The 58,685-nt window shown below is 40.1% G+C and overlaps 3 protein-coding genes across 6 annotated transcripts; all 3 read left to right on the top strand.

The window, feature by feature from the left end:
- The first annotated feature begins 436 nt into the window (after positions 1-436).
- On the top strand, positions 437-9,432 carry slc10a2 (solute carrier family 10 member 2). The gene is made up of 6 exons (XM_028591638.1): positions 437-1,568; positions 3,227-3,345; positions 5,471-5,559; positions 5,659-5,834; positions 7,191-7,348; positions 7,812-9,432. Exons 1-6 carry the CDS (start codon positions 1,174-1,176, stop codon positions 8,003-8,005), a joined length of 1,131 nt encoding a protein of 376 aa, XP_028447439.1. The 5' UTR covers positions 437-1,173; the 3' UTR covers positions 8,006-9,432.
- Positions 9,433-20,978: 11,546 nt separating this feature from the next.
- klhdc3l (kelch domain containing 3-like) lies at positions 20,979-40,966 on the top strand. Of its 4 annotated transcripts, XM_028592091.1 has the most exons (9): positions 21,004-21,053; positions 22,111-22,120; positions 26,178-26,370; positions 28,448-28,530; positions 29,650-29,728; positions 30,523-30,569; positions 32,213-32,333; positions 34,124-34,316; positions 40,087-40,966. In XM_028592091.1, the coding sequence occupies exons 3-9, from the start codon at positions 26,202-26,204 to the stop codon at positions 40,730-40,732; spliced, it is 1,338 nt and encodes a 445-aa protein (XP_028447892.1). In that variant the 5' UTR covers positions 21,004-21,053; positions 22,111-22,120; positions 26,178-26,201; the 3' UTR covers positions 40,733-40,966. The 4 variants fall into 4 exon arrangements, with proteins under 4 accessions (XP_028447891.1, XP_028447892.1, XP_028447893.1 ...); XM_028592090.1 differs by lacking the exon at positions 22,111-22,120 and having other exon boundaries at positions 20,979-21,053; XM_028592092.1 differs by lacking the exons at positions 21,004-21,053; positions 22,111-22,120 and adding an exon at positions 22,565-25,915.
- A 3,747-nt stretch (positions 40,967-44,713) lies between these two features.
- Positions 44,714-55,451, top strand: inhbb (inhibin subunit beta B). Its single transcript, XM_028591572.1, has 2 exons — positions 44,714-45,784; positions 53,793-55,451. Exons 1-2 carry the CDS (start codon positions 45,397-45,399, stop codon positions 54,614-54,616), a joined length of 1,212 nt encoding a protein of 403 aa, XP_028447373.1. The 5' UTR covers positions 44,714-45,396; the 3' UTR covers positions 54,617-55,451.
- Positions 55,452-58,685: the final 3,234 nt, after the last annotated feature.

Here is a 58,685-nt window from a genome sequence, read left to right on the forward strand (position 1 = left end):
AAACAAATACATGTGGCTACTTAATATGCACGTGAATGACGCAATCGTTATGTTAGTGTACTTCATTTTTGATAATGATGCTGGTTGTGTTATTATTTTGCCACAGCATTGTTTCATTGAAAATGAGGCATACAGGACCTGCTTATCAGTCCATTCATCATTAAAGCTGGACTTTTCCACAACTTTTCGCTTCAGGCTCTTTGACAGTGATATTTTTGTCAGCCCATTTTCCACCAATCAGGGCTGCATACTAAAACCATGTTTCCATAATGATAATAATAATAATAATAATAATAATAATAATAATAATAATAATAATAATTACAAGGTCCTGATTATTACAGATTCCCTGGATATTACATTTTGATGTGATTTAATAAAAAAAATTATGTTAACATGGCACACTAATAAACAAGACATTTTGAAAAGGGCACTTCATATCAAAAAGGTTGCCAACCCCTGCTATAGACTATGTTCGAGTATACCTTAATAATCTTTTATATTGTGTAATATTGTGTATTTCACTGAATTTAGATAAATTGTAGAGACTTGGATTTGGACTTTCTTCTGTTGAACGGTGTCAGAAAATCTTTTTTACATTGCCTGCGTGATTTAGTGGTTTAAAATAATGAATTAAAGAATACACGAGGCCAAGGAACATTTATGTGACCTTTGGCATAAAAGACCTTGTCTGTAGGGTGTGTGCCCAAGCTGTCTGTGAGAACTACAAGCATCATCCCTCCTTACTGGCATTGCAGGATGATGATGCTGCATAGCATAGCTGTCCAATAAAGTTTTAAGAGGCCAAAGGGCAGAAAATGTTGCCGCTTTCACAATTCACATTTCAGAATGATTCTCTTTTTATATGCATGCGCTTCTGAACACTGACCCCATAAAAACATTAAGTATTGGTTAATTTTTGATTTTTTTTTCAGCAGATTTTTCCCCTCCCAATTGTATCCGGCTGTAGCAGGGTGGACATAAAGAGCGGTGAGCTGGGCAGTTCTTGCCACTGTTGGCCATCATCTTCTTGGATATCGGAGAAGGAGAAACTGGAGAAGTTTCGTGGAATCTTAAGAACTACCAAGCCCTGAGGGAAACTCTCATCTAGTCTTCTCTTTTCTAATTGACAGCCACCGATTATCCTCTTCTTCAACCGTTACATTGTCCAAAATGTCCATGTTAAAGGCCACAACTGTGCCTGCTGCCTGTGCCCCACTCTCCACAGTGTGCTCGGGCGAAAACTGCCTCGTTCCTCCCAGCAACTTCAACGAGACGCTGGGCCTGGTACTGAGCACCGTGCTCACTGTAATGCTCGCTATGGTCATGTTCTCCATGGGCTGCACCGTGGAGGTCAAAAAGCTGTGGGGCCACATCAAGAAACCCTGGGGCATCCTCATTGGCTTCCTGTGCCAGTTTGGAATCATGCCTTTCACAGCCTTCGCCCTGTCGCTGGCCTTCGGTGTGCTGCCAGTGCAGGCTGTGGTCATTATCATTATGGGCTGCTGTCCTGGAGGCACCGGCTCCAACATCATCTGCTACTGGCTGGATGGAGACATGGACCTAAGGTAAGAAACGTGCTGGGCCTGACTGTAGAGCTGCAAAGATGAATGGATCGGTTGTCAACTATTTAATGAATCGGCAACTATTAGTATTTATGAAAAATACAAGTGACAAATCAGCACGAAAAAACACACGCAGCTTCTCTTGATTATTCAATTTGTTGATGTTGGAACTAGAGCTACAAAGATAAATCAATGAATTGATTAGTTGTCAACTATTTAATTAATCACCATCTGTTTTGACAATCAATCAGTTTGAGTCATTTTGTTAGAGAAAAGAAAAAACTACTCTGATTGCAGCTTGTTGTGAATATGTTCTAGTTTCTTCTCTCCTCTGTGACAGAAAACTGAATATCTTTGAGTTGTGGACAAAACAAGACATTTGAGGACATCATCTTGGGCTTTGGGAAACACGATTCACATATTTCTCAATTTTCTGACATTTTAGAAACCAAACAACTAATCGAATAATCAAGAAAATAATCAAAAGATGAATCAACTATGAATGAAAATAATATGAAAATAATTACTTAGTTGTTAGTTGCAGCCCTAACCACCTGGCTGGTTTGGCAGGCTCATTATCTAATGTAAGTTAATGAATGTTGTTTGGATGATTAAATGCTGTCAAGCTATTTGAAAAACCTGCCAACCTGACCACACTGGATGATTTAATGGTTAATAACACATATGCTGTGCTAAACTATATCTCAATCTGTGTGATGAACGAGATTTTGTAAATGTGTAATATAATCTCTAAATGCATACTTAGATGTGTGAATATGTACAGGGATCTGCAAATGTGTATTCAGAATCTGTGAATGCGTAATCAGATTTATAAAGGTGTAAAAACAAACCTCCAAATCTGTATTCAGATTTGTACATGCATAGACAAATCTGTAAATGTGAATATTAATATTAAAAGTCAAAGTATTTTGCTCCAAGAGCTGGAAATACAGATAAGTCACCAGTCACAACTCAGTCTTTTTACACGTGAATTTTGCTACACTTGATCGAGATCTGCAAATGTGTGCGGAGATGTGTTTGTTCCGCTCGCACTGTAAGGCCGGTTACATACTGGCTGCGTGGCGTGAGCGAGTCAGCTGCGTGGCATGTCCGTTTTTATTTCGGCTCCCATGTTAACAGGTTAGAGCTTACACACTTCTGCGTGACACACACGTCTCAGAAAACGCATGCATGCTAGAAATAGGACCGACGGCTGTGGCGAGAGACGTAGCAGCACTGTTACGCCCCACCTCTTGGGAACACCCAGTCAATGTGTCCTTCTACACCCAACATGGGTTAGTAATAGGATCAAATGTAGGATGATATGTGTCAAAGGGTTCTGTATTTGACCCAATGCAGGTTGCTAATGAGGCTAACATGGGGTCAGGCACACCATTAGGAAATTATGGACAGGGAGGAACACATATTCCAATTTGGGCCCTTCATTCACTACCCCGCCAGCACCATAGACTTTTGCGTCAGGACCCACATCCCCTTTTTGTGTCTCATAAGGTAGTGTACTGTGTACGGTATGATCAGCCAGTAATGACATCAGTTGATACTTACTTTTAGGAAAATATAATGTCTCATTGAAAAACTACAATGCTTGAAAGAAATATGTTATTCAAAGAAGCTTGCTTGACATAATCTCCCCTCCTCAGTATCAGTATGACAGCCTGCTCCTCTATCCTGGCCTTGGGGATGATGCCTCTCTGCCTGCTCATTTACACCACCACCTGGACTTCCTCCGACACCATCGAGATCCCATATGACAGCATTGGTAAGTAAGAAGCAAGACAAATCTGTAAGAATTGTACAAAAACTTTGTACTTTAAAGGGGCGATAGAATGCAAAACCAACTTTACCTTGTCATAGTTGAATAATGACAGTTCGGTGGGTAAATAGGACATACATAGAAGCTCAAAATCCCACTGACACCCCTTTACTATGAAAATTTCATATTTTGAAACTGCCGCTGAAAACGGGCGAATCTCAACAAAGCTGGAAGCTTACATAAGCATCCTGGACCTGTACCTTTGCCACGCCCATGGGTGTATTAAGAGAACGGTCACGCCCCAACATTTACATAGGCTACACAACTGACCTGAGATCAGGTCTTCTGAATCTAGGTCGCGCAGATCTCTGCTTTTCCATTACAAAATTCATTTCTGAAACTTTTTTATGTGAGAAATCAACTATGTAAAGCTCAAATATGGGCCAGTTTACAAAAATGGATGGCTAATTGCAAATTTTGTCCGACTGTGTGTCGGAGTTCAGCGACCGGTGCTGCCTGGGTTGCTACATCGCTGCTCTGCCTGTCGTCCTTTACGCAGCCCGCGGTTCTCCATACTCCATCCATGCAAACTCACCCTTTTCTGGGTGACTGGACTACCAAACGCCGGTGCCCTGACAGAGCTCCAGGGCCTGCAGCTCGTTGTTCTCCCTCCCCTCTTCCTGCTAAATGGCCGGTGTGTGACTGAGAGCGCTTTCAGCAAGCTTGTTACGCTTCTCTTACCACAGGTTCCAGTTAATCTTATAATGGATATGTGTGTTGAGTTATTTAAACAAACGATCGGGAACTAAACGCCTCTTGTCCGCGAGTCTCATTGATAGAGCCCGCGGTGAGCTGGAGTCCATCAATGAGAGCTAGCTAGCCTCCACCTAACGAGACCTCTGAAATTCACAAAAATGCATTAAATCCGAAATCGGACAAGTGTTAGCTAAGCTTTGTAAGACCTTGGGGAACCTGTAATATACATGCCGTGACGAAATTCAAACATTCAAAAATTGTAAATATACTATAGTTATGCCGAAAGTGTAGCTAGCTAGCCGCAATCGTTTCCCATTGTATTCAATGGGACACATAGCTAACTAGCTGCTCCTCCTAACAAGACCCCCGGCGTTCACAAAAATGCCTTAATGTGAAATCGGACACAACAGTTAGCTTTATAAGACATTGGGATAGATCTTATATAAGTGGCGTGACGAAATTCAAACTGTAAATATACTATAGTTATGCCGAAAGTGTAGCTAGTTAGCCGCGATATTTTCCCATTGTATTGAATGGGACATCTAGCTAGCTAGCTAGCTGCTCCTTCTAACAAGACCCCTCACCTTCATAAAAATGCCTTAAATAAAGTTAGCTTTTGTTAGCTTTGTAAGACCTTGGGGTAGCTGTGATATAAATGTTGTGACAAAATTCAAACTGTAAATATATTATAGTTATGCCGGCAGCCGGCCGCGGAGCCCCGTAGTGCAGTAATCCACAAAGGGTGACTTTGCCCTGGGTATGGAGCCCAGCAGGCTGCCGCTTTCTCGTCAGACTGTGTGGAGCTCCTAAAGTTCGACACGTCTTACCAAATTTGCAATTAGCCATCAATTTTCGTAAAACTGCCCATATTTGAGCTTTATATAGTTGATTTCTCGCATAAAAAAGTCTCAGAAGTGAATTTGGTAATGAAACATTGCAGTGTTTGGAATATGAGATTCTGTTGCTTCTCTAATGTGTGTGTATGGGGATTCGCTCAACCAATCAGCGCGCGTCTCTAATGTGTGTGTATGGGGATTCGCTCAACTAATCAGCGCGCAACTCATGTAAATATTCATGAGCATACCATTTTTGGAAGAAAACTCTTGTTACAAATAGGGCCAAAACACAGGGATGCATAAGGGCCAATAAAATATCAACCAGACCATTTTCAGCCCAACCAATGTTACATACCCCATTAGGAGACCATAAGGAACAGTGTGAATACCCTATATAATCATTCTATCACCCCTTTAAGGTCTTCCACGCCTATTGTTTTATCAGGTTGTTTGATCACTTTGTAGTTCTTGTAGTAGCACTGTACAGGGTTATTATTATCCTATAATCGTGTGCTGAAATGAAATCTGTGTATCCTCAGGTATCACTCTGGTGGCCCTTCTTATCCCAATTGGTGCTGGGATTTTGGTTAAACGCAGGTGGCCCCACCTAGCAAAAAAGATCCTCAAGGTAAGAATCTAAATATGACTCAATTTATTTTGTGAATATGATGTTTGATCAAGATTTTTTTTTTTACATTTTCACACGTGGCTTTATCCAATGAAACAGGTAGGTTCCATTGCAGGCTTCGCTCTCATTGTCATCATAGCTGTGGTTGGAGGAATTCTCTACCAGTCCTCCTGGAACATTGCTCCCGCCCTGTGGATTATTGGAACTGTCTTCCCCTTCATTGGTTTCGGCCTGGGGTTCTTCTCGGCCCGCTTTGCGGGTCAACCCTGGTACAGGTATGGTGACAGCATTGTAGTGATGTTGGCATATACCAATTTTGTCAAATAAATCCTGTATTTACATTTATTACATCATTTATATTTGCTTCATAACTTGTTTTTAAGATGTTGATCCTGCCAAATGGATATAGTTTGAAGGGTAATTATTAGTGCTGTCAAACGATTAAAATATTTAATCGCGGTTAATCGCAATAATGTCATAGTTAACTCACAATTAATTGCAATTAATCGCACATTTTTATCTATTCTGAATGTCCCTTGATTTCTTTTTGTCCCATTATTTTTTCTCATTTTAATGCTCTTATCAACATGGAAAAGTGGATCGGCTTGCCTTGTGCTTTTGTCGCCTGGCTTTGACAGGGGGGCGGAGAATTGGCATCTGCTGTCTGCTTGGCCATCAAGTGGTATTTCAGACTGGACGTGCTGTCATAATAGCTCAGTTCACAACGACAAAACACACTTTGGTCTTGTCAATGGAACCATTTGGCAACTTTTTAAAAGTAAACTTACCATTCAGAATCTTATTGGCATCCATTTTGGCGTCTCGCGCTCGCCATCCACTCTAAACGTAATGTTAGCCTACTACTCTTTGGCCGGCTTGCAAGCCCAAACAAGCGTGTGCGGCGTGCCTGTTGTTTTGTTTCCAGTCTAGCTAGATCCAGTGTGGTGTTGTAGTTTTTCTAACGTTACTAGTTGTTGCAACAGCATGTGAAAAAAACTACAAAGTTTGCTAAGCCAAAAAGAACGTTAATCTCGCGATAAAAACATTTACGCCGTTAAAATTAGTTTGCGTTAACGCCGTTAATAACGCGTTTAACTGACAGCACTAATAATTTTCTTTTTTTCCCTCTTTTCCCATGCATTGTTGTCTAAGTTACTAATTAACAAACATCAAACCAGAGAGGTGATTGTTGGAACAGTGTTTAGACGAAACTAGACGGTTTTTGACTTTGATTGAAGTGTGTTTTACAATGATAAAATGACTGTTTAGGATAGCGATTTTGGGGCTGTTTCATGTTAAACAAAAAGGATCTTACTCTTCAACAAAAATGTCTATCTCTGTAAGGATCTTTTCCATAATCTTGTCAGACACTTAGAATAATAATCTGAGTCAGTGGCAAAACAAGCACTTTTAGTGGACGGAAATTGAAGGTGCGCAATTGCCCATTTATGTTGCCGAGTGTGGCGGTCTTGCTCAATACCGGACCAATTTCAAAGATTGTTGTCCCCATGATTCACTTAGACACAAAAACATCCAGGTCTAAAAAACAAATCAAGTTTCCCTTCAATTAAATTGTATAAATCCTGAAACCACTTCTGCATCAACAAACCCAAAATCCCTGCTTTGTTCAGATGTCGAACCATCGCATTGGAGACGGGTTTCCAGAACTCGCAGCTGTGCAGCACCATTGTCCAGCTGTCCTTCAGCCCTGCTGAGTTGGAAGTCATGTTCGCATTCCCGCTCATCTACAGCATCTTCCAGCTGGTGGTGGCAGTCATATGTGTGGGAGGTGAGTTTAGCAGGCAGACGCATACACACTTAAGGATGGCATTTTTTAAATGGTGGTAGCATTTTAGTCAAAACTGGATGTTGTCATCTACCACCAAAAGAATATATAGGTAGTAGTGCTGTCAAACGGTTAAAATATTTAATCATGATTAATCACATCATTTTCCATAGTTAACTGGCAATTAATCACAAATTAGTCGCACATTTTTTATCTTTTCTAAATGTACTTTTAAAGGGACCATTTTCAAGTTTTTTAATGCTCTTACCAACATGGGACCAGAGAAATATGCTTGCTTTATGCAAATGTTTATTATTATTGCATCAATCTAAAACAATGACAAATACTGTCTAAAATATTCTCAAGAGTAACCTCAAAGGTAGTGTTTGCTCAAAAATATGCTGAAAGCATAATATGGCAAGATGGCTGATTATGTTTCTGAATCCATATGTTTTTTCCTCTGCAGCCTACCAGATGTATAAAAAGAGATGTGGCGGTGGTTCAGCTGATGCAGACAGTGAGGCTCCATCCCTGGAAGCTGGCGACAGTGACTCAGCAAAAAAAAACGGACACGCTGTGGACAACAGTGCCTTTGAGTTTGATAACGATGGCCACAGCGGAGAGAAGGAGAAGGACGTCAAAAAGATCACCCAGCTGTGAGATCATAGACCTGCAAATCACAGACTCTGGACTGATCCGTATGTCAGCACTGCTGCAGACAGCAGCCGAACACACACACACTGTGAACACACACTGCACTCTGCAGGCCGGAGCTGTACACCACAGCTCCTGTTCCAAAACATTTTGCAAGAACCGGGAAGCCCGAGTGTCTTCCCTAGTGTGGCCCACAATTAACTTCAAGGGGGAGCAATGACTGATACACTGAATTATATTGTGTTGAATTGCATTGTATGAATATACAAGACCCTCCTTTGACTTAATTTATTCATATATTATCTATATTTCTGTCAGAAAGCCTGTTGTGTCTTTACATGTCTGATTCAAACTTGGGGCTGGGTATCATTCGGGAAAATTCCGATACCTAATACCGATTAATTCTGTCCTGAGTTTTAACTTAATAATCCAAAGTTAAAAAAGACTTAAGGTCATAAAACTCCATTTAGATTTAGCAATTTGATGATGCATCCACCTTAATTACTAAAAAGTATCTGTATCGTATCGGCGATACTGGCCCTGTATTTACTTGGTATTGGATCGATACCAAATATTGCAGTATTGCACACCACCAGTAAGCGGGCATTTGGTAACTTAAGAAGTAATATGGCTTTGTGTGCTCTGAGGAATTTGGCATGCAGTTAACACACCAGTCCTAATTTAACTCCTGGTGTTCTTCACCACTGTTTTGGAAGAAGGCGAACTATGGCTTTTAAAGATTTCTTTAAGGGCTGTGTAGTGGATAGAGACTTTAAAGTAGTACACAACTTCTTTAAAATGTTAAATGAATCATCATTCATGTAACATTCATCATTTATCTGGTAAGCTCAGAGTTGTGTCACATGAGAGACAATGTTTCGCAGTCATGAAAGCCACTAACAGAGCATAATGCTTTTATGTTTAAAAGAAAAGGTTATTCTGATGTAGCAGATGAAATCAGTGGTTACTACGGACCACCTTTGGCCCTTGGGCCCAGATGCAAACTTCTGCTCTGTGTTCTCTGCTCATTCAGTTCCTTTAACTTCTTCTATGCCTCTTTTAGACTACAGTAGTCAATACATAGAGTAGGAGGGTGGGATCGGGTGCAGCTGGCTTTTTGAAATGCATGAGCTTGTGGTTTTACATGTCCATCCAAACTGAAGAAACAGGGATAGATAGTATATCCCAGTATATTTATGAAACATATTCACAGCTAATATGTTAGTCCATGTATGTACATCAACAAAATATTTTACAAAACTCTTTGCTTTCCTATTTACCAGTATGTGTAAGTCAAGAAACGTGCCTTCTGAAATGATGTTTTTATCAAAACACTTTTACATTGTTGTTGTCTATTTTGTTGTAAGATTCATGTTTTTATGTAAATATGTGAACTATTCAGCTCAATAAACATATTCATATTTGTTAACTTAGCCTTTATGTTGTATGTGTATTTAATGTAGAAGTGATAGTTAGGAGAATATCATGATTGTGTGTGTGTATATATATATATATATATATATATATATATATATATATATATATATATATATATATATATATATATATATTGTGGTGGCAAATTTTATTTTAACCATTTGTTTAATGATATTAACCATTGGTTTGATTGTTTTATAATGCCACAAGATTTAGCTTCTTCATGTGTAGATTCAAAAGACTCCAAGTGAAATAGTTGGCAACCGTGAACTATAGCCCAGTAGAGTTATTTAGTTTTACTAGCCTGAACCTTCTCACATTGTTGACTTTTTGCTTAGATAGAAGTGGAGAAGGCCGAAGACTGGTTACAACAGTGAGAACTAAGGTTTCTGTCTCCTGAGATAAAAGTGTTGTTTAGGCTAATGTTAAGAACAGAGAGCAGAGGGGAAGGTGAGACAATGGTGTGACTGTTAATGATGTCCTCTTTTCAACTATGGCCATACTAAAAGATACATTTAGAGGGGTGGCTTAACAGAGGTCTTCACTATATGATGTTTGGATGTTTAGACTTTAGGTTAGAAAGACATTTTCAGTTGTGCTGCGTGTACCTTTGAAACTGTGTTTTCTCCATTTGCAAATGTAAATAAATACTCAAAGACCAAACTTTGGTTTAATTCTCAAACAGTCGTTATTCGTTTTCATTTGATCATTGATATTTCTAAACGCTGCTGCTTTATAGGAAAACTTCCATCACAATATATAAATACATTTTATTTAAATGCGCCTTTCTCGGCACTCAAGGACACCGTACAGGGATACATAAGACATTTAAAAGCAGCAAAAAATATATATGAATATTTTTATTATTCAAATGACAATGACCCCTATGCAGGGGTGTAGTGGTAATTGATTAGATGGGTGTGCTATAAGGTAGATGGGTGTGTTGCCGAGGAGGAAGTGGGTAAACTCTCCTATATATTCCACTGGCTCTTTGGCTGATAGGCGTTAGGTGTTGGGATGGTTACTGTTAAAACGTATTCCACTACTATATATGCCCTAAAATTTAATTTGTAACATACTCAGAGGGTAGGGGGTGGGAGAGGGTTGTTGATCTTGTTCTGTTATGTATGTTCGAAAAATATATAAAATAATCAAAAAGAAAAGAAAATGTATGCAAAAATACATGCAACAAAATTGAAGGACAGAAAAAAAAGGAAACAGAAATGCAAGGGAAGAATGGTACACAGCACACTCCTGTAAGTTAGTTTGGTTCGTCGCGATAGAATCATAAAAAAAAGTGTAGAGTTCTGGCTAGAAAGTTAGGATTTAAAATAAAATAAGGTCTAGATGAAAGTAAAACAACAATTGAGTATCAGCCATCACATTTGTTTTTTATCTCGGCTGTGTGTTGGACAGTTGTGGCCTCGCCGTCGTCCATTCATTCTTTAATTCCTGATAATGAAACACCTCGTCAGCCATTAACCCGCTTGGTCACTTGCTAAATAACTTTTTTTAAGACCATTCATTTACATTTCAGTGCATTTTACAATCAAAATCTAGTTTTTTCAAACAATAACTGCTTTCCTGGTAACACCTGAGGGGTTGACTAATACCTGGCAATCATTGCAACCATCCCATAAGGTTCTTATGCAATACAAACATTGTTCACTGCTCCAGTAAATAGGACAGGGCCTTAGATATGACTTGCCTTCCTTAGCAACAGGAGATATTTATATAGTCCGCTCAGCTCGTAGAACCCTTCAACTCAGACAGCTACGAGCCAGAAAGCTAACGCTATGCTAACAATAATCAAAGTCGATAACATAGTGTACGGTTGACAATCAGTAAATATAATTTGACAGTACGTTTAACAACAAGACAAGCTAGCTATCTAGCCATGCCATTGTCCCCAAATCAATGCTTTTCACGAACAAATGATGCGCCATGTGTACTGTCGGCGGCAGCCTATAGTGGACAGTGAAAGGGATGAGAGATGATCGCTGTGAAACCAATCAGTTCAGAGGGGCAGTGTAACTTACTTCCTGCAGCTTGTGTGTTATTGCCATCCTGTGGTGTTCAGTGGACGAGGCACTGAAGGACTAGAAGAAGAAAACATACTTTTATTAATCCCGCAAGGGTGAAATTACTTGGTGTTACACATTACACAAAGGCCCGAATACACACACATGCCCAGGACCTATACATGCACACATGGAGAGATGTCAGAGTGAGGGGGCTGCCCATTAAAGGTGACCCAAGCAGGTTTGGTGCCTTGCTGAAAAAGGTGAACTGGCCCCTCTCCAACTACCAGTCCACACTCTGTACTTGAACCAGCGACCCTCGGGTTCTCAGGCAAAGTCCCTATGGTCTGAGGTAAAGCCACCCCCAAACTACACTCAGAAATAACATTCAGACTTTCATTTTCTTTTAATGTAGCACATTCATTTGAAAAACTCCTACTAAGGAGTTTTTTTAAATAAATCACTTTTTATAATCACTTTTTAATGGACACCTGCAGCCAATCAGAATTGAGTGTTCTCCCAGGCCATGGTATAACCTGGTTACTACACACTACACTGAAAAAAGTGATTCTGAGCATTTGTAGATATAACGTAAATTAAATCTGTGAAATTAACAATAAAAGTCTGTTTGTATCTTTACATGAAAATGTATCGTTTGAAATTCATCTGCATTTGTTCAAAATACAATAAAATTGTGTTTTCTTTCATGTACATGCATTATTTAGTTATCCCAGTCGATCTTCTCAAGTACAAACCCTCAACAAACAATAAGCTTGTTTCATTTACACTGTTCCGTAAAACCCGCGAACTGGCACGCACACCCGTTCCCTCCTGACTGAAAATAAACAGCAGACCGCATTTCCAGAGGCTGAGTTTATGGTTGAGTCGGCTGAACGTTAAGGTAAGAATAAAGTTTGCCAAGTACCTGGTTAGATTCTAATATAACCATTGACAGTAGGCCTGATATCTATATCAGGTCTACTGTCATCGTCTTTTCGTTTAATTTGAAGATTAGCAAATGGCTTTCCTCAAGGCCTGCTAGTGTATTAGCAGCTAGCCAACTTGCTGCTAATACACCTCAACATCGTTATTTTTAAAATATTAAGAAGGCTCGACACAACATGACACGTTGCTTGAAGTATTACTATGGTCCCTACACATGAACTCGTGTTGTATGTGTAACCTGGATTTATTTAAAATGATGTAAAAATAACATGTCTGTTTGATGGCAAACAAACCATGTAGCTAAACAGGCTAGACAAGTTAGCCTATCGTTATCATCTAACTCAAGTCAGCTAGCCATTTGCTGTTATTGAGACAGCAAACAATTCAAACAAAACATTAATATCCTGTTTTATGTCTTATCTAATACGACAGGCTGTTAATATGTTTGTTGGACTTGGAAGTAGCCTACCACAGCAACAGCTAGTTTGAGAAGCTACGAGTAAGAAAAATATTAAGTGCAACTTTTGAGATGTTAAAATCTCAAAAGCCACTCGTCAGATCATAATGGTTTTGGAGGTATTATGCAGAATGTGATCCATAATGTATAAATTACTCACTAACTTCAGAAATTTCCTGAAGTTGTTTAATGAGATAAGGAAAGAAATTTACATGTAAGTCTATGAGAGGCAATGTCTTTCTGCAACCAGTTCTGCAAACAGCAGACTAATTTATTCTAACAACAGCAGAATAAATGTAAAATGTGCTTCAGAAAAGATGTGAATGCATCCAAAAACAGAAATAATCTGCAAAGAAATAAAATTAACATCAGATAAATGATAAATGTGGAAGACGTAAAATAATTTAGGTCAATGCAAATCTGAATTACTATTTTTCATGCATTTTATTTTGGACTTTTTATATTATAGTGTAGTTTTTGTTAATTGCAGTGGTTAGTAACTAACTATGATGTATATTTACGAACTGTCTCTACAACCACACTGGATGAAGGTATCCTTACCAGGTGACTCTACAAGTTTGTTTTATCTCTTACAATATATTTATCTGAATGAAAAGCTATTCTTACCTGATTACCTGTGGAAAAAAATATTGTCTGTAATTGTAATACTGTATTGTAAATTGTAATTTCAGTGTAGTCTTTGGATTATTCTTATTCTGTTACTCCTGCCCATGTGTGTCTGTCTCATTATGTTTCTACATCTCAATGTCTTGTCTACATCTCTTGGTCTCTGTCAGATCAAGGAGGAATTCTGCAGGGTCACACTGATGCCACTGCAGTCCACATTCCTGGGCAAGTTGGACCAATACACATCCAAGCTGTTGAGCCTGTACAGGTGGAAGGTTGGAGCCATTGGGAAGAAACTTGATGACCCATGACATGTTAAATGAGGCATGTATTTACAACAATGTAGTAGTAGTTAGTTTTATGTAGTTGCTTTCTGACGTCTGTAATCTCATGTTTTATATTAATCTCATATTTCTCGTTTAATTAGTAATCTAATTTCATATTTTTGTAGGACAGCAACATTGAGTCCCGAAGAGAAGTTGTGAGCAGAGGCCTCACACCCTACCTTGGTGAAAACACTGGAGCGTTAATCAAGGACTACCAGGTAAAAAAAATAATACTATGCTGTAGCTCTGATTCAAAGCCCTGCCAATATGAGACACGTTTGTGCAAAAATAGGTGTTTGCTGATAATTTAACAAGATATTAGGAGATTTTAAATAATGTGCCTAGAAATGGGATTTGATTTGATTCATTTAATGTATCAAAATGCCTTGCACATGAAGGACACTAAGTACAATCAAGGATAAAAAGGTCCAGGACTTATTTCCATTACTCATAATATTTTAGTATTTCATTATTAAAAATGCTGCAGTAAAACATGGAAAATCATCACAGATATCTAGAGACATGTACAAGAATATCCCCAAGGTTTGCTGATAACTTATGCTTACAATTGGATTTGATTATTTTTATGGAATTTAGAAGATTGGAATATGATTTAGCTTTGCTATATGATTATTTAAAATTCTGTAGTGAAAGAACAAGAAAGTAATGACAGATGTATAACCATTTATATAATTATGTAGCTAACAGCACCAAATATATGATACTCTTTATATAAAGCTGCATTACATAATTGAATGAGCGAAAGATTATTTCTCCAACAATAGGTCTTAAATTGACTTAAAATGGCCTTAAATGGCATTTAATTGATGTAATTATTGATGTAATAACTGTAGACACCCTTGCTAAGCTATAATAGTACTCAAAAGTAAAACAATCTGACCTTCTGTTTGGAGAGGGAACAATGAGTTATGCATCCTTCACGTTACTATACAATAAATATTTTATTCTCTCTGGTGTATTTCACAGGTTTTCAATGACGACTATGCTGCAGCCGTCCAAGAAGCTCTTACTGCTTTTGTCCTCGGCATCTTTGTTGTCAGCAAAGCCATGGATGGTCTCCCCAAGCAAGCTGGAATAGCAGTTGAGGGAGCAGAAATCCTTTTTGGTATCCCAGATTGACACATGCTTGCACCTATCTGATGGGCCTTATCTATGCCTTGGAACTAAGGTACCCTAATAAACTGAAATACACATTTGAGGTCTTTCAGAAGATCTTCCTAGAGTTGGAGGATGCAAACAAAAATATGTCCTCCAAAGTCCATGATCTCAAGGTCTGTTTGCATGCTTAAAAGCTATACCGATGGTGTTGAAGGTGTAGGATTTGAGTAAGTTCACTCTTATCAAGTTTTACAGAGTTTTACACAGTTCTTCTGAGGTTCTCCCAATGCACTCTCTCAGGTTTACACTGCTCGTTTTTTTCTATGATGTTGGGAAATAATTTATTTGATAGAGTTTAATGTGCTGGCGCATGCTTTATTATGTTACAGTGGTGCTCTTAATGCCTTCATTTAAAAAAATTTGGGGAAATTAAACCTTTAAGGACACCAATTTTCTTTGAATGAATAATGTGTCTTAATTTAATTAAATAAATGTTGTTCCTTAAAAGACAGGGGGTATAAGTAAGTACACCCCTATGTTAAATTCCCATAGAGGCAGGCAGATGTTTATTTTTAAAGGCCAGTTATTTCATGGATCCAGGATACTATGCATCCTGATAAAGTTCCCTTGGCCTCTGGAATTAAAATAGCCCCCCCACATCATCACGTACCCTTCACCATACCTAGAGATTGGCATGGGGTACTTTCCATAAAATCATCTCTCAATGCAAATCAAACCAGCTATTAGCCTAACTGAAATAAAACCATGCCAATCTCTAGGTATAGTGAAGGGTATCTTCAAAGTCAACTTTAGCTTGGGTTCATAAACTTATGAGCACAACTGTATATGTATTGTGAATTGTATCTGTTCTTTGCACTTTAAATGGCACACATAATTCAGCTCCAGCTCGAGTAAAGCATTTAAAGTAACCTGAACTCTATTTTTTGAGCAGATTTTCATGTACTGCCACAAGAGGCAGAGAAACCATGTAGAACTGGACATTTCTTCACTACTGTTTACAATTTTGAAAGCTGCTGGATTTTGGTGTTTTTGAATCTTTGGGTCATCTAAATGTAGCTATGGATTTGAATGTAGCCATGTAAAAGCTAGGATTTCATGTTGTTATAGTGTTCTAACATCTAAGAAAGACTGTCATTGGGGTTCTGATAGGATGTCCTGTGCTGATGGCACTGATTCATTCAGTGTTCATGACTCTGTGGAATGGGGTTTTATTGTCAAATAAATGTATTTATTTGAGCTAAACGACTTCCAAGTCTTGTTTCGAGTTAAGATGCATAATTATACCTGAGATTATTTGGCTCATGTGGGAGTTGTTCATAGTATCCAGTGTTTGGACTGCAACCAATGATTTAATCTGTCAATTTTCTTGATAAATCGATTTGTAGTTTGGTCCATACAATGTAAGACAATGGTTAAAAATCTATTACTCTTTCCCAAAGCCCAAGCCTCAACCTAAAATGTCTTATTTTGTCCTGATCAGCAGTTCACAATTTAAAACATTCACATTAGAGAGTCTGGGATTTTTCTTCTTGAAAATGTATCCTAATTGTCGATGATTAATTTAGTTGTCAGCAACTAATTGATCAATCAACTAATCGTTGCAGCTCCTGTCTTTTTATCAGTATGGTCAACACTTGGCTCCATGGCAGCATAGCTTGACATGTGATAAGAGGACTGTCATTTCTAACACATAGATGACACATACTTAACTTTTTAAGTAGACCAAGCATGATACATGTCATGTCATCTGAATGTAGCTATAGATTTGAATGTAGCCATGTAAAAGCTAGGATTTCATGTTGTTATGGTGTTCTAACATCTAAGAAAGACTGTCATTGGGGTTCTGAGCAGGCTCTATATTTTTATCAGAGCCTGATCTACTTAAAAAAGGTAAGGCAACTTTTTGCATCAGATTATTATGTAGATAAAGCAAGGCTAGTCTTTGTATAGGCTACTAAATTTCTTGAATATAAGAAATTAGTTTTTGAAGTAAAAGTCACTTAATTTAGTAAGTAAAGTCAACTTAATGTATTAAGTAAAGTCTAGTTAACTTTGCAAGTTCAGTCATTTGCAAAACTAAGTTGACTTTACTTGAAAAAGCAAGTTGACATTACTTGATAAATTAATGTTGATTTTACTTCCAAAACTTATTTCTTATACACAAGAAATTTAGTAGCCTATACAAAGACTAGCCTTGCTTTATCTACATAATAATCTGATGCAAAAAGTTGCCTTACCTTTTTTAAGTAGATCAGGCTCTGATAAAAATATAGAGCCTGATCAGAACCCCAATGACAGTCTTTCTTAGATGTTAGAACACTATAACAACATGAAATCCTAGCTTTTACATGGCTACATTCAAATCCATAGCTACATTCAGATGACCCAAACATTCAAAAACACCAAAATCCAGCAGCTTTCAAAATTGTAAACAGTAGTGAAGAAATGTCCAGTTCTACATGGTTTCTCTGCCTCTTGTGGCAGTACATGAAAATCTGCTCAAAAAATAGAGTTCAGGTTACTTTAAATGCTTTACTCGAGCTGGAGCTGAATTATGTGTGCCATTTAAAGTGCAAAGAACAGATACAATTCACAATACATATACAGTTGTGCTCATAAGTTTATGAACCCATGCTAAAGTTGACTTTGAAGATACGCTTCACTATAACTAGAGATTGGCATGGTTTTATTTCAGTTAGGCTAATAGCTGGTTTGATTTGCATTGAGAGATGATTTTATGGAAAGTACCCCATGCCAATCTCTAGGTATGGTGAAGGGTACGTGATGATGTGGGGGGGCTATTTTAATTCCAGAGGCCAAGGGAACTTTATCAGGATGCATAGTATCCTGGATCCATGAAATAACTGGCCTTTAAAAATAAACATCTGCCTGCCTCTATGGGAATTTAACATAGGGGTGTACTTACTTATACCCCCTGTCTTTTAAGGAACAACATTTATTTAATTAAATTAAGACACATTATTCATTCAAAGAAAATTGGTGTCCTTGAAGGTTTAATTTCCCCAAATTCTTTTAAATTAAGGCATTAAGAGCACCACTGTAACATAATAAAGCATGCGCCAGCACATTAAACTCTATCAAATAAATTATTTCCCAACATCATAGAAAAAAACGAGCAGTGTAAACCTGAGAGAGTGCATTGGGAGAACCTCAGAAGAACTGTGTAAAACTCTGTAAAACTTGATAAGAGTGAACTTACTCAAATCCTACCTTCAACACCATCGGTATAGCTTTTAAGCATGCAAACAGACCTTGAGATCATGGACTTTGGAGGACATATTTTTGTTCGCATCCTCCAACTCTAGGAAGATCTTCTGAAAGACCTCAAATGTGTATTTCAGTTTATTAGGGTACCTTAGTTCCAAGGCATAGATAAGGCCCATCAGATAAGTGCAAGCATGTGTCAATCTGGGATACCAAAAAGGATTTCTGCTCCCTCAACTGCTATTCCAGCTTGCTTGGGGAGACCATCCATGGCTTTGCTGACAACAAAGATGCCGAGGACAAAAGCAGTAAGAGCTTCTTGGACGGCTGCAGCATAGTCGTCATTGAAAACCTGTGAAATACACCAGAGAGAATAAAATATTTATTGTATAGTAACGTGAAGGATGCATAACTCATTGTTCCCTCTCCAAACAGAAGGTCAGATTGTTTTACTTTTGAGTAGTATTATAGCTTAGCAAGGGTGTCTACAGTTATTACATAGTTCAATTAAATGCCATTTAAGGCCATTTTAAGTCAATTTAAGACCTATTGTTGGAGAAATGATCTTTCGCTCATTCAATTATGTAATGCAGCTTTATATAAAGAGTATCATATATTTGGTGCTGTTAGCTACATAATTAAATAAATGGTTATACATCTGTCATTACTTTCTTGTTCTTTCACTACAGAATTTTAAATAATCATATAGCAAAGCTAAATCATATTCCAATCTTCTAAATTCCATAAAAATAATCAAATCCAATTGTAAGCATAAGTTATCAGCAAACCTTAGGATATTCTTGTACATGTCTCTAGATATCTGTGATGATTTTCCATGTTTTACTGCAGCATTTTTAATAATGAAATACTAAAATATTATGAGTACCATAATGGAAATAAGTCCTGGACCTTTTTATCCTTGATTGTACTTAGTGTCCTTCATGTGCAAGGCATTTTGATACATTAAATGAATCAAATCAAATCCCATTTCTACATAGGCACATTATTTAAAATCTCCTAATATCTCGTTAAATTATTGTTAATTGATTTGATTTACGTTATATCTACAAATGCTCAGAATCACTTTTTTCAGTGCATATGTCCTTCAGAAAAACTGGCACACGTAGATCTTAGTCTTTAAAAGTCATGTAGTAAAATGTTCACATGTACAGGCCACATAGTACTAGTACAGGGTCCGAAACATATTGCTTTTCAACCATAAAAAAAACACATTTCTTGCAGTTGTTCAAAGTCCAAGCTGTGACAGCAAAAGCTAGTCCACAGCCGCAAAAAGAGAAGTGCTGTCATGTGATGGTGAAGTGTTCAGCTGTGTGCCATAACGTCAGTGCTGAGCCAAAGAATCACTTCAGAGTGGGAGCAAACCCAAAACACCCCCCTTTCTTCCTTTCACACACTCGCCCCTCCTCCTCCTGATGAGTGCACTACAGCTGCCTTCACTTACGGATAGAAGTAATGGGAATTCTCAAACTTCCACATGACCGTGATTGCAAAAAAGCCTATGTATCTCCCCATTTAGCATTATATAAATATTTTAGCGGTTTAAGAAAAGAGTCAGTTGAGTTGTCTCATTATTAAAAGAGGTCATGCTTTTTTAAACGCTATCTGTTAACGTCTCACCCACCCAGCTGTTTTATTTAGCCTAATTAGGCTACATTCCTTGCTCGTGTAAACACGTGTGTCTCTCTGAACCTCTGATTCAGGGTTGTTACAAGTGGGACGCGTTCTGATTGGTTCTTGTTTGTTGACCTCAAATAATTCCAAAATGGCATACTATGTACATACTCAATATGCATAGGCTACTATCGTTCAACATCCTTTTGTGTAAATAAACAGTAGTGTGTATCTTTTCGGATTTTCATTTTCAACATCACACTGTGAGAGGCTCCTTGGCGGTTGGAGACACGTAACCATGGTAACCCCTGCTGACCATAGCTCTAGCGAATGCAAATGGCCCTTGTGTTTTATGAACCTTGTCGTTACTAATGCATTGCATTGTGGGATACTTATGCACAATTCTCTGTAGTGTCTGTGTTTGCATGTACTATTGGTTTCATATTAAGGTTTCCGACGTACCAGAAAATGTTAGTATGGAATTTCAGACGCAACCTGGGTCTATGGCTCCAGCCACCGTCATCGTGAGGAGAGGTCTAAAGATCCGGGGTAGGAAACCGGTTTGAGTGTGAGCGGGGCCTTTAACACAAATATTCAACACTGACTGTGTGTAGTCCCTACCTGTTGACTCTGCCAGGCTACAATGAATTCATTTCCTTGAATATAATTTCCTTTTAGAGTAATAAAACAACACACGCTTCTTTTTGAAGTATCTGCAAAATATCGGCCTACTTTAGTTAAATTCATTGATATCTATTATTTCTTAGTCTCTTAAAACTAACTAAATGTAGTTTTTTCTAAATTAGCTTAAAGTTCTAAATAGTTGATCGTATGCTACTATCTCTGTGGTCGTGACCAGCCTTGTATAAAGTACTTGAAAGCAATACTTGAGTAAAAGTACAAGTATCTTACCAGAAAAGGACTTTGGTAGAAGTTAAAGTCACCTTTTAGAATATTTACTTCAGTAAAAGTCTTAAAGTATCTGATATTTACTGTACTTAAGTATCAAAAGTAATTTTCTGATAATAAATATACTTAAATTTTAGAAGTAAAAGTAAAAAAAACTTTGATTATGAGCTTTATGGCCAAAGGTGTGTAACGTTATCTTCATCAACACTGTCGCCGGGGTGATCACCATTGTCAGGACTGTCCAAGTGAGAGTTTACTGAAAATTTACTGAAGACCCTGAATGCAGCACAAGCCCGTTTACAGAGAGACAACAATCAGACGAAGAGGAGCATCTCGTAAGTAACGATTTATTCTTTACAGCAATTTCTTCATACATGAAATGCCTGTCACACAATTTTATAAGTATAAAAGGTTTTTGCCACTGAAAAATATGCTGTGGTGTGTCGTATAGGCATCGAATAACGTAACTATCTGCAAAGAAGCTCGAGAAAAGTTCATCTCCTCATTTCCTCTCCTTCGACTCTACCGTTATTAACGTTGACGTTGGCATGTTCGCGCATTGACTTGTCAGAATGAGACACTGACAGATGTGACTACCAAGTCATAACTTGATGTTATCAAGTAAACTCCTAAATATAGCTACGTGGTTGGTGTTCCACTGGAAACTGAGCCGTATATTAACGGGCCGCATTCCTCCATTCGGTGGTTGTTATGCCATTGCTGATGCCATTGACCGAAAGTGCTGTGCCTCTCGACCACAAACGTTACGTCACGTTAGCGTCACGCTCGCGTATCAAGCCGTTTTAACATTTAAAGGTGCAATATGTAAAACTTTACTGTATTTAATCAAAAAATGACCCCAATGTGTCATCAGATATTAAGGAAACATGCTAAATGGAGATACTATGTTTTCTAAAAGCCAGTAATTTCTCCTTTTGAAATTTCCGTTCCCTGACAGAAAGTCTGTTTGTGTTTTGGCCTGTGTGTTGGTATCATAGACTGTGTCTCAAACCGCCGACTTGCACACTTCAAACACTTAGTTTTAAGTATATCGTGTAGATAACGCAAAAAGTCAGTGCACTGAAAGTACCCGGATGACCCCCTAAAAATTGTCAAAAAGTTCAGTGTGGAACGATGGACACTACGCGCACTAAACGGGCGCCATCTTGACTACGCAGCGGAAAGGGGAGGGACCAGGGACGTCGACCGGCAGCTGATTGGACGAACGCGTCACATGGGTCTGGCTTCTCCCGGATTTCACAACAGAGCATAATGGCGGCTCGTTCAGAATACGATCTCGTATTTTACGAAAAAAGTTCACCGAAACGTGTTTCTGAAAACATTTGAAGAGAGAAATAGGCCGTGCAGTTGCTGAATCTGTCTTCATTTCAGATCAACAAAGGTCAGTTTAAGAGATTTTCGTCAGATTTTGAGAGGTGGCGGGATGAGCCGACCGCTCGTCATTTCCGGTAAGTGTTTTAACATAAGTGTTCTGTTTGGGACAACACTAACCATCCAAAGTGGGCACTACGGCAGGAAGTAGTCAGTGTACATTAGCAGTATACTGACAGAAGTGTGCGGTTTGAGACACAGCCATAGACTGTATGGTTGGTATCAACAGCCTATTGACAGGCTAAACGGAGACTTTTTTCGGTTGAAAAATAATATTTTAAATTGACAAACATCATATTTGTAATCCATGGCTCAATTCAAACTGGATCAAAAAATAATTATTATCTCTCCATTGACCCTTGTTCATATTTTTTCGAAAGATAGGTCCCATGGACCGGAAGTAGAAGGGCATGACTTCGGCTCTCTATACTACTACTACTACTACTACTAATAATAATAATAATAATAATAAAACTTTATTACGGACTCAGGACCCCAAAAAAATTACAGCACAACCCGTACAACACTTAATACAAGAATAATCCCAGAGGCATATAATACAATTTCATAATATAACATTTCTTTTATATATATATATACACACACACACACACACACACACATCATCTATACTCTATATAAAAAATAATTTGTGCCAGTGTCTCCATATCTGAGACAACAAACAGTACTGACTCTGATATTGGATATGACCAAGATAATCTCATTCATAGAACACAAGATTTCTCACTGCAGCGTGAAGTGTATTAACTTGTGCAGACACAAACATCTCACTAGCACTACACCATCTAGGCCTTTTAAGTAGTATTCACAAAGCATCATTATACACTACCTGTAATCTTTTCATGCTTCCCTTCTTGTAATTAACCCACAAGTGGGCAGTATACAGAGGTGTACAATACGATTTAATCAACAACATTTTAACAGCATCAGAACAGAAAGAATATTTATTGCAGATATCCGTAAGTCAAATCTTCCTAGTCAAAAAGAACATGTCAGATATCCACAGTGGCATTGTTCCTAGGACAAATGACGTCACTTTTTGATGGACCCTATGGAACCTTAATTCGTAAAAAAAATATGTATAGTAGTGAACAGGGAAACACATAATGTTTTGATTCCGTTTGAATATACATATAATGTTTGTCAAATTAACATATAGGCTATTTTTCCAAGTCAAGAAAGTCACAGACAAATGGTAAATGTACTCTATAATGTATTTACAGACAAGAGTGTGGATTGATTAAAGGGTCTGCCGTACACGCGACCATGACGCTGGTGATCTGATTGAGGTGTTCTGTCCGGTTACTGTCAAAGTCTGTTGACATTTCCTTCTGGATCAATCAGTCTTTAGACACTGCCAGAGCTGTTTAGTGTTTACTGTATGTCTGTCTTCTTCAACTTTCTCAATTTCTCTGTCATTTGGCTTTTTGTGTCTTTTAACCTCTCTTGCTTCTTCTGCACCGTGTTCTTCTCCTTTTTGTTTCTTTACTAAGGACTTAAATAAAAAACAACCAATCACACATTTCGGTCACTCAAAAAATATTAAAATCTTCCGTGATGGTTTCTGACTTTATTTGCCACAACTGATAAATTAACTGGTCTGCTAAACATGGCAACGGTCTGTTATACACAATTAACAGCCCCCAGAATGATGCAATTAATCAGAAGTCATGCTATTTTTGTATATAAAAGAAAATGCTATACAGTTTTCAGGGATATTTTCAGTGTTAGTTGTACTGACCATATTGCTCTTTATACAAGTAACAATCAGGTGTTTGGACAGGGCACAGTTTGCTCATGTGACAGTTTGATAAAATGTAGTAGAGGAGCCACGATGTTGTCAAGGTGAAGAGACAGGGAGAACTCTGCAGCAGCTTATGGCTCGTGTGATACTGGAAAAGCTCAATTTACCTCCTCAGTCATAGATATTGCAGTGTGTAAAAATACTGTGTCAACCAACCAGACTTAGGTCCTTGTTAGTGTTACATTGCCAGACCACAGCGCTGCAGAGGAAGGTCTGGCTAGTCCACACAGCATTCCTGGATGGGAGAAAAACGTGCTCTGGTTTATTGGCATTTCTTGAAACCAATCACAATCCTCTTGGGCGGGGCTTAGCACCAAACGCAGCAACGGTGCGTCTGCAAAATTGCCTCGGGAAGGAACTTGTTTTGGTGGAACATGTGCACGTAGGGAGGCCAGCTCTGGAATTAAAATGGCTGTCGAGTGTTTTTTTTTGCAGTCAAATGCAGCAAAAGAGCATCTGTCTTTCATCACTGTGTTTTAGTAAGGGATGTTTTTTTTTTTTTTTTTATATATTTTACAGCTGCAACAATCAGTGGATTAACTAATCAGTCGATTGAGAGAAAATTAACCAGAAACTTTTTATTGATATAATAATCAATTGATTGTTTAAGACATTGATCAAGCAAAAGCACCAAACATTTGATGCTTCCAGCCTCTCAGACGTTAGGACTTGCTGTTTGTCCTAGTTGTAACAAAGTAGCAAACGGAAACTCTTTGAGTTGTAGACTGTTGGTTGGACAGAACAAGCGTTTAATGACATCAACAGCATGTTTTACTATTTTCATAGTCACATTTTATAGATCAAATAATTAATCCAAAAAATACAATGTGTACGTGTTGCGTCATGCACTCCTGCCCCATCAGGGCCATAGATCAAATAACATCCACAGTCTTTAATATATTTAATGTTTTTCCAAGAAGAAATGGGGTGATTTATTTCTGTGTGATCTAGTTTGTAATTCTTCTTCTTTTTAGTTTCTCTCAATACTTAAACACTGAAGTGAAAAACAGAAAGTGACATTTTGAGTGATGCACAACCAGTGATATTAACTTCTCTTCAGGAACATTGTATCCACAACTAATAATGTCACATCATTATTTCACTTAATTTAGAACATCCACTGTAGTTAAGATTAGTCTTAGTTGTAGGAGCCATACATTGGGTTTGATTAGTCTTTTATGATCTTTCCTCTTTTTTGCGCTGTTGTGTATGTGCACGCGCTTAGTGACGTTGTTGGTTACTGTGGGTGTCACCGGGGGGTGTGGTGACTGTATTAGTGTGTGTGTGTGTTCACGTGGAGGGGTTCGCCAGGTGTTGGGATGATGGCTGCAGGGTGAGCACGTGGAGAAACCTTCTGTTGACCGTCACCATTGTCATCTTCTGTTACTGCACCGTCTGAGGTATCTTTGCACAGCTTATTAAAATGCATCAATTCAAGTAAGTGCTGTTTCTTGCTAAGCTTGTGAAATGGATCAATAAAGACATCCCATCAAGTGCAATGGTTCAGCGTGACGCGTCTTCAGTGTAAACCCATATGTCTTAGCCTGCTGCGACGTTTGGATTAGTTTCTAAGTTTATATGCCGCAATATTAATGTTGGCTCAAAAGTGTTTTGAAATACAACCCGAAAATGAATAATGATGACTGTGTGGTTAAAGGGAGCCAACTGCATTAGAACATTTGCCACTAGAGAGCTTCTCCCCCCGAGCCACGCTTCACAGTCTTCTATGGCAGTGTGTTTCTCCCCTCACACCAGGGCCTATGGGTCTATAGCAGTCCCGGCTGAACACCAATTATAGGAGCCAAGCTCTCTACAACCATAACAGGTAACACTGTCCTATACTGTATGTGACACACAATGGCTTGCCATGCCATATGGCAGCCTTCATTGTAGGAGGCTACAGCAGCTGGAATAACAGATCATCGTTTTCTTCTATTCCTGTTCTGAGATCCATAACGTCGACTCGCAAGGCACCTGACGGTAATTTTCTCAGCGGGATGGTTTTTTATAGAGTGCTGAAGCAGGGTTTGCCCTGGAAGTTGTTTGCTGGTATACATGGTGGATTTCAGCCACAGCTTGTTTTGGAGGAGCAGACAGACAGGCTGTGCTTTGGTTTTATTATTTCACATCTCCACTGAATATATGGTATATGGAATATACAATAGACACTACTTTTCCCAACTTTTACAATTAGACTAATAACCCCAAACTAATGTACTTTCTATGTGATCGATATTTTAAGAAAATGGTCCAGTGAGAGCGGACGATGCCAGCTATGAGTCACAGTAGTCCTTGCCTGTGGACCCGGCTCCTCCAGGGCAGCCAGGCCCCATGTGACCGCTACAAACACGCCTGCTGCAGCTACGGTGGACATGTCTACATCCTGGGAGGGAGAGACAGCAGCTCTCTGAGGGACTTCTGGAGGTACAGTGTGGGTAAGGGCTAAACAAACATTGTACAAGTAGGGCTTTTACTACCACATGACAAAACTAAGGATTTGTGGAAATCTATGGAAGCCTGTAGGGGATTTAATTAAAATGTGGAATTTGTGGAAAATTATAATGCTATTGTGAAATTTTCATTTTCACTATAATGTCATTTGAACTACAGACTACAACATATTTCTTGACACTGCCTAAGTTAACACAAGGTGCCTCATTTTGGTGCCTGACTTTACACTACACCCGACAGCAGGTAACGTTAGCCTACCTTTAGCTAGCAGCTGGATTAAACAAGGTTAAAATGCTGACTGCTAACGTTAAACAGTGTAACGTGTGACTGGATTTCACTGTAGAGGACTCCAACAGCGGGACCTAACAGTCTGCTCGGCAGCACAGCAGCTGCCGTTGTCGGAATTAAACAACACAGACGGTGCGTTCACTTAAAACAGGTAGCTTCGTGGTGCATTCACAGTAATTTTAAAATACCCTTTTCCCATCTGGTGGTTGTTTTTGTCGTTCAATAGCAATTTACTGGTGAAATAAGTTATTGTTATAGGTATTACATTATTATTAAATCTTTAATTTTGACCATGGCCTTAACAATAAACAAGTTGCTGACTGTTGTTTAGTACCCTTCTTTTTTTTTTTTTTTTTTCTTAAACAAATAAAAATCTTAAAGTCAAGTTCATAAAGTAACTTTCTTTGCATTCATTTGATTCCCAATCAAGATACCCTGTTCGTGACGCCAAATGATATCGGGTGATGACTCCGAAATGATGTTGGGAGACCTTAAAGATGACGACCAGTCCGATGATTACAAATCAAGTGTAGCTTTATTCAAACAGTGAACAAACTTTCATGACACTGGGACAACCATGAGCATACAGACACGTCTGCCCAAGGATGAACAACATGTACATCAGAATGAATACCTTTTAAACTCTTTTTGTGCTTACACAGCATGAGACATCTATTTCAGCACACAAGTTTTACTCTCAAACTACACCTTTTATGGCCGATGCTCCTAATAGATTCTCACATTCCTGGCTCCAATTCCTCTGTGTGACACTTGTGCCCATTCTAAGCTAGGTTTTACTGTGAGACCATATCATCTTAAACTGACTGGTCTCTAGAAAGTCCTTAGAATAGATAACATACATTCAAACATCTGCATGCACACATACCAAACCTATCACTTTCCATTGTTAATATGTACTTAAAAACAGTTCTGAAATGCAAAATAATCTAATTTTAATCATGTGACAAAACATGCGATTAATCGCGATTAACTATAGAAATTCAGCGATTACACACACACATGGATGGATGACTCAAAATAAGTCATACAGTAGAATTCACAATATCCACTATTTATTCCTCTCAGCCACTTTCACCACTAACTCCAAAAACATGTGGTGTGGCATTTTGGTCTCACATAAACACACACCCATGTCTTTCAGCAGCATTGTGCACACCGCAGCAGCTTCGTTGGACTGATAGAAAAGCTTCAGTCAACCAATTTGTAACGTGAGAACCTGGCCATCGACCTAATCTTGGTCCATTTAGAGTCTAAATTAGACCGATGCAAGGCTCTGTGTTTCGATGTAGACATATCTGTGATAGTGCACCCAGATACCGATTTGTATCGGTGAACCTTTAAATCCCTAGCTGTTATGGTTTTCATTTGACATTGTTTTATACGTGATCATATAAACAACGTTCTCCCGCAGCCATTACTGGGAAATACTTGGTTGCCAACGCTAGACAACAACCTCCCTCACGGACCTCTAGTGGCCGCGGGCCAGAGGTCCGTTCTCAAAGGGTTAATTAAGTCCCCTATAGGCTTCCATAGTAATCACAATATAATCTTGTCATTATTATTAGTATTAGTTTAGTTTAGTATATTAGTTTTTTTTTTATTATTACAATATTTCATATGATGCATGATATATAAAACTGCCCTGTATGATAAGGTCTTCTAAAAGACAGAAAAGAAAAAAGAAAACAAAGGTGAGCTGTGTTGCATGACCCCCGGCTAAAATCAAACATGTAATTCTGTGCAACATTTAAGTTTGTGACGAGTGGACCGAGTTAAACTGCACCAGTGACGCTGCACCAGAAGAACTGGAGGGACATTCTATGATGGCTCATGAGGTACACACTTTTGAACTTTAAATGGCATAAAAACAGGGTTTCCGCGGGGTCTCAAAAAGTCTTAAAAAGTCTTAAATATCAGGCCTTAAAAAGTTTTAGGTTTTAAATTATTTTAAACAGGTTTTATTTTTCCTACGTTTATGCAACACTACCTCACTATGTTAATTTGTTTTTAATTCCATGGTGTTGTCTTTCTTTCTTTCGCTTGTCCAAATATAATTTCGCTGTATTATGATTACAAATGAGACCAACTTGCAACTTAGGGCGTTTTCACATATTAAAGTCCGAACCAAGGTCCGGACCAAGGTTTTTCAACTGACTGCTGCTCTCCCATACTGCCGCGCCTCTTTTTGTTTTGTTATGATGTTGAGAAGCAAGACAGCATTTATTCAGAGACAAACGGAAACATACACTGTAGCCTACATTTACTACCACTTAACAAATAAACTGCTGATGTATTCTCAGCTCTGATAGCTGACAGCTGTCTGCTCTGAGCGCATTCACCGTCACTCTCTCTCTCTCACTAAGCACCGAGCTATTCCTTAAAGGAGCTTCCCCGGTCTTGTAACACAAGGAGAGTCTGCCAGAGCTTCCTGTATTTGGTCCGAAAGTCCGAACCATCCAAAAAATGATATGTTATGAAAAAAAAAAAATTTTATAAACGAACCGGACCATGGTTCAGTTTGGTCCAGACCGAGACCACCTCTTTTGATCGGACCAAAATTTGGTCTTTTGATCCGGACCGTGGTCCTCGGGGAGTTTTCACACCTGTAATTTTGGTTCGGATCAAAAAAGTCAGAAAGTCCGGACCAAATAAGGTACTGTATGTGTGAAAACGCCCTTATATTGCAGCCAATCAGCTTTCGTGTTTTTGGTGCGAGTCTCTTACGGATTGTACCACAGATATAAAACTGATTTTATTCTTGGCTTATATACTTATAAAACACTGAATTCAGGGCTTAGTTGTGATAAAGGTCTAAAACTTTATTCATAATGGTCTCAAAAAAGTCTTGAATTTGAACCCTGAAAAAGCATATGAAAGCTTCTGTCTCTGCTAACATCTCACAGATTGGTGTGTCAGTGTGCCGGGAACACGTTTAACGGCTCTGACCTTTTCAGGGCTTCCTGTACGTGTTTGGAGGCATGCTGGATTCTGCGTACACCGAGCAGAGATGTCCCCTCTGGGTATTTGACATCGGTGAGTCTCACTGTGGAGGTGCATGCACGATACAACTTAACATCGGCTCTTGTCTACAAATGCTCAGGCTTGACAAAAAAGAACTTGTTGTTGCATGTCGACTCCAGTCCCCCGCCTCCGTGCCCCAGTGAAAATATAGTTCTTAACTGTAGGTGAAACCGGTAAAAAGTTTGCCAGACCTTACATTATTCTGGAAATACAATTTTTTAAATGTTTGAACAAAAAGGATATGTCCCAAATTATATGTTAAGTTAACTGTTCAATCAAGAAGTAAAAAAAAAAAAAGTCTTAATCTTGATCTTAATGTGCAGCAAACTGATTTTTGTTTAGCATCAGGATAGACTGATGTGTAAAAGAGTTCCTAAGCCTGTTGTATCTAAACGAAGGGACTCTAAATCGCCTGTAAGTAAGCAGAAGTTGGTGTTCCTAGTTTTAAACATGCGCGAGTCAGAAGACATGCTGTCAGCTAGTCTAAGCATGCACTTCTTGTGGATTGTTTGAAAGGAGTGTGCAACAGGTTGACCAATGATCTTAGCGCAAACTTTGAGTTGATTGTATAATTTTGTTTAAGGTATAGCAGATTGCTAAATGCTGAGCCAGGCTGTGCTGCAGTACAGTATGACAATCTGAATCACTGAGTTATAAAACAGAGAAATAATCTGGCCGCTGGTACCAAAGAATCTAAGCCTAAATGCACTGCTGTATGACATTAACTCATCTGTCAACATCTGTAGCTCCTTACTATCACATGAGCTCTACGTTATTTTCATATTCCTTTGTTGCGTGTGTTTCAGCGAAGCAGAAGTGGGTGCCTTGCCAGGGAAAGACCAGCTCCCCTCAGGTACAGAATACACAATTTCATATGAAAATCATTTGAAGTAGTTCCAGATGATATCAAGCCACTCTGGTCTCCCTGTGCCAAGTTTCTGTGTCAGTGTTCTTCCTGACAACACCTGTAAAAGATTAGATCCTGTTTTAAATCGATAAAACAAAACATTTTAACAACAAAAAAGAGAAACGGATGACATGTTTTGCACGTGTACTCGTAAAAAACTTTTCACATCAGGGTATGTACTGTACTGAAGTTAGTTGGTGAACGAAAGCAAAACGGTTTTAGTAGGTTTTTTCCAGGAAATTAGCATGTTTTGCATTTCAGCAGGAATCAGTAGCAGAGACAACAAAAGTCTTGTTATCATCAGCAGTGATAACTGTCAAGGCTAAAACTCAAACATCAGAAAGAAAGACGTCACAATATTAATTAGTGCTTTTATGTTTGTCTTCAAAAACGTCACATTTGTATGACAAAGAACTTTAACTGCTCAATGCATGACTTAGAAATATCACTAAAACACGTACATCATTGCAGGGAAAATGTGTTTGATTTCATAGTGGTAGATGTGCATTTATCTGCAGGCATTGGCTGTCATATAGGACACAAAGAGAAACTTGAGCTCTGAGGACATCCAGAGTTTCTGAAAAGGAATTTTAAGTTTGGAGGTAAATCCAAGTGGATTTGTTCTCAACATGCAAATCAGAGACTTCTCAGCTCCCAGTTGTCTTGAACACAGCATGGCCTGCAGTCTGCACACCGAGAACCCCCAAATCCACGCTGACATCAGATCTGAAATTCTGGTGCCTCCATGAAACCTCTGAAAGAGAAATATAGAAACATTAAAGGATACTTTCAGGGGTTGTTCAACCTAGACCAGATTTTCCCATGCTTTTGTGTCTAAGGGACTGATGGGAACAACGATCTTTGAAATTGATCCAGTATTAAGTGAGACCAAACAAACTGCAATGCAACGTTAATGGGTATTTCAGCCAAACTGCTGTTTTTACCACTGACAGGCTATTATTATATATAAGTGTCTGACAACATTATGGAAAGGATCCCTACAGAGATAGCCCTTTTAGTTAAAGAGTAAGCTCATTTTAGTTTAACATGAGACAGCCCCGAAATCCCAAATCACCAAACCCACCAGACTCCATTAATAAATCTATAAACAGTATTTTTTATCATTGTTAAAGACACTTCATTCAAAGTCGACAGAAAAAGATCTAATCAATCAAAAACTGCTAAAAGTCCTGATTATTGAGTGTGGTAGGTTTGGCAATGGAGATTTCAGAGCTGTTTCATGTCATGGAGAAAAAAAAGGATTTTACTCTTTAACAATAAGGTCTATCTCTATTAATCAGAGCCTGTTGGTGGCAAAAAACGCCATTTTTTAGTGGATGGAAAATTGACGATGCATATTTTCCCTATAGGGTTACATTGCAGCCTGGTTCACTGCTGCCGGTTACAGCATTCTCACTCAATACTGGACCAATTTCAATGATTTTTGTTCACATTAGTCACTGAGACTATGTTCCATGTTGAGCCTGAGGGAAGTTTCAACTTGCTAGTGATAATAGAGTCCTGTTTTTTTTTTTTGCAAATAGCCTGCCGACTCGTATAGATGTTCTTGTGTGTGTTTGTGTGTTTAGAGTCGAATGCCAACCAACAGAAAAGGACACAGTGCTGTGGTGCTCGGCTCTGCCATGCTGGTGTATGGAGGGTTAGTGGACATCAAAGGATCCTCGCAGGACTTTTGGAGTTTGGATTTTGGTGAGTTTAAAGTTGCTCATGGATGCACCCAGTGTATTGTTCTTTTTTGTACATATTGTATTATTCATGTTATCAGCCATTTGCAGCATAAAGAGTTAGTAGAAACATTATGTAGAAACATAGAAGCAAAAGAGACCAATCCACACAAAAACACATGCAGCCTCTCTCCATTTTTTAATTTGTTGATGTTGGAACTAGATCTGCAAAACTAATCAATTAATTGATTAGTTGTCACCTATTAAATCCAATTATTTTTTAGTCATTTTGTTAAAAAAAAAAAACACTGATCCATCCATTTATTTTTTCTTACCATTTTCTGACTTTTTAGAGATCTAACAACTAATCGATTAATTGAGAAAATTATCCTCAGATTAATCAAAAATTAAAATAATGGTTAGTTGCATCCCTAGTTTGAGCTAAATACTACTTCTTAGTTTTCTGAGACTATGGCAGGTATCAGACCACTTCTACTAATGACAAGACAGACATAGAACAAAGATGGGATTTATTTTATTAGTCAGTGTATCATCAAGTAGAAGTGCCTTTTTGAATTGTCAAAGCATTTTGCTGAGAAAAAACATAAAGTAATCAGTTAAGACTTTTAAGATATTATTGTAATTCATCCCTTTTGTACATTTACACCCAGTTATATTGTTTTTTGTTTTTTTCACCGCTGCTTAGTGTAACTAGTCTTTCTCAGAAAGGCGGTATCTTTATAAGCCTTTTCCTGGCTTCTCACCTCCCCTGCAAAATGTTTTACCTTGTATCAAGCCTTATTTGAAGTAGTTAGTTTTAATTTAGTGTGAATATACCAGACTAAGTTGTCTGCACACAGCAGGTGACAAATACAGAAGCTGACTGTTTAATATCTTGATAACATGTTATGGCCATGTTCACACTTGGCATCCTTTTTGACAAGAAAAAGCTGACTAGGGCGCTTTTGTAAAAAAAAAAAAAAAAAAAAAACCTGGCAGCGCTTTGGTTCCAAGCAGCCGAGAGCGTTGTTTGTTGCTATAACAACAACTACTGCTACAGTATCTTAGAGCGTTATCTGGAGGGGTGCTAACGTTAGATAAAACAAAGTGGTGGAGCAAGCTAGAGAAAGAAGAGAGAGCGAGAGAGAGAGAGAGAGAGAGCGGTGCTACAAACGTTAGATAAAAACAAAACAAATAACTGCTGTGCTCCGACTCCATTTTTTCTTGTTGTTATGAAAACGACAGGTCTGGCTACTCCGCTTGTCCAAAAAGTGCTTGACATAGGGCGTTTTTTTCTTTTCAGAAAAGTTTAACTTTTTTCAACTTCAAAAGACTCTCAGAGCTGCAGAAAAAAAAACGATTAGGATTTTTTGGAAACCACGGTTTACTTCATAGGATTATGATTTCAAACGACCTTGGCAGTTTAACAAAAGACGCCAAGTATGAACATAGCCTATGACTTACACTTTGAACATTACAGTAACTGTAGACACACTGTACACACGGTATACTGTGTGTGTGTGTGTGTGTGTGCGCGTGCCTGCGTGTTAAAAATGAATGATGATCCTGCTCCCCACCACATTTAAACATTTTAAATCACCCATTAGTACTGCATGTCTAGTTCAGCTTTTGTAATATAATATTTTAGTCATGTTTCAACTTTGGTCCAGAACAGTACCAAAATATGCGAGATAATGATTCAGTGTCATGGTTACACAATCTGTACATAGGAAAGTGTTGAAGAACATGTTTATATGTCGCAATTGTGTAAAGTCATTAAAATTGAAATGTTTGCATTTTGTGTGTGTGTGACAGATTCCATGGCTTGGTCGCAGCTGAATGGTTCCCAGCAGCAGGGCCCATTAGGCCCCGGCCCCAGACACAGCCACTCAGCGGTGGGCAGCCACAGCTGCATGTACCTGTTCGGGGGCCTGAAAGGCTTACGGGAGCAGAGGGACTTCTGGAAATGGAATTCCACCAGCAACATGTGGAGTTCCCTCAAAAACAAGTGAGAAGTGATTTCATCTCTCAGTTTGTCCTTTTCGGTGTTGCCTCAGCTCCACAGCTAAATACAGTCCTTCCAGAAAAACGCAGAGTTTTTTTGTGATTGATACGGGCAAAAATCCTTGATTATGCGGCATGTTTTCTTAAAAAATGCGATGGAATATGCAGAATATTTATGCAATTTTATGCGATGAAATTGCGGGAACTTGCAAAAATTGCGGGAACTTGCAAACACTGCAGTTTGATGAAAAAGAGAAAAAAAAAGTGATTCCCCAACACCCTGCTTTTTTTTAAAAACTTTATTTCAAAAAATTGTTTACAGATATTCAGTCATTGCAATACGTAAACAAATAAGATACAAAAATATATACAAATAATATAATATGAAAGTAAAAATAAAAGTAATAGTCTAAATAGAGGGAAATAAAAGATACAAAAGAGACAGACTTTCAAAAATCGTTAATAATATAGACAGCAGGAGCACTTAAACAAAGAAATTTGAGTAGACATCAGATATTAAGATAGCTTTCTGATACCAACTGAGACTGAAAGTACATGTCAAATTCAACCTCCAACACCCTGCTTTTCGATGAAGTACACATCACGTAATTACGTCACTTCATAACGTTCCTATGGCAACAGGGGAAAATGGCTGCTCTTGTGTGAAGTAAACGCAACATTTTTCAACTTTCTGCTAAGATATGTGACTTTTTTGCAACAAAAATACGGGGATTATGAAATCATGCAAGCCCCGCATATTTTGCGCGGAAATCTGCAATTTATGCGGCAAAAGTGTGGCGTATTTGAAAAAATGCGGCTGATTATGCATTGAATTATGCGATCGCATAATCGCGTTTTTCTGGAGGGACTGTAAATACAGTATTAGTTATTATAGTTATTACAGTTATTATACAGTATACAGACATTGCAAAAGATGATGATGGTTCCTCCTTCCACTCTGTTTATTATAATTACCAAACCTTTATCACAAGACAAAGTAATTTTGTTTCATAACGACTTAGTAAACTGACTCTTTTAATATGAGAATAGAAATGCTTTAAGAGGGCAGAGAGACCTTGTGTCCATTCAATTTGGATATATTTTTTTTATTGCGATTAATCGAATTTCTATAGTTAATCGCGATTAATTGCATGTTTTATCACGATTAAAATTCTATTATTTTGCATTTTAGAACTGTTTTTAAGTACATATTATTAATGGAAAGCGATTATTACCAGGGTATCTTGATTGGGAATCAAATGAATGCAAAGAAAGTTACTTTATGAACTTGACTTTAAAATTTGTATTAGTTTATTTATTTACTGTAAACAAAAGAAGAAAAAAGAAAAAAAGAAGGGTACTAAACAACAGTCAGGAACTTGTTTATTGTTAAGGCCATATTGTCAAAATTAAAGATTTAATAATAATAATAATAATGTAATAACTATATCAATAACTTATTTCACCAGTAAATTGCTGTTGAACGACAAAAACAACCACCAGATTGGAAAATGGTATTTTACAATTACTTTCACAGTAATTGTAAAACTTGCCCCACGAGGCTACCTGTTTTAAGTGAACGCACCGTCTGTGTTGTTTAATTCCGACAACGGCAGCTGCTGCGCTGCCGAGCAGACTGTTAGGTCCCGCTGTTGGAATCCTCTACAGTGAAATCCAGTCACACGTTACACTGTTTAACGTTAGCTGTCAGCATTCTAACCCTGTTTAATCCAGCTGCTAGCTAAAGGTAGGCTAACGTTACCTGCTGTCAGGTGTAGTGTAAAGTCAGGCACCGAAATGAGGCACCGAAATTTTCGTTCTTATTCGGTCTTGTTACTACCGTTTAGGTCGGCACATTTCGGTACCCAACCCTACTTACCAGAGTCAATATAGTGTGCAGTAACTTCTAAATAATTTTGATGACTCACTGACGTCCAGTGATCACCGGTTGATGAGACAGTGTTTGTACTTTGGTTTCAACAACAGGTCGGCGAGTAGCACTCTCCAAAATAGTGCTTTGCCTGAGCCCACTAGCATCAACCTGAGTCACGTTAACTGGACTATGTTTAGCTCGTAGGTGGTAGCTCAAGCTTGACGTGCTTCGGTGATAACTTAATTCAGCTTTACACAATGTGCCTATGGCTTCCGACTTGTCTACGAGCCGTCTGGGAGTTTTGGAAAATAAAAAGCTCCATTCAGAATTGTGTTGCTGCTGCATGTCTCCATCATGCCTGCAGCCTGCACCAGTAGGATGTGTTAGGCGGAAGTATATGGCAGCTTGATGATAAGTAAAGGTGCGGCAAAGGGTCAAAATAGTAGCCTGTTAGGCACGACGTGAAGCCCAGTGAAGTGAAAATAAATTAATAAATGGCGGCATGCGATTAATGCGATTAAAAAAAAAATGAATGCGTTATGCTCGGCCCTTAATCACAACGTGATTAATGCTGACAGCCCTATTTAAAAGTTATCTCTAATCTGTGATACAGAGTTTTAAGGTGCAGTGTGAAGGGCAACACACACACACACACACACACACAGGGCAGGGCAGGGCTCAACGCCAACTTGTTAAAGTGGTTGCCGGCCATGTTTTAAACTGCCTATATTTGGAGCAATTCATTTCTTATCTAACTATACCACACATTTTTATAATGAAACAATGAGATAATGGCTTGCCATATAATTTCCCATCCCTCTCAAATAGGAGTGCAACAGATCACAAAACTCACAGATCGGATCAAAGTTTTGAGTCACGGATCGGATCCATTTTTGGATCAGCACAAAAATGGGGGGAATTTAAATGATTATTAAAGATGTAATAATACCTTTTAACAATAACTACTTCTTTCACCAGTAAAATGCTGTTAAAAGAAGAAAAAAACAGATGAGAAAAGGGTATTTTACAATAACTTTGAATGCACCACGAGGTTTATCAGTTTAAATGCTGCTTTTTGGATGCTTTTATATAGACCTTAGTGGTCCCCTAATACTGTATCTGAAGTCTCTTTTATATAGACCTTGGTGGTTTTACTGATCTCTTTTATATACTGGTCCCCTAATCTGTATCTGAAGTCTCTTTTATATAGGCCTTAGTGGTCCCCTAATACTGTATCTGAAGTCTCTTTTATATAGACCTTGGTGGTCCCCTAATACTGTATCTGAAGTCTCTTTTATATAGACCTTGGTGGTCCCCTAATACTGTATCTGAAGTCTCTTTTATATAGACCTTAGTGGTCCCCTAATACTGTATCTGGTCTCTTTTATATAGACCTTAGTGGTCCCCTAATACTGTATCTGAAGTCTCTTTTATATAGACCTTAGTGGTCCCCTAATACTGTATCTGAAGTCTCTTTTATATAGACCTTGGTGGTCCCCTAATACTGTATCTGAAGTCTCTTTTATATAGACCTTAGTGGTCCCCTAATACTGTATCTGAAGTCTCTTTTATATAGGCCTTTGGTAATAGTATCCTTTTTATATAGACCTTGGTGGTCCCCTAATACTGTATCTGAAGTCTCTTTTATATAGACCTTAGTGGTCCCCTCTTTCTGAAGTCTCTTTTATATAGACCTTAGTGGTCCCCTAATACTGTATCTGAAGTCTCTTTTATATAGGTCTTAATGGTCTCCTAATACTGTATCTGAAGTCTCTTTCCCAAAATTCAGCCTTGGTGCAGAATTACAGACACTAGAGCCAGTCCCACAATGAGCTTTCCTTAGGATGTGCCATTTCTGTTTCTGTAGCTTTAAATGCTATTGAGGAGGAGAGAGGGGGGGGCAAGGTGGAGGGTGGGGGTGTGGTCTTGACCAACTGCCATACTTTGCTTGTTTGCAAGCCATGATGTCTCTCTCTCATGGGTGGGCCAAATAAATGGGCGGGCAAAGCAGAGAAAGGGGAGTTAACCTTTCCCCTTATGACCTCATAAGGAGAAGATTCCTGATTGGCCCATCTGAGCTTTCATTTTCTCAAAGGCAGACTGACGCAGACACAGTCAGCCAGGTCGCCTCTTTTATATAACCGCAGCAGTGCATAATGGAGACAAACTAAAACTAAAGTATCCATCTCATTACACTGGTATTGATCAATATCAATACCAACGTTTGTATCGATATTATCGATATTTGGATCGATCTGCTAGTGACCATAGTGCTAGTTTGTGTCTTTTAGCTCATAGCTTTAGCAGCAGACTGTTGTACGTCCCGCTGTTGGAATCCTCTACAGTGAAATACAGACACACTTTTACCGTGTTTAATCCAGTCATAACTGTAGCTAACGGTAGGCTAACGTCACCTGCTGTGTAACGTGTTATTAGTGTATACTAGCGTGACAGCAGCGATGTTTCTGTTGCCTCTAATGCCTGTTCTGAGTATCAAGAGCGCTGCGCAGACATTTAGGTGGCCAAGGAGGACACGGAGGATTAAAAAACATGATGGACTCTTCAGAAGACGTCATTATGTTCATTCAAGTTTCTGCACGGGAAAGTCACCGGACGCCACAATCTTCTGAACATAGTCCTACTGAGAAATCCAGAGAGAGTTGTGTGGAGCTGATAGTCTTAATTAGCTTTGTTGCAACTCATTTGGCAATGGCTTGAATGCAGGGTGCGAACTACGGGGGAGCTCAGCTCCCCTTAATAAGACATGTGCTCCCCTGAAAACGTGATTTGGGAAATTTTGGGGGGTCTCTAAAAATATTGACAATGTGTCATTTTGACGTGCAATTTCAGTTTTGTGTAATGTGATCATCGTGGATTATTATGTGTAAAACTGCAAAAATATCATTCATGCATGTCGGCAATTTGAACCTAATTCACATCAATAAAGATAACTATACATGCTATTCTTGTTATGAGCATCAAGGCGTGGCGGCGCTGCGGTGCAAATTCAACTCATGTTTAGTAGCTTACATGTTAACTCAGAGATTCATAGAAAAAATATAAACGGTGGAGGCCATTAATCGGCACGGAAAGTCCTTGAAATCCATTCTGCAGTAAACATCATATAGCTATGGCAAAAAGAAAACAAGGCAGTTTAATTCATTTTGGTTTTACTAAGAAATTGTGTAGCGATGACGTTAATAGCACGACTAATTCACCTGCTGCAAGCCCTGTTGGGTGACAACGCAAGAAGAAGCTGAAGATATAATGTCCTCTCTGGCTGAAGATGATCCTAACCCCTCTTGCTCCTTTCTCTCCCGTTAAATGTGAACAACCAGTAGTGGAGAGACTGGAAGAGCCCGTATACATGGCTGTTTGTTAAGGATGGAAGCTTGAGGTGCATCGCTAAGGTCTAATTGAACGGAGGAATTATGGTATTCTTCAATAGCCTGAGTAACTTTAACCGTTGTTCATGTGAAATCTCAAAAAGCCTGATGCTTTGTTTATAGACTATTTGTGGCCGACTGTTTGCTATTTGACCTATCTACTCCTGTCGATAAAGTATAACAGGGTAAATCCTGTAGTGCATACACTTGTAGATGTTATGTATCTTTGTACGTCATTGTAAGTCGCAAGCGCACAAAATCAAATCAATCAAAAAGTTACACACTACAGCTTTAACAAGCTGGAATCAGAGAATTTTACTTTTCAGACTTTTGAATTTTTCTTTCTTAAAATGTATTCAAATTGATTATCATTTAGAAATACAAAACAAATAGATTAAAAAAGTTAATTTCAGACTCATTTAATTTGCTTAGGGCTCTCTGAAAGCAGAGCAGTATTGTATTTTTTTTGTAAGTGTTCAGTTTCACACCACCTACTCTCTGCTTGTTTCCCTCAGGGCCGGTCCCTCCAGACTGATGGGCCACTCAGCCGTGGCCTACCAGGACAGTATGCTTCTTTATGGGGGAGGTGAGAGCCAGAACTCTCCACAGCACTACCTGTGGAGGTACCACTTCAGCACTCAGACCTGGGAGCAGGTTGCCACGCTCCCTGGCTCCAACCCCCCAGGGAAGATCCACCACTGCTGCGTTGGGCTGGGTCCCAGCTACAAGTCCAAAACCAGCAGCCCCTGCTCCAGCTCAGCACAACCCAGGCTACTGGAGGGGAAACTAAGGCTCTTCAAGAACAAGTGCTTCCCTGCCCCACTCACCTTTCTAGGATCAGAGGGAGCTATAGAGCTGGAGACGTTCAGCCCGGACAGATGCTACGGTAGCAAAACTCTCACACAATCTTCCCAACTATTCAACAGCAAAGAGGGCGTAATGGGGAAAGATGCCCAGCAGATTGGAAACTGTTTGACTTTTGAAAACAAGGCTTTTAGGAAACAGTGGGTCTGCAGAGGAGCTAACCCGCTGGACGAGGAGGAGGAGGAGGATGAAGATGATGCCGCGCATCTGCCTGATCTGCTGCTGGTGCTGGGTGGGAAACCGTGCACCACACACAGCCCTATCTCCATATGGCAAATGACTCTAACGGACTCATAGCAGCTTTTGAAGAACGCTTTTGTTAGAACATTAACGCGTTCTCTATATGAGAAATATGAAGAAAATAAACACTGGTGTTATATTATCACTTTTGTTTTGTTAAATCTTATATGTTGAAAGGGTTTACTGACATGCTCTGAACAAGAGAATAACTCTTTCTACTTTTGTTGTGAGTTTTTAATTTTAATTTCATTTCATTTTTGCAGAAGTCAAATAAATTATCAGAAAATGCCATTAAGAAAAGCTGTAAAATGATTGCAGTTGTGAACAATGATCTAATTCGTAGTGTCATTGTGAAAAATATACAGCACACATATGAACATAAAAATGGCAAAATCAGGATCACCGATCCAAAACATTTCTCGGTACTGCTGTACATGCAGATGAATGGTGACAGTTCCCGGAGCTCCTCGGTTACCCATCGGTAGTCTATATCCACATTGTTCCCCTCCCGGGATTGTTCAGGTGCCGCCAGATATTCTGCTTGATGTCCCTCTTTTTCGGCCGGATGTCCGTCCCCTTCCTCTGTCTTTGTGTTGGTGTTCTAACCTCTGGTGGATTTGTGAGGACTATGGTTAACTGCTCCTCAGATCTCTGCAGGGTAAATCCAGACAGCTAGCTAGACTATCTGTCCAATCAGAGTTTTCTGTTGCACGACTAAAACTACTTTTGAACGTACACATGTTCCACCAAAACAGGTTCCTTCCTGAGGCTAATTTGCAGAGGCATCGTGGCTCCACGCCGCCCAAAACGATTGTGATTGGTATATAAAAAAGCCAATAAACCAGAGCACGCTCTCCATCCCGGAATGCTGTGTGGACTAGCCAGACCTTCCTCCTGCGCTATAGAGGAAGATATGGCAAAGTGAGACTAACCCGTCTGTAAATCTCCACTGGATGACTCGCTTCAGAAGGGTTGAAAATCTTTCCCTCTGTAGCTTTTAGCTTAGCGCAGCACATTGCAGCCATAAACAACACTGGCTAGCATTCTCCCCAGCTCCAAAATTTTCACGTCCATTTTCAAAAAACCAAGATGGCAACTGTCTAATTGCTTCAAGGCTTCAAAACAGCAGTCCACAAACCAGTGGGTGATGTCACGGATGCTACATGCAGTATTTTTACAGTCTATGTCCAACCGCTAGTCAGCGAGACATGAACAGGATAAACACAGACACCAATGGGAAGGACTCACAGTTACTCATTCAAAGAAAACTATAAAAACTGACTTCATTCTTTGCTCAAAGTGCTATTACTCCACCAGTATCTTTGCAGAGCAAATATTAGTTTATTGCTATATTAATGTTCTGAATGTCGAGTACAGAACTCATGAAGAGGCTTCTTAAAGAAGTGTTCAATATGAGAACGGAATTTGTTGTTGTGCTTTTGTAACTTATAAGGTTATCATTTTTTAAGTAGGGAAATTAGTTTGGTTGTACTACTCAGTAACTTCGAAATAGTCTCATGAAAGAGGATCGTAATAAGATCATGGATCTTGATCCTGTCTAAAAAACAAAACGTTATATGATCTTTCTGCCATTTGGCCCACCCTATCTGTGACATATTTCACACTCACAAGCTGTGTAAGACACATTGCACAACTCATTGACTACAAACTGCCAACACAGAGCTGATGATAATGCCTGTAATATAACCTGAGTTACACAAGATGGCGCCAGGGCTCAGCGTCTTCTTTCTGTCTAACCTATAACTGAAGGAATAAGGCTCAGTTATTGGCCTAGGGCAGGTTTTTTTTTTTTTTTTTTACAAATAGGCCGATTTATCTTTTCTAATAATATGTTGTTTTAATGTATACTTTCAGACATATTTTAATTTTGTGGGAAAAAGCAAGTATTAAACAATTAATGTTAGTATTATCAAGTAATGTTACATTCAGGTCAATATGGCCATCTGTTGTTGCTTGATGGGCTGGAAATTGCCATATTATTTTTGCATCACTTCCTGTTATCCCAAACTACGGAGAAACCCGAGGCCCAAATCACAAAACGCTGTCTTAGACAATAGTTTGCATGGACTTTGAAAAGGGGTGTAGTTCCACCTTAAATCCCTCCTGGAACTATTCCATAAGTTCTGACATATGTTTGTTATCAACTTATTCCAGCTCTTTATGTAACCAATAACATATCTACACTGAGTGAAATATTAAAACCCAAGACTATTTTATCGCAACGCCATTTCACCAAATGGATGTGTTGTATGTCATTTAAGACACATTTCCCCAAATTTCAGCCAGACATATTTTGGGTCTTTGGAAATGTTGGGAGTTTGCCAGACTTCTGCTTGTTAAGGGGATAATAAGGTCCCCTTAAATATTGGGACTAAATCCCAGTGGGAAAGTAACAATAAGTTATGAGTAACTTAAACATAAAATTTCTAAATAAACTCTGACTCCATAAGCTCATGTCTAAACATGTCTTTACTTTATTTTTTTCTATATGAGGACATTAGGTAAAGTGAACCTAATCTAGGAGTACATGAGCTCTGTGAGTCTACCTGTAGCCAGTAATCAGCTGATATGCAGCAGGCCAGTAATCCATCACTGCTGCACCGCCTCATTTCCTTTCACCTGTTGCTCCTGAAAACTACCACTACTACTAGGCACTTTGGATAGTACATGAATGACCTGATATACCTGAATTACTTTTGTAAGTAGTTTCAAGTGCTATTATTATTATCACTATGGCTTCTTTATCCATTCAGCCATCCATCCATCCATCCATCTATCAACCTATCTATCAATCCATCCATCCATCCATCCATCTATCAACCTATCTATCAATCCATCCATCCATCCATCCATCTATCAACCTATCTATCAATCCATCCATCCATCCATCCATCCATCCATCTATCTTCCATCCATCCATCCATCATCCATCTATCAACCTATCTATCTATCAATCCATCCATCCATCTATCAATCTATCAATCCATCCATCTATCTATCTATCTATCTATCAATATATATATATATATATATATATATATATATATATTTAATTATCTATCATCCATCCATTTATCTATCCATCTGTCTATCCATCCATCCATCAATCCATCCATCCATCCATCCATCATCTATCTAATTATCTATCTATCTATTTCTATCTATCTATCTGTCTGTCTGTCTGTGTGTCTGTCTATCTTATTGCCTGTCTGTCTGTTTATCTATCTGTCTGTCTATCTATCTATCCATCTATCTTATTGTCAGTCTGTCTGTCTACCTGTCTGTTCGGCCGGCTTCTATCTCTAGCCTATCTTAGTTGCAGTGTGTAATGACAGGTGTATATCGATAGATGGCGCTATTAATTAGTTAATCAGCATTATAACTGCCATGAACCTGACCTCACCTGACTCAACTTCCAACTTTTATTTATCTGTTCACCCAGATTTTTTTCTTTCCAAATGTTCTATTTATATTTTCTCTTTGAAATATTGTATTTTTACACTTCATTTAAATAGTTATGTCTATAATTAGAACCAATCAAAACCTGAATGCATGCCTGCTTTAAAGAGACTGAAAGGGTTCCTGTATGGGTTTTAATATCTGTCTCTAGATCATGTATGAATGGCACATATACATTTGATTTTTAAGATCATTCTGGACACTGTCCCCTCACCAATCCCAGTGACACACACACACACACACACACACACACACACACACACACACACACACACACACACACAGTAGCCAGACTAAAGCAGTTCCTTCAGGACTGTGATCTAAAGTTGGATGATTACATCATGTTTCACTCTATAAGTCAAATAACGTTTTGGGGGCGGGGGCAATTATGCAACGTGTCGTGGGCCGGCGTGTAACCATAATAAACCCTTGTTCCATCAGTGTAGTAGTCTGCAAATCCCTGCGCCCAGTTGGTGGAAATCCCCACGTGGTTTCCACTGGTGTATAAAAACTTTGGGTGCGCGGAGCCCCTGTTGTCGTGATTGCAAAGGGAGAAAAGGGTCTCAGTGAACAACAGCTTCTTGCAGGACGCACGGAGCTGCGCGCAACGGACCCAGTACCCAGGCGCACACAAACAAACACACACACACACACACACACACACACACACACACACAAAAAGACACGGGACTCCGCGAGCTTTGTTATTCTCTGTGGGACTGCAGCTGTGGACTTTCTGCATGTTGTTTGAATGGGAAAGAGCGGGCTGGACGCTTTTGGAGACCGAGTCTTTTTTTATTTAGACTTATCGGCGAGGTGGTGTACTTGTCTCCGTTTGTTTTGGTAGATTACACATCTGAAGTGAACATTCCGTATGCCAGAAGCGCGTCAACGATTCCAAACTTGCGAGTGCGCCTGGCAATCAGGGAGATGAACTTCTACTGTGTGCAGAGAAAAGACGTATTGCTGAATAACCAACCTGAAGGCACAGTGACTGGAGTTCATTAGACCCACACACTATTTTCAGCAGCACTCTTGTATGTTTGGGAATACAACGATTGCACTGGCTTCTGTGGATATCTTGTGGTGTCTCATTTTTGTAGCACGAGTGGATGTTCTCCCGGAACTTGCAGAATTGTAAATTAAAAATCAGCTTTAAGCTCAGAGTGTGTGTGTAACATACATATGCACCCTTCTCTTCCATAGCATTTAGACTGGAATCTTAAGTTTAAAAAAAAAAAATGAGCATCTACAGTGTGGCTTTGTCCTGTTTGGTGGCGTGCGTTCTGTCCGTGCGCTGCAGCTCGGTGGACGGGACAGAGACTCAGAGTTCGCCCCAGGAGTCGTGCGCGTCCTGCGGCCTCAGGGCGTCGGATCAGTCGGAGCGCATGGACATAGACTTTTTGGAAGCGGTGAAGAGGCACATACTGAACCGGCTGCAGATGAGAGACAGACCCAACATCACCCATCCCATCCCGAAGGCTGCGATGGTGACGGCGCTGAGGAGGCTGCACGCCGGGAAGGTGCGCGAGGACGGCCGGGTGGAGATCCCCAGTTTTGACGGACAGGCTGCGTACAACAACGAGGTTCAGGCGGAGAACTCGGAGATTATCAGCTTCGCAGAATCAGGTAATTATCAATAATTCATTGCATCGAAATCGACCTCTCCGTGAACCCATGCATGCACCTTTTTGACTTTACGTAACAGGTCCACTGTGCAGGTGAGTTCATAACTTAATAATATCACTCTCATTCACACATGAAATGTCACCCTGCAAAGTTTACCATGCTGATATGACAAAACAGCAGAGATATACTAGATTATATGGATATCAGCTGTTTTTGTGATAAACTAAGTGGATCCAGTGCGGTCATTTTTTATTTTTTTATTTTATTACATCACTATTCCCTCCTGCCAGTGGTTGGTGTTAAATCCTCCTGTTTTAGCCTTGATAAAATTTAAAAAAGAAATGAAACTAAAAAGAGAGTCCTTAAATTACCTCCATGTGTTGTCTAGGGGATAAAAAGAACCTCTGAGTCCAATTTCATCACTAAAGCTGTGCTCACACTCAATACTCCAATGTATAAAGCCCTCTTTTAAACACGGACAAAGTCCCTCAATTGGCCATTTATCCCTTCCTCTAAGAATGTGTATCTAACTAATTCTCACAAGTCCAAAGAGAACACCCTTTCCTCTCTCTCTCTCTCTCTCTCTCTCTCTCTCTCTCTCTCTCTCTCTCTCTCTCTCTCTCTCATACACACACACACACACACACACACACACACACACACACACACACACACACACACATACACACACACCTAAAATCATATGTGCTTGACATAATCCAATAATTGTCAGTTAGCGCTGTGAGAGCCACGTCTTTGACACAAACTGTTAGTTTACCAAGAAGAAAACATACAATTAAAGACACTGAAATAGGATATCTTAAACATACACACACACACACACACACACACACCATCCTGTCTTTCCCATTGGCCCTGCCGGTACAATTAGCCTGAATGGTATAGGTCCCGCCTTCCAATGGGAATGATCTGATCACCCTCATGACAAGGGAACAAAAGCCAGGCAATTATTATAAGAGCACTATGCTGAACCCAACATGTCAACGTTGAGCTGGAAAAAAAGCAGGCAAAACAAAAGAAATTGCTCAGAATAATGCATGAGACATTTGAGTTTGTGGGGTTGGATTGGGGTAGTGTGGGTGGAGGGGTATGGTGTTGGCGATGGCAAAGGGAGGATGGGGGGGCAGGTTATATTGTGTGTGTGTGTGTGTGTGTGTGTATGTGTGTGTGTGCCCATATATTGCAGTGTTGTAAAGAATGCTTTTTGTCGTTCTAAAAGGTTCGCTGGGCTCCTTTGCTTCTTCTCCTTCTTCTACTTCTGTTTTTTTTCTCGTTCTATTCTTCCTCACACCTTTGAGCCTTTGTGTGGCATTGTACCATGGAGCTGGCTTGGGTCCCTGCTCCCTAGACCCCGTCTGCATCCTGGCCAGCTGGCTCACGCCCCCCCAGATCGGATGCTGCCAGCCGGGGCATGGCTCAGAGACAAGGTCTCCAGAAAGCTCTGAAGCCAGGGGAGCATGAGGGAGTTGAATTATTGTTGTCACAGCTTTTGGACAAGGCGGGTTGGTGTGTGTGTGTGTGTGGGGGGGGGGAGGTTGGCATATGTTCAGCCAACAGTATCCAGTAAATAGAGTGGATAGGTGTTTACGTGCCTTGTGTTCTGTGTGGAGCAGTGAGGTCAGCTTGGGTCCTCTGCCTCCCCCTCAGCACAGGGTTAACTGCGTGTTGGTCCACCAGGGAGCCGGCTCCTTATCTCCAGTTGCAGTAGCGCAGGGTCCTCGCTGAGGGATTCGGTGTCCCGTATCCACGAGAGCGGAGCGGGGAACACAGGCAGGGAAGGAGGGAGGGCGAAAGAGAGAGGGGTCGATGGAGAGGTTTAGATCAGCGCCTCTTGATTGCTCACTATAGCCGTTCGGACCCAGTGAACTCGCGGCGAGTGGTCCAAGACACGGAATTAAGACTTCATTATGGGAGGTCATTAACTCCAGCCTGGTTCCTCCACAGGATGGGGTTGGCAGGTTTACTTCGGGGCACATATCTTTCATGAGGAGCTGTCAGTCAAGGCCCTCCTGGACCTGGTTCAGACATTTTCCACGTTCACCCACAAGTGTGTGTTTCAGTCCTCAATGGGCCTGGCTGCCTGTGTATAGCATGGGAATTCTTTTTTTATTACAGTTTTTTCCGATTGCTAAACAACAGTGGGCACAACTGGAGTCACATGTGCAAAACTCAAACTCCAGTCTGCACTACCAACAGTCACCTGAGCTAAACAGTTCACATCAGCTGCAAAACAGGCTCAGTGCAGCCAAACACTATGCACAATCCTCACTGAGATAACACACACACACACACACACACACACACACTGAGATAACACACACTGTCACTCAGAACACACTGAGGGTAAAAACACTAGCGTCAAACTCCAATACAGAAATTACAAACTTTTTCATCTTTACAGTTTGAACAATTTGAGTGACTTGACACTACTCAATAGTTTATTTAAGGAAAAAAATGCTTGCTGCTGTATACATATAAAATAGTGTGACTAATCCTGCCTCTCTCCAGCATCATGTGGCAAGTTTTCTTCATCACATTGGATGTCTTCATCATCTCTAAATACTAATGAATGTGGTGTTTCTATTGCTTTCACCGCCATTACTTTCTGAAAAACAGTAAGAACACAGTGTTACTATTATAAAGATATAGTGTTTTTCACTTTTTTTATAGCTGTGTACATAACCTCAGACATCTTACCTGGAAATATTGGTATCTTTGCTCTTTTACCTGTTTCTCTCAAACGGTACAGTGTATAATTGTTTCATTCTTATTTGGTGTTTGTATACACAAAAGACTTTCTGAGCTTTCTCTGTATAAATACCGTATATGTTCACTAACTAGTCAAAAACAAGACACTTGCTTCAGCTAAAATTGCAATCAGCAGTGTTTGATAGGCACCAGACTGAAATCTATTCTGTTTTGAATGTGTGGTTAACAGTTGTGACAGCAGTGTGTTAGCATCTGAACAAAGTGCTGTAAATCTACAGTGTTGTGTACGTTGTGGTTAAAGTCATGGGATACGTGTGTAGAGTTCTGGAAACTGTGTTCAAGCGATGAAAAACGAACTAGAGTTTGGTCCACATGAACTGCTGCTGTGCAGACTGGAGTTAGAGTTTTGCACATGTGACTCCAGTTGTGCCCACTGTCGTTTAGCAATAAAAAAAAACTGTATTATAAATAAACATACAACAAAATAGAGCTAGGACATGGCAATAAGTAGGCGCAAATATGACAATAGGATAAGCAAAGGTACAGAACAAAATGTATACAGATACAAATTGCCATACAGAAATAGAGTGGAATAGAATTAAGAGTCTGGTAGCAATCCCATTTTTCCCAGACTTCTTCTCCTTTCTCCTTTTGAAGCCGCAGCATGAAAGTCAATTTCTCCATACCGCCGATAGAGATCATCATGTTTATTAGGAGTCTCATGGTGGGACGATTGCTTGGGAATTATATATGTGATGTATGCAACCTTATTAAAAAATGCCCCTCTAGTAGAGCTTGGCGATATGGAGAAAATCAGAAATCACAATATTTTTGACCAAATACTTCAACATTGAAGTCCATATTGCACTGATATTGTAGGCTTGACAATTAGTGCTTTTACAAAATGTTTACGCAATGAGATTTTAGATAAATAATCATCAGTTAGGTATGTGGATATAATGATATGTGGGTAAAGGTAAATAATACAACAGCACAGTCTGGTAAGTTCAGAATAGTACATCACTTTACTGTAATGCAGCCTGTAAAACCAGGAAAAAAACACTTGTGTCATATCACAATATTACCGCATTTAAAATTGAAGAAGATATCAAGCCTCATCTATTGATATAATATTGATATATTGCCCAGCCCTACCCTGTAGTAAAGCTTCAACAACAACAGAGTCAGTGCCGCAACGTCTTTAACCTCTCGCCATGAGTCCAGTGACTCAACCCCACCTCTCCATCCTCCCCATCTCCCTCCCTCACCCTGTGTGGAATTCCTGGAGTGCTGAGACTCGGGCCTGAGGGATGGCTGCTGTGTGCACGCACGTCTCTGCTCATGTTAGCGAATGCTCCGCGCCCCTGTCCCTCAACGGCGTGTGGTCTTGTCGACAGCAGCTTTGAGTAATGATGTCTGGAGCTGCCTGCCTGCTTCCATGGCCTCTTCCCTGGCTTGGTGGCGCAGGTGGGGACACGCTGGAACAGCTCTTCATCCCACACAAGCCCACCCAGGTGTCCTGCCTGCTGAGACTCACTACTCACTACACACTACACACCTCTCCAGTGCGGGGTCAGGTGAGGCGTGTCGGGGCCAGATCCACATTGTTTGTAACACTGGATGAAAAGAACAATTTGTTTCTCGAAAGAGCTCAGTGGAAATAAGTCATGTATGCATGTTGTTATGTGCTCTCAGTACTAAGGAAGCCAAGAAATCCAACCATGTATGTGATGCTGAGGGGGGCTAAAACATGTCTACTGAGTGATCCTCAGTGTGCTGCTCAGTGATTGCTTCAAATCCCCAAGTAGCAGCTGGGTAAAGTGCTGAAGGTTTTCATTTATTTAACCATTCAAATACACTGTAGACTAGGCTGACAGTTCTTTTTTTTTTCTTTTACCTAGGAAACAGCTGACAACTTAAGGTTTATTAGTCAATGCATTCTTATGAACGGGATCGTAACGATATTGCACGAAAACCTTTGCACAACAAGTCGTATGATATCCTACGAAATTACGGCAACCGCCTGCCAGTCACATGACAACCGGTCACATGACAGTTAAGTTTAGTTGTGTTAACAGTTCAATTTAGCCAAGAAAAGGTGCCCGTGAGCCGGCTACAGAGCACCGTGATGTTACAGTTAACTGGGTGAAAGTGTATTCATAGCTTCTTTCCAATAGTCTCCTTTTCATAACTGTGTGGTTCATAAGAATGCTGTCAAATAGGCCTATGAATTAAAGCTAGAAAACAAGTGATCATTATCATCATCATCATCAATAATAATAATCAAATAATCGTGTTATTTGTTTCAGCAAGAATGCTCATCATTTACTCGTTCCAGCATTTGTGAGGATTGCTGCTTTTCTTTGTCTTATATGAATGTAAAGTTAATGTCTTAAGGTTTTGGAGCAGAACAAGCAAATTATTTCTTTTTTATTTATTAAAACATTTAAATCAGAGCATGAACCCCTTGAGATTCACCATCTCACGTTCTTTTTTTTAATGTAATGGTCCTGGCCTTTAGGAAATAGTGATGGGCATTTTACATTATTTTATGACATTGAATGAATCGATTCATTGGATAAAATAAATGGCATATTAATTGACAATGAAATTAAAAGTTAGCTGAAGTCCTACAAATGGTAAGCAGCTATAAGAGCATCTCTGGAGTCCCTGATACATTAAACTGCCACCCCTGCACCAGTTATACCCCTCAGCTCTGCACACGGAAGCTTTTTACTAGGATTTGGCATCGTTAACTGGTTCCAACATGGAATCGTTTCAAAAATCACTATACTAATGCAATTGTTTTTTATTGGAATCGTTTGGGAAATTTGATTTCAAATCAGATCATTGGTTCCAAATTTACCATGCAAGTTTTGGTTTCCGTAGAGGCCTTCGTACTTCCAGGCGCTTGTTGTGTTGCAGCCATGGTACACAGTAATCGCCGCTCTAAAGTGTGGCTTTATTTTACGTTGAAAAAGCCCGGTACAACTGTAAATCACCATTCAATCATATTCATTTTATCTTATCTGTGAAATAAGCACGTGACCCATTTCAACTCTACCCCTCAAAGATTTGGAATCAAGAATCGATAAGAACCGTAATCGAAAGGAAGAATCGGTAATCAGAATTGTTGAAACCCTAACCCAACCCTACTTTTAACTGCACATGATTTGGGGATCCGATCCTGAAGACTAATGCAGATATCTTGAATGGGAAGCAATCACCTTATAAACAAACAAAGTCCCGACCAACTTGTCTGAACAAACAACAGCAGAGTTGTTAGATTCAAGCTCAGTTTAATAGTTGGGCTTCGTTCCCTGTCTGTTTATGCCTCTGTCACTGTGTGCCCGCTGCTGTGCGATCCTCCTTTTTTTCGAAGCTGAGAGCTGTCAGGGCAAGTAAGAATGCACGGTGCTGAATGAGGTGAGGTTAGTTACTTGTAGCCCTGAGGGGCCTTTACAGCAGTCACAGCTGATTCCTCTATATCAATCTCTTCAGATGGATTTCAAAACGTTCTCACTGTGCACTTGATACTTAACCCACAGGCTTTGGTATTGAGAAGGCTGATAGTTGATGTATTGCTTACCATGGGGTTGTGTGTGTGTGTGTGTGTGTGTGTGTGTGTGTGTGTGTGTGTGTGTGTGTGTGTGTGTGTGTGTGTGTGTGTGTGTGTGTGGATGCGTGCAAACGTGTGTGTATGAAGTGTTTGAGCTCCCAGCTGACATGCTACAGAGTGGAGAGCCGGTCTCAACAGGTCCCTGTGTGAATGTAAAGCCCCGGTTTACAGGAGGAAGAGGCGTGAGGCCCCTTGAAAAGGGGGGCCCCCGTCTTTGGTGGCCACCTGTTGACACTGACACACACTAATCAGTCGGCAAACAAAGTAATTTAGCCGCTTTCAAAGACGTCGCTCCGCTTGAGCACATTGTACCAAATTCTCCTGAAATAGAAACCTTTCATGTTACCCAGAGTAATTTGGAAGACATCATTAGGCTTAGGAAAAGGAAAAAAATAACAGTGCCAGGGAGAGCCCATCGCCACCTTTTAGACTCCCGGGATCTCTTCATTGTGCTGCTGTAGAAAGTGGCCAGTGTCATGTAAATGGCTTTTATTTTTGCCTCATCATGCTTTTTGCTGGAAAGCCACGCGTTTGAAAGGCGGGCTGCAGCACGGCTGTCTCCCAGTGCCTCACAGGGGGCTTTGTGCTGTCACTCTCAGGGTGCTCACACTGGAAGGACGGGGGGAGGGGTGGGGAAGGGTGGGGGTGGGGTTCAGGGGGAGCTCTAACAGCGAACTCAATGAACCCCCCGCGGGCCTTGGCCGTGTCCGCCACCCTCCCACCTTTTCCACTTGCATGCTTCCTCCTTTCCTTCATCTTCCTCTTCTCTGTTCTACTCCCTGTCCCTCTCCCTCTCTCTTTCTTTTTTTGGCCCCGACACTTACAAAGCCGGACTTGAGGCCAACTGGGCCTGATCCCAGAACTGGCCTGTCACAGCCGGCCTATCAGGAGTTGCCGCAGAGGTCATCTGACACAGTGATTGAGGGTAAAAAGAGAAAACAAGTGGAAAACAGTCCTTAAAAGACAGAGTGGTGCCCCTTTTGGGAGGATTTCTCCTTTCTATGTGGGCAACTATGTGCAACACTAGATCATCAGCAAATAAAGCTGGCTCAGTAGTCATGGAGATGGTTTCAGTTGTCATCACGTGACCTACAGAAAGTATGGTTAGGGTAACGTGTTGCCAGAGATCATCTGGGTGTGGTAGAAACCTGTAATTTCTTATATTAAAAAAACCCCACCCAGAGGACATACCAACCGTTTTACCAGGTAAAATGTAAATATACAAAATCACCAGTACATTTTAAGTATTAGTGTTCAAAAGTTTCATATGAATTACATGTAAAAAAGAAAAACACATTCAGAGAAACCAAAGTAATCGCCGTATTTACAGTATGAACTCCTTTTTCCTCCCCCCAAGTCAATTGTTTTAAAACAGCAGGGCATTTATAAGGTTTTATTTTTATACATAGAATATGACTCAGAGGAATCCATGACATGTACATTTTCATTCCAAAAAATAACTCATGAAATGTTATAGAAAACTGGCCATGTGATGTTTTATACAAAGGAAGATGAAGGTTGTTAGCCTGTCTAGTTTGGTTTTAAATCATGCTATCTATTCAGATGACCAATGCGTTGTGTTTTTCTACATTTACATTGAATGGTTCATGTTGTAAAGATGGCAAATAAAAAATTCCTGTTTTTTCCTGTCTCCAACAGATGAGCACACATCCAAGTCTGGCCTGTACTTCCACGTGTCCAACGAGGGCAACCAGAACCTGTTCGTGTCCCAGGCCAACCTGTGGCTCTACTTCCGCGTGCTGCCAGCCGGCCCTGAGAAGGGCCTCCGGAGGAAGGTGACCGTCAAGATCCATTACCAGGAGGCTGCGGCTGGCGGCGGTGCGGAGGGAGGGCCGGGAGGCGGGGGCGGTGGAGGGGGAACAGGCCGCTGGGCTCTGGTGGAGAAGCGGGTGGATCTGAAACGCAGCGGCTGGCATACTTTCCCCCTGTCGGAGGCGTTGCGGGCTGTGTTCGGGAAAGGCGGCCGGCGTCAGGACCTGGAGGTCCACTGTGAGGGTTGCGAGACGGCTGGCGTGGCTCCGGTGCTAGTGGACCCAGGCGACCCATCCCACCGGCCCTTCCTGGTGATGCGGGCGCGACAGTTGGACGGAAAGCACCGCATTCGCAAGCGAGGGCTCGAGTGCGACGGCACCAGCGGGGGCCTTTGCTGCCGGCAGCAGTTTTACATAGACTTCCGCCTTATTGGCTGGAACGACTGGATCATTGCGCCAGCTGGTTATTACGGCAACTACTGCGAGGGCAGCTGCCCGGCCTACATGGCCGGCGTGCCTGGTTCGGCTTCATCCTTCCACACGGCAGTAGTTAACCAGTACCGCATGAGAGGCATGAGCCCCGGCTCGGTCAACTCCTGCTGCATCCCCACCAAGCTCAGTACTATGTCCATGCTCTACTTTGACGATGAATACAACATCGTAAAGAGGGATGTGCCCAACATGATCGTGGAGGAGTGTGGCTGCGCTTGAGTCCACGCCAACATTCATTATCTTTGGACTATGGAACAGTCAGAAAGGCCTTTTATACAAACGGGACGTTATTGTACGGTACACATATACAATATATCTATACCTACTGTTTGTGCAAGCAGCACGCACACTGGCGCGTCTGGTGCATCTCGCAAATGCAAAAGTACCAGTGTTGTGTCCATGTGTGTTACGTGTGTGTTTGCACATGTTCATGCGAGTGTGTGTATTTATCAGACTGAGTGACTGAGTGCTTGCTGTCCGCGCCGACGACCGCTCAGCGATGGGACAAGAAGGGAACGATTATCACCAAATGATACTTTGCTCTAGTTTGCCATTTCTAGTCGAAAAATAATGGCTCATCATCTCTCGAATGAAGATAACAAGCGCTTAAGGAAAAGTGACAAGGATCAGCCGCCGACACGATTGGCTTCGCCCCCAACGCTCCCAAACACCCCGCTCCTCCAACCCTCTTAAGTACTTAAGCACACGACAGACTTTTTTTTTTTTTTATAAAGCACTGACAATTCATCCGCTTATACAATTCAGAAACACCAGCACTTCCCTACGACGCCGACAGACACAGTCTGACTGTCCTCTCTGGTGAAATCAGACCGTCAGCGCTTAACGCCTTGCAGGATTATAAACGCTCCACAGAAAGGCGAAAGAAAGTCCTCCATGTAGCTGCTGCTGCTGCTGCTCTTGCCATTCTTGCTGTTGACTACGGGCCTCAACTTCCTGCCTGTCAAGAGAGCTGTAGGCCCTGCTACCATGACAACCAGGTGAAGATAGATCTCATAAGTGCACTTCACTTGTGCACTGGGAGCGACAGAGAGAGAGAACTGCTTCCCCCCCCCGAGGCTCAGCAGAAGTGGGCCTGTGGACGTGGACTCCAGTTTGGGCCACACAGTGCAGTGCAGCACTTGCAGAAACTGAAATGCACACCCTGAATAGCACTTGTATAAAGAAATGCCTTCCAAGGGGTACTGTGTAGGGGTGTAAATCATAGGTTTTTTAATCGATTCCTTGGACAACGATACGATATTTGGCTGAAAGTCTGTCACAATGCGATCACGATTCAATTCAATTCTGGGCCCTGCAATCAATTTGAGACGGATTCATGAGCCCATTTAACACAAAAAGGCAACTTACATATGATTTGACAACTTTATAACTGAGCTCTTCGAGATATTTAAATGAACAACAAACTACTCTTTTTAATAAAAAGATCAAATATAAAGTGTGAATACAAAATAAGAAGGCATCTTACCGATGATATGTATCGATAATATCGAATCGTGGATCACTGAATCAATACGCCGATCCAGATCGACGTATCGTTACACCCGTAGTACTGAGTGTCCTGTCCTATCGCTAAATAAGTGCCACATGAGCTATGCAATGTATAGTAACCTATACCCATACTCAACATGCTTTGTTAGACTGGATTCTCTTTCCATCTTTCTCTCTTCTCTCTCCTCTCTCTCTCTCTCTCCTTCTTTCTCGCTTCACTCCTCGACTCTTTATCAATACTTGAAATGTAATCTTTCGCTTCCTTTCCAAAGCGAATGATTGTTGTGACGTTTGCACTGAAAAGTTGCGGGATTAGTGAGACAAAAAACTGCCATTGAAAAGTTATTTTTATAGAAGTAAATTGAATTTTGTTTCAAATGTATTTTAGCTAATTAATGGAACCAAAGAGGCCAAGATTTTAGCTATTGTACTAAGATGGCAAGGCCATTGAGTTACTGTGTACAATACTGTTTTTGATCATTTGCAATAGGCCTACCACTGTATCAGGGTACGATATATGATTTCATTTCTTAGCTCTATTTTCATTCCGTTTTGTACAATAAGCAACACTTTTTCCATCTTTAATTCTGTTTTTGTTTTAAGTTTTCTATTTAATAAAAAAGTTATTTTTAGTTCCTTTCTAAGAATCATTTAGTCAAATAAATGTCATCTGTACAGATTATGTAAAATAAAATGTTTTCTTAAATATTCAGTAACTTTAAAATTCCTTTCTGCATCATGTTGTTGAGACGTTGTGTGTTTCTGCTGATGGAAAATGGGTTGGGCCTACAGTATCTTTAAAGTGTCATTTTTATCAGATGGAAGGTGCTTTGGGCTGATTCCTGACTAAACAAAAGAAGGTGGGGCTGAAATAGTTGTGTACTACAACACACACACACACACACACACACACACACTTCAGTCTTCTTCCATACTGGTTGAAACATAAAATATCTCTTTCTGGGCTGCCTGTCAGGACTGAGTGTCTCCCATAAGCTGGAGCCGTAGAACAGTAATTACAACTATGATTAACCTCTCCAATGGCATAGCGCCTGCCAGCATACATACCTTCACATACCTGCTTGATTCCTTTTTGGCTGCAGCGTCTGTTGACACCGTGTCTTTGTGTGTGCATGCAGATAATTGTGTATTATGTCGTGTTTCCACTGCATGGTATGGGCCTGCTCCACTTGACTCACTTTTTTTGTTCCAGTACTATTGTGGATAGTACCCAGGCCCCCAGGACGTGCGCCGGGCTCTGACTTTTTCCCATAGACTTGCATGGCAAAAGAGGCATCTGTAAACCAGTGGATACTTTTTTTTGGACTGTCACAACCCCCCGTGAAATGACTCGTTCCACTATCAGAATTTGATCCATTCGGTCCGATAACATTTGGAAAGACTAGAAGAGCCGCACGATTAAATCGGAGTGCTAAACATCAAGTATAGCCGGCTCGGCTGGCGGAGGTCTCTGGTACGCCTATCTATGCTCTATGGGCCAATCATCCGGGTCATTTTGTACGAGAAAGTTGAACTTTTTTGGCTTCATGCACCACTGAGTAACGATCAGGGCTCCGTCTCGAACACTGTGTCTAGGTCTTATAATAGTAGCAGTGTTTTAACTCCATCTTTTAGTATATGCTCAACCTCGACTACCAGGTATTATCCACAACTTTTGCTAATGAAAAACCAAAAGAGAGCAAGTCGAGCCGCAGCATGCAGTGCAGGAAGAACGGCATCAGTATCTGTGTTTGTGCAGATATCTGTGTTGGGAAACTGGCAGCGTTCCTGATGCACGTGTGCAGCCATGCAATCTGTTACATCACAACAATTTCCCCCCTGCAACACTCACAATATTTGTGTTTCTCAAGGTAGGTTTACAGGTGCCATAATGTCCAGGGTAGTGTGTCAACACTTTGTGCAACAGCAAGGCTTGCCCGACTAATTGCCCGCCTGTGCCAACACCTACCAACGGCTAGAATTCATGTAATGTTTCTGCAGGGCTCCATCAAAACACATCACGTGTCTTTTGTAAAAATATGTGCAGGATAATTGCTCAAAATGATGCATCTATTAGGATCTGCTAGGGAGCGCAGTCAGATTTGTTTGCCTGCGGGGCAAATAGCATGTTAGGGAGGGATCAGTGTAATTACCTCTTTACCAAGTCAGCAGCAAAGCGTCTCTCGAGGAAAAAAAAAGAAACCAAAACAAACATTACGCTGACAAGCAGAGAAAAAGAGAAATGATCTGTCGGAGATGATCTGAAGCATCTCGGGTTGTTTTGAATCTCTGCACCTTTATAGACAAGAGAGATGTGTAGCTGTGTTGTCATGCTTCCTAATGCATGCCAAGATCTCCACAGCTGGAATGTTAATGACGCTGAGCAGAAGCTGAAGGCCATTAAGCATGCTGCTGTTCATGGCTTCACTCAGGGCCACACACTCACATCCATACTCTTTGTATTACAGTTGTTGTTTTTTTTACTAATTAAAGTTTTAATACTAAAACTGCTTTTCCAAAACATATTCATACAGTCTGCATTATCAACATGTAACAAGCATCTTGGCCAAACAGTTAATCTCACCTCCAAAACTCACTTAAAAACCAAAACACTTCATACATGTCTCAAAATCAGCTTGTTGGACTGAAACACTGGCAACAGTTCTCACTCAGAAAGCATGCATCGTGGGCGCCCGGGTGGCACAGTTGGAAGAGCGTGCGCACCCATATGAAGAGGTTTATTCTTCAACACAGAGGCCCAGGGTTAGAATCCGACCTA

This window comes from Perca flavescens, chromosome 11 (genome assembly GCF_004354835.1).
Source record: "Perca flavescens isolate YP-PL-M2 chromosome 11, PFLA_1.0, whole genome shotgun sequence".
NCBI lineage: Eukaryota > Metazoa > Chordata > Actinopteri > Perciformes > Percidae > Perca > Perca flavescens.

Coding starts and splice junctions, on each gene's coding strand:
- slc10a2 (XM_028591638.1), top strand. CDS start 1,174: ATGTCCATGTTAAAGGCCACAACTGTGCCTGCTGCCTGTGCCCCACTC. Junction 5,560..5,658: donor TAGCAAAAAAGATCCTCAAG/GTAAGAATCTAA, acceptor CCAATGAAACAG/GTAGGTTCCATTGCAGGCTT. Junction 7,349..7,811: donor GGCAGTCATATGTGTGGGAG/GTGAGTTTAGCA, acceptor TTTCCTCTGCAG/CCTACCAGATGTATAAAAAG.
- inhbb (XM_028591572.1), top strand. CDS start 45,397: ATGAGCATCTACAGTGTGGCTTTGTCCTGTTTGGTGGCGTGCGTTCTG. Junction 45,785..53,792: donor TATCAGCTTCGCAGAATCAG/GTAATTATCAAT, acceptor TGTCTCCAACAG/ATGAGCACACATCCAAGTCT.
- klhdc3l (XM_028592090.1), top strand. CDS start 26,202: ATGCCAGCTATGAGTCACAGTAGTCCTTGCCTGTGGACCCGGCTCCTC. Junction 28,531..29,649: donor ATTCTATGATGGCTCATGAG/GTACACACTTTT, acceptor TGACCTTTTCAG/GGCTTCCTGTACGTGTTTGG. Junction 30,570..32,212: donor GAAAGACCAGCTCCCCTCAG/GTACAGAATACA, acceptor TTGTGTGTTTAG/AGTCGAATGCCAACCAACAG.